Source organism: Poecilia reticulata, chromosome 11, assembly GCF_904066995.2.
Source record: "Poecilia reticulata chromosome 11, P_reticulata-male-v2, whole genome shotgun sequence".
Classification (NCBI taxonomy): Eukaryota; Metazoa; Chordata; class Actinopteri; order Cyprinodontiformes; family Poeciliidae; genus Poecilia; species Poecilia reticulata.
In genome coordinates this window covers 1880030-1950964 of record NC_088840.1, presented here as the reverse complement: position 1 = coordinate 1950964, position 70935 = coordinate 1880030, and the positions used below count along the sequence as shown (strand labels likewise).

The window sequence follows — 70935 nt, the reverse complement described above, 5'->3', positions numbered from 1 at the left end:
TCACTTTCACCTCAAGGCACATTCTTGTGCTGTCCTCTTCATCACCAGCAGTGCAGCCATTTGAGACCCAATGGGTAAAAACCATACAATGGCCAGAATGTACAGATCAACGCGTGTGGAAAAAAATTAACGGCTTACAGTATTTGCTAAGCAATATTAACAGGTGAAAAATCAGTCTTCACTTCACCCATCATTGGTCATAATGTTTTGCTTGTCTGTTCTGATAATGGGATGACTGGATGAGGAGCAATATATTCTTTACAGTACAGTAACGGTGGGATTAATTATCTTCCTGACAGCTGTTGGCTGTTAGAATCCTGCAAGTTGAAAGCTTCTCTGTTCATTGTGTCCACTTCAGGCTGTGTGCTCAGCTTAACCTGTAGTGTTTGTTTCTGGTCTCTCAATCCAGGATCCCATATCAAGACAAAGCATGTTGTTGTTGTTTATTTTTAAACAATACATAAAACAATACATCAGTTCCTCACGTGCTGGACTCATGCTGTAGCATTAGCTATAGCATAGCCTTCAAACAGCCTCATATTAGCTTGGGCCTTCACAGTAAGGACCCTGATGCGTGTGTGTGTGTGTGTGTGTGTGTGTGTGTGGGTGGGTGGGTCCATCTGAACTTCCTGGTGTTCCACATGGAACTCTCACTCTGATTGACCTGTAAGCCTTTCTGAACATGTTTATTCCGTTGTGCTGTGATGGAGGAACTGCTACCTGTTCTCTGGGACATGACTGCTGATCAGCCCAGTGTTCGCTCATGTTAACATCAGGAGCTTCCTCTCCAGCTGTGTTTGCCCTGAGGCTGCCTGGATGAACTCCAGTAACCTCACACCAGGCTACTGGAGTTCACTGAACTCTGTATTGTCTCAGGAGCACATAGCTGACAAGCAGTTAATCTGCCCCCTAGTGTTGAAGCCAAACTGTAAAATGCTGCACTTTATCTGTCACATGGCTTTGAGTTGGTGTTTAATTCGTTGATAACTGTATTTTTCATGCTTTGTACTCTGTGACACAACTCATAACATAAGACCTGTTATCAACACATGATACAATGTTACCTTACATGCATTAACATCTCACCATACCGCCTATGCTTCTCGGGTCTCTGAATAACGCAGGGCATGGGTATAAGGTCGAGTTAAAATACAGTAGCTTTCAGCTTCCACTGTATATTAACACAAAAATATGAAGCAAACACAAAAATATCCAGCTGCCAAAACCCTGGTAAAAAAAGAAACAGTTAAGTTGTAAAGTCTTGTATTCCATGTTTTGGTAAGCTTTAGTTATTCTACATGTAGTGAAATATCTGACTGGATCATTAAGACTAAGGTAGCTTTGCTTTTTTTTAATTTTCAGTTTAAAATGAAGCTCTTCCCACTGGAAGAGTTCACTGATTTGTCTCCAGATACCATGCCGGTAGGAGCTGTTATATCTGTGTGTGGTTCTGACTCAGTTTCCTGGATGTTTTGTTCCAGTTCTGTGTGGAGTTAAACCAAGGAACCCTGGCCAGCGTACGGACATGGAAATGGCCCCGAGGCGTGTGGAAAAGCATAGTTTCTGAGAAACCCACTGGACGCTCCAGCAAGGTATGGAAGTCTCCATATCACAACCCCTGATGCTCCGAGACATGAACACCTACAGAAAGCAGAACATCTGATCCAATTTATCAACACAGAAAGCAGTGTGGGAGCAATTTAGCTTTAAATGGTCACATTGCTTCCTCTAACAAGCCAATGCTGTGTGTTGATAGTGGAAACCTCCATTTGAAGTCATGTTATGAACAAGAACTGGGTCAACCTTGTGGTCATGAGCTCCATCATGAGAGATGGAGCTCATGATGGTTGATATGACAACAAGAGTTAGGCATGGTTAACTCCAACAGTCTGATGGGAATGATGGACTTTTGATCGTTCAGAATTTGCTTTTAAACAACTTTCTGTTTTGCTCTCATCAGTGTTTACTGATCAGGGTTTACATTAGCATCAACAATTCCATTGAGTTGCTGATCAAGGCATTCTACTAATTAACACTCATTTGTTTTACTCCACCACTGTCTCTATGACCTGGTACATTTTGTGGATGGTGTGTTCACTGATCAAAAAAAAATAGGATTTTTAAAATGTCTAACCACCTGGTCAGTCAGTGCTGATCAGGCTGAAAACACTGAGCAGCAGGTTTGTTTTATTAGCAGTGGATCTTCAGGTAAAACTGAGCCTGTGATGGCTGAGTCAGCATGGTTTACCTCTGAAACCCCAATCTAACTCTCTCTGCTCTCCTGGGATCGTCTTTGGTGGGATTTTTCTGGGGGGGTTTTCATCATTTTGTTTTTGTTATTTTATTCATTTATGACAAACATTTTATATTTTATGTTATGGTAATGTTAATGCAGTAATATATCATTAGAAGACATCTGCTATACTGCAGAGACATAAAGGAGAGCAGACTAATACCTGGGGAAAGCAATTACTGTAAGTAAGAAACACATAAACTATTTATGTGTCTGACTTTTAGTGTTTATTAATCATAAGTATATTTTCATATTCCTGCCTTAATTAGTTATATATCAATACAAGTGGCAACAAAAAATAAATAAAATCATATTTGGATATTTTCGTTTCAAGTTCTAGATGAGCAGCTGATCTGATTTTTTCTTTACACAAAACATTATTTTCTACTTTGTTTTTTTATTATTAGCATTTCTGTTCTGTTCATCCCTGACCCCACTAAGGGACAAGGGTGTAAAGAGCAGAAACTGGATCAGTGACAGAACAGTGACAGTAGGTCCAGTGTGACAGCATGCTTCTGTTAGCAGCAGCTGACTTCTCCTGTGGTTGAACAGAACTATAAAATCTATCATTTATGTTCCCATCAATTCCAGGAAAATGAACTGAAAATGTTCTCCTTTGCATTAATGTCACTTTGGTTACAGTTTTGGTCAGAAGTTAGCGTGAGCATCATCGCTTTAGGCTTTCAATCATTTATCTTAAACGTTTCTTGAAATGATTATAATTGATCTGGTTATAATTATATAATGATCAACTGATAAGAATTAGGTGTTTTATTTTCTGCTCCTGGCCTAACATCTTAACCAGGAATGCACCGATTGCATTTTCCTTTTGTCTGAAAAGTTGCTAAATCATTCGGCAGCAGTGAGGTTACTGTGACCTGGTGAGCCGGTCTGTTGGTCATCTCTCTCTCACAGCAAAGCAAAAGGAGACACTAGGGGGTTTTGATGCTTTTGCAGAGGAAGATAGTAATAGAGAGGTGTAAATAGGTTGCCATGGATTCTAATTAAAAACTCTGTTTCTCTTCATTCTCTATTTGCAGGGAGAGAGTTACTCCGGCTTTCTGTGGGACAGCTCATCTGGAATTGATCTGAAGGATGCTGTGGTTCTCGACCATCCTGTCGTCAACGGCAATGGAAATCATGCACACCCTCAGCTCTATCTGGCACACTTTTTAGTAAGTTGTATTTAGCAAAAAAAAAAAAAGAAAAGACTAACACACGTTTTTGAGTTTGAACTGGAGCTGTTTGTTTTGTGAAGCGCCATATGATGAAGTTGCGAGTCTAACTATGAAGCTTTTGGGGTTTCTTTTATTCTCACTAATATGAATGTTGGAGTCATTTGGAGCTGGTTCACAGAGGCAGCTGAATCCCAGCATGTCCACGACTTAATCTGCATAGGGGGAATCTAGTGATTGATTTAAAAAAAAAAAGGTCAGGAATAAAGCATGAAAAAATTATTTAGCAGTAATTATCTTTAATCTTCCAAATAGCTAAAAGAAGAAAATGGAGCTCTGCTATTAAAGAAACAGGCTGCAGAAAAAGAAATGATTGGGTGAGTGTGTGTTTTTTGTTTGCTGACTGATCGTCCCATTCAGGTTGGTTCTGTGGAGCTGACGGTGGTGAGCATCCACATGCAGAGCACCGCCTCAGCAGGAGAGTCCAGCAGTAAAACCCACCAATCAGGCGAAGACAAGGGGCAACACCTCTCTCCCAGCATCCAGGAAACACTCAGAGGTCAGTCTGAACTCTCCCAGAACCAGATCCAAACAGCAGCCTCCTTCCTGTACAGAGCTGATCCTGCTGCCATGGCTTCCTCTGCAGGTGAGAAGGAGCTGGTCATACTGGGACACTTTGGCTCATCGCCACAGAGCTCTGAGTTTGATGTCCTGCGGAAAGAGAAGCTGTGTCCTCTGGTGCTGTCCAGCCAGTTCACTAACATCAGCACCCGCTGCCCTCAGGGCACGCTGTGCCTGGATAACATCTGGATCAGCCGCTCCCTCAAGAAGATCTACTCCGGTCAGTTCTTCTTCCATGCGGCTTTCATAGTGACACAGTGTGAGGAGGAAGTTATTACATATTAAAATGTAAATAATTAAATATGATTAAGAAGTTATTATTTTTGGACCTAAAGAGGAGTGATCTAAAGTCAACGCACAGCTTCAGTTATTACAACTAAAACCGAGCGATCATACCCGAAACCTGGGAGTAGTGATGGACTCTGACCTGAACCTTCAGAGCCACATAAAAACAGTCACAAAGTCGACCTTCTATCACCTGAAGAACATCTCCAGGATTAGAGGACTTATGTCTCAACGAGATCTAGAGAAACTCATCCATGTATTTATCTTTAGTCGCATTGATTACTGCAACAGCGTCTTCACAGATCTGTCCAATAAATCAATAAATCAGCTGCAGCTCATCCAGAACGCTGCTGCTCGCGTTCTGACTAAAACCAGAAGTTAGAGCACATAACACCAGTTTTAAAGTCCCTACACTGGCTCCCTGTAGCTCAGAGAATAGACTTTAAAATACTGTCATTAGTTTATAAATCACTGAACGGTTTAGCACCACAATACATTAAAGATCTGCTGTTGTATCAACCTTCCAGACCCCTCAGGTCTTCTGGTTCTGCTCTGCATCAGAACCAGAACCAAACGAGGAGAAGCAGCATTCAGCTTCTACGCACCACAAATTTGGAACAAACTTCCAGAAAATTGTAAAACAACTGAAACACCGAGTGCCTTTAAATCTCGACTAAAAACCCAGCTGTTTAGTGTTGTATTTGAAACATAATCAATTACTAATTTAATGATGGCACTTGACTTAATGTAATGTTTTGATTGTTGATTCTATGTTGCATGACTCTGCGTTTTTGTGTTTGTTATGATGTAAAGCATTTAGAAATGCCTTGCTGCTGAAATGTGTTATGCAAATAAAATTTGATTGATTGATTGATTGATTGATTGATTGATTGATTGATTGATTGATTGATTGATTGATTGATTGATTGATTGATTGATTGATTGATTGATTGATTGATTGATTGATTGATTGATTGAAAATTCTGGGTTGAAATAATGAAACATGACCACTATCTAATTTTCACAAACTTTGAAAGACCTTCAGAAAATCTGCAGAATTACTAGAAAATGTGGCTCCTTGGAACAAAGAAATAATTGTTTGCTCATGTCTCTCTGACACGTCTTTAGCTTCTTCGTTTTTGGGTTTTTGATCTTAAATCTGCTCCTCTGGCAGGTCACTGCATGGTGGTGCGGGAGGGCTTGACTAATCCCTGGATCCCAGATAACTGGTCGTGGGGAGGCGTGGCATCAGATCACTGCCCGGTGGTGGCTGAGTTCTACATCAACCTGTCTTCTAAGGAGATGAGCAGGCCGGCCATGGCAGCTGTGGACAGAGACATGATGCCCAAACATGAGCGATGACAGTGGTCACGGTTAAGACGGCGAGTGGGCGGGCCATCTGGCCTGGATGGACCCTGCTGGAGCACAGCTTCCCCATGAATGTGAAGAAGTACAGAGACGCCTTCTGAGTTTCAATATCTATCCTAGTAACTGCTAAGTCATTAAGCCATAAAAATGTTCAAGTCTATGTAGACAATGTACTTTAAGAAGAAATGTGCCAAGCATTTTCTATGTGTAAATAAAGAGAAATGATTAGATCTTTATATCATATCTGGACTCTTTATGTAATGTTTGTCTGAATGAGCCTGCTGCTCAGATCAGTAAACTTTTCCTCATCTCCTCCTTTGAGGATGTTATGATCCGTCACGCAGAACTTAGGGCTGCTGCTCTTAAGCATTGAAGCACAGCTTTTAGACCATGTTAGCTTCGCAGTACTGTGGAAAACAGAAAATGTAGTGCAAGGAACTACAAGTCCAGCTAAGCCTCATCAGATCTTGGGACTTAAAATCATTTTGGCTTCATGTGAAGATCCATTCAAAACTCAATAACTAAGTTATCAATCACTGTGTTTATCAGTTGGAACATTAGTTTGGATATGAGGTAATTATCACACCAAGAAGAAGTGCTTGTGTAGTGCAGGTCATCTGCAATGTTTACAATTCAGAGGCACTTCTGTTTCATTCCTAAAAAATAAACCTTATCACGAGCTGCAGGATCCTATATGAGCCTTTGGAAAATATATTTGCCTTCATATGCAAGTCAGCTCGATTTTCATCTCCCTTCAGTTTTCCATCTCTGCTTTTTCTCATTGAGATAGATTTCTCTAAACAGTAGAAGGAGTTGTGAACGATGACATCCACTTTATGTTGTGTTTTAGAATTGTAGTCTGCCTGCAGTTGAGCATTAGCAATTGGGTAAAAGCTGATCTAATTATTTAAAATATCAACAAAGTCCACATCTCCAGAAACCAGTCGTTTCTCATTAGCCGAGGGTCCGGAGTATCTGGACGAAACAAAGCGAAGGAGCTGCTTTTTACCAGACTATCAAAGTGTATAATAAGTGTAATATAAGATCTTCATTTTCTGCTGTTTGGTCACCATAGAGATCTGCTTCCATCCCACACCAACCCTCTGCTCATCCTGCTTCACCACATCCATGAACCTGCTCTGTGGTCAGCTTCTGCTCGTTTTCTCCAGCAGTGACCAACGTCCAAACTGTCTCCGCCTGTCTAAACGTCTCCAGATCTACCTGCTGTCTTTTTGTTAGGTCACTATTTCCAAACCTAACACCATGCTAGTACTCACTATCATCTCGTAAACTTTCCCTTTCATTCTTGCAGCGATCATTCCTGACCCTGGTCTCCTACTGCCAGTACGTTGTTCTTCATGTCTCATCTGCACTGCCCTTGTCTTTGGACGGCTGGCTTGTTCATCACAACTACTAGAAGAAAGAAAAAAAGTGGCTCAGAGCAGAACTCACCACCACCTTCTACTACCCCTAACACACTCCTCACTACTGTCTCACCCTCAGATACTTTCCTACCACACTTTACTTCCACATACATGACCACAATTCTTTCTAATTGAAACAGAATGATTCAATTAACCCCTGGAAACAACCGTTGCCTCTGCATTGCTGTTTCTAGGCCAGTCATCCATTCTATCATCTAGCCCTTTTAACCCTTAGGGTCACCAGGGGCCGGAGTCCATCTCCAGCTGTCACTGGGTGAGAGGAGTGGTACAGCCTGGTTCACCTGTCTACTCCAGATGACACACACAGGACAAACAACCAGACACACAGACATGTCTCCCAAGAGAGACAATTTAACTGACGGTGAGGAGAAGCTGAACTCCTCAGACAGAACTCCTGCCTGCATTGGAGATAAAATTCAAACTCCACTCAGAAAGACCCAAGTCAGGATTCAAACCCTGGACCTTCTCGCTGCAGTGCTGCACCATTTTGCCAGACCGGGCTGTGTTTCTGAATTGCTGACCACTGAGGGTCAACTTTCATTTTCAGTTAGCAGCAGATCTTTGTTGTTTAATGTTTGATAATTAAATATTATTCTAAAGATTAGCCAAGAAAACAATGCTCAACTATATAGGCTACAGCTGTTATCTCAGAATATTCTGAGAATGAAACACTGATAAGCTCAGCTATAACATCACATACTGCTCCTGCATCAGAGCTCTAAACATGTCAGAGGATTTGACCCAACAACGCATACATCTGCACCGGTACATCAGACCTTCACTGTCTTATATAGGACCCGTCAGCTGCTGAGTTCATGGTTTCTCATCTGACAGATAAGGCCCATGTAAAGGGAGCCACCTAGTGGGCCAGATCAGTCATTTAGAATAGTTGTCTTTAAACAAAACAAGCACTGCAATAAAGTGAGGATAATACAAAAGCATGGCCTTAATGGATAAAATCAACTGCTGCCTATAATGGAACCAGTGGTTAAAGTGACAGCTTTAATATTTCACTCTATGTCATGTTAAATAAGGTATTTAAGTCCAGTTTATTTATATAGAAATGTTGCCACAACACTCATTACAAAACAAAAAATCTAATTAATTCATTCATGTGTCATTTCAGATCAATCATATAAGCAAATTACCATTGTATATTATCATGCTGTACATATTTTAACCTGTAAACAGTCATTTTTATCCTGAAAAACTTAAATCAAAATAGGAAATATTAACTTTAATTATCCTCCTAGTTTGAATAAACTTCAATCATATTTCAGTTTCTGTATTGTCAGGATCTCAGGTTGTTTGAGTTTGTTTGGAGTTATGTTAATTGCTGTTCTTTAGTTCCTTTTCTTTGATTAAATCAGCCGTGTTTGTTTTACTTTGGTTCCGTCCTTTCTTAGTGATTCTAGTTTGTTATGTTTATTTCTGGTCTCTAGATACTCTAGTTTTATTATGTTTCTTAGCTCTCATCCTTTAGTGCACTCTCCCTCACCCCCTGTATCACTTCCTCTGTCCCCACAGCCTGGCTTCTGCTCTCTCCCCTCACACCTGCAATCAGTTTCTAATTAGCTATCTGTTCCTGGTTTAGTGACCAACTTCCCCAATATACATACAACTCATTCTCAGTCACTCCTTGCTGTTTCCTTCTGTTTAAATGCTGTTAACTCCTGTTACTTCTTCTCTCCACTCTGTGTTCTGCTTGTGTCTTGCTTTTTTTTCCCCTTTTGTTTCTGGTTTGTGTTCTGCCCTGGCTCAATGTGGGTTTGGTAAGTTTTGTTCTTTATTTTCATTAAATATCTTCATCTACTTCATGCCTCTGCTGTTCTGGTTTTTTGTCCACCACCACTCACCAAACATGACATGTATAGATTTTAATTTGATCCCATGTTATAAAACAATGCAGTCAAGTTTATCATTCAAATAGTCTAAAACGTTTTCTACCTAAGGAAATCCAGCTGATTGCATTCAGTCACTGACGTGCAGTAACAATGTCGACACAAACCCATACACCGCTGAATATTTTCTCAAGTCTTGGGGATCATCAGGATGTTTTTTCTAAACATATGTTGGGCTTTTTGGTTCTTTATGGTCAGCAGTGGTTCTGGCCTTGAAGCTCTGCTGTGGAGGTCATTTTCTGCCTAGTCTCTTATGTTTGAATCATGACCTCTGACCTGAGCTGAGACAATTGAGGCTCGTAGAGTTTCAGATGTGACTCTGGGTTCTTATTTTATCTTCTTCATGAGTTGTATTTGAGCTCTTAAAGTCATTTTGGTAGCAGCCACTCCTGAGAAGGTTCTCTATTGCTCCATGTTTTCTCCATTTGTGAATAATGGCTTTGGAATCTTTCCCACAGTCACACTGACAGATGTCAGTGACTGTATTTCATCTGATCTTAGATTTGGATAACACACACATGATGAAACAGGATGATGAAACAGAATGTAGCTGTACAAAAGATGTGGTTAATTGTAATTAATAAAGAAGTCTGGATGATTTTTTACCCTTTACAAGATGACTAGAACATTTATTTCTAAAAGCAACATAAATTGCCTTTAGAAATGCCTGTGTGTATGAGCATCTTGAAGTTTGTTTTGCCGTTGCCCTTCAATATGACATTAGTTATTGTGCCTTGTGTGCACAGATGTTTTTTCAGTTGCGGCTTGGCTGGTGTGGGGGATTTAAAGGTTTGTTAGGTTCAGGCAGAATAGCACTGAAGTCATCTCCCTTATTAAAATGACCCTGACCACACAATGAGCGGCCACTGATCCTGATGGGCCCAGCGGTGTGTGAAATCCGGTCACAGCACAGCAGACAATGACCATGCTGAGGTTACAGGACACTTTGTGAAGCTTGTGTTCTGCGTACAACCAAATGTCAGAGTACATGAATGATGTGTACAGTGACACTCATTGTGCAGGGTGCCATGGCTGCTCGCTCTCATTCACCAGTCTGTGGCCCTCAGTGGTGTCAGGTCTCCCAGTTAGACCCAGGCTTAAAGGCTGGCAGTGTGCAGTGACAGATTCGGTTACTGCTGAGTGTGATCAGTTCAAAGACCTCTCATTATGAAGATCACTGACACTGAGGGAAACTTCACAACTTCATCAGGCCAGGATTGTGAGCACAATGAACAATCCAATTTAACAATCCAATTTAAATTAGGTTTCATGGACTCACAAGTACAAACAATTCAATGAAGATAAAAGGAAAATCATAAATGTAGTCTTTTTGTATAAAGAAGGAGAGAAGCAGGCTGTGGTGCAAATTGTCACTCTTATGCAGATGATGCACATCTCTACATTATGATGTCACTAGGTGACTCTGAACCATCCAATCACTGGTCAGATGCTTAGAACATATTGATGTGTGGATGTGCCATGCTGAACAGAAACAAAACTGAAATTATCTTTGGACCTCAAGAGAGAGTCAACACTCAGCTTCGGTTTTACAGATAGAAACTAGAGCAGGGGTGTCAAACTCCAGTCCTGAAGGGCCGCTGTCCTGCAGTTTTTAGATGTGCCACAGGTACAAAACACTTGAATCAAATGGCTTAATTACCTCCTCAGTTCTCCAGAGCCTTGCTAATTACCTAATTATTCTATTCAGGTGTGGTGCAGCAGAGGTACTTCTAAAAGTTGCAGGACACCGGCCCTCGAGGACTGGAGTTTGACACCCCTGAACTAGAGATTAGACTGAAATCTGGGTGTAGTGATGAACTCTGACCTGAACCTTCAGAGACACATAAAGACGGTTACAAAGTCGGCCTTCTATCACCTAGATTAGAGACATAAGTCCTCTAATCTCCCAGATTAGAGGACTTATGTCTCAGCGAGATCTAGAGAAACTCATCCATGATGTGTTTATCTTTAGTTGCATTGATTACTGCAACAGTGTCTCTACAGGTCTGACTAAAAGAATCAATCCTCCAGCTGCAGCTCATCCAGAACGCTGCTGTTGGCGTTCTGACTAAAACCAGGAAGATAAAGAACATCACACCGTTCTAAAGTCCTTCACCTGAGAGGATAAACTTTAAAATAATGTTTGTTTATAAATCACTGAGCAGTTTACATTAAAGATCTGCTGCTGTTGTATCAACCCTTTAGGCATCTCAGGTCTTCTGGTTCTGCTCTGCATCAGAACCAAACATGGAGAAGTTGCTTTCAGCTTCTATGCACCACATATCTGGAACAAATTTTCAGAAAACTGCAAAGAACTAAAACACTGAGTTCCTTTAAGCCGAGGCTAAACACCCACCTGTTTGGAGTCGCATGATTTAATTAATAATATCTATATTATATAAGTTCAGTCCATTTATCTAGAACATTGATTAATATATTTGATGTATATTTGATTATACTTATTCCTGATTATTTGATCATAGCATTTAACAAAATTTATGTTATTTCACTGCTGGTTATTGTGTTATGTTTTATTGGGGTAAAATATGTAGAACTGCCTTGTTGCTGAAAAATAAATTTGACTTGCTCACCGATTCCTTATTGTCAATGAAACAAAGTAATCCCATTCTGACCCTGAGGTTTGATTGTCTTATTGTTTTTACGTTTACGATTATCATTATTTGCAGTAAAACAAATAAGTAAGAGCACATTTTGTACAATAACATTTCAAACAAATAATTGGCAAAAAACAGACTTCAGTGAGCAGCTTGATCATTTCTGCTGTACAAATGGTAAAAACACTGGGAATTTTTTTTATGTCTTCTTTATTGAAAGATTCTTTCAGAAACACATCCAAACAGAACACTGTAATAGTGAAACGGTGTCCTTTCAAAAAGCATCCTTAGTTAGCTTAGCTTAGGTTAAACCAACTCTAGCAGCTCATACATGTAGTGGTAAAAAGGTAGACTACAGCTCAGAAAGTGCAAAGAGGTGAGTTCACTCCAATCTTTGAGGGGCTGGGGGGGCATTTATCATAAACAGTCTTAAAAATAATGTTTACTTCAGAATGATTTTCTCTCCAGCAGCAGGTGTGGCTAGAACGAGGCCTGGAACATCACTTCAGTTTCTCATCTGTCTCTCCAGTAAAAACTGTTTCTAACCTAACAGAGTTACCACAGGGAATGGTAATTGTCTTTGCAAAAGAGACAGATCTCATACACAGGAAAAGTACACTGGGATAAGAGAAGGAAAACGTTATTTTGTGTGGATATTTAAAATCTTAATATTAGCCTTTTCTATAGAAAACTTTTCAGTCTAACCTAGTGGGCACTTCAATGTGCCCATTAGGTACAATTGAGTCCATTTGTCTGAGTCCATGTCAAGCCTTGTTTAATGACTGTAGTTTAATTATATTGTATCATTCTAGTTATTTCTTATTTCAGCCTCCCTGCAGGGTTTCTAGTAATGTTTATTAATTTGATCACTATAGGTTCAGTTATTCTTCCATGTCTGAGTCTGTCTGTATCTTTCTTTAGTAATTCTAGTTTGGTTCTTTGTTTAGATATTATAGTTTCATCATTGTGGTGATCTGTGTTTTTCTGTGTAGTTATTTTTTAGGTTTTCTGTGTTTAGTCCTGCATGCAGACACAGGCATGCACATGCATGCATGCCTGTGTCTGCATGCATGTGATGCATGCAGACACATGTGATGCATGCAGACACACCTGTTGATAGCTTCCCAGGTGTGTCTAGTTCCCCGATTACCCTCCCTGTGTATTTAAGTCCATCTGTTGTCTTTGTTCCTTGTCGGGTCCTTGTCTATTGTTGGCCGTGTGTTCTGCCGTCTGCCAGATTCTTGTGTTCCTGAGCTTTTTTCATTAAATCAACTTTTACAATGACTACCTAGGCCTTCCTGCATTATTCCTCACCACCCTCATCTCAAATCATGACAAGTTTGGGCTTGTTTAAACCCAACATTGTCTAAAAATATGGACCTCTGTGCTTAATTTGTAATTAAACAGAGAAAAAACATTTGTTTAGTTTGTGACTTCAGATGCAGTGTAATCTGATGCATTTTAATTAAATTAGAAGACATTAATTAGCTTCAGCAGATTAGGCCAAAAACCTGATAATGAGCTGACTTTATTCCAAGGATGGAAGAGACTGCTCTTCTCTGCATTAGATGGTCGAGGAGCAGCTGCTGAAAATATGGCAGCTGGCAGTTTTCAGCATAATCACAAACATCATGGTAAGAGTTTCGACTACACTGAAGAAGCTTTGGGATGCCAAAATGTGTCCAGGAAGAAGTGGTGATGACACCAGAGCAGAGCTTGCTCAACACTGGCATCAGCTGGGTTTGAGGGCATGTGCAGTGAGGTGAACACTTTGCAATAACTTGTGGCAACGAGAACAGCAAGAAGTTACTTCTGTTTGAGAACAGCAAAAAGGACAAACTGGAATTCTGCAGGAATTACAAGGATGGAGCCGTTGTCTCTGATGTCCTGTGGACCGTTTAGGACATGTGGACATTAGTTTGTCTGGAGAAGAAACGGTGAGGATTAAAGCGGCTCCAGTTTTCCACCAATAAAATCAATCTGTGAGGTTTCTCTTCCTGAACAACACCATGAAGACAGAGTGGGAGCAAAACGTCTTCTGAAACTGGTGAATATAAGAAACTTTTATTCTGAGTTGTGGGACTGGATAGGGAGTGGTTTGAATGTTTTATAACCGAGTTTGAATTATTTCTTAAACTTCTGTCCATTCCTGCAAAGTACCCACAGAAAATAAGCTGATTACATGTTAAATTATCATAAAACTGATCTGAATTGATAAGGTTTTCAGAGTTTGATTATGAATAAAGAACCAGATTTGGCCAAAACAGATCTGCTCTGAAAGACAGCACAGAGGGTTTGGAAAGTCCAACTTCTACAAGGCAGCTTTAACAAAAAGGAGGGGGAAATAACTTGGCACCAAACTTAATACAGGTCAGAGAAAAAGTCTGTCTGGTATGGATACTGCAGTCTGTCTGTATTGGCATAGAACATACAGTGATAACACGAAACCTGAAGACAACACCAGTGAGGTTTCCTTTAGGGTTCATGTTCCTCGTCAGGGAAGAATGAGCAGGAAAACGCTGACTCAGCATTAAAAACCTGAACTGACTGATCAGCCATAGAATATAACACCAGAGACACCACAGCACTGCACAGTTCACAGCTGTGCTACCATGCATGAGGGCTGCGGGAGAGATGTGATGCATGCAGGCAGGAGCTGAGCACAGCAGCTTTTATTGGGGGACTGAGGAAGAAGATGAGTAAGAGGAGGAGGACTGGGTTAGATGAGGGTCTTCAGCTCTTCATCTGTCAGCTGATTGACCACCATAATCTTTGTCAGTTGCTCAGCATATTTTTCTTGGTCCTGCATGAAATGTGGGATGCGGACCTTCTCCATCTCAGCCAGAGGTGCCAGACGATCCACATCTTCAAATGACACCTGCAGGCAGCAGAGACTAAAGTTAAACCTCTTCAGACAGGCAAACCGGCTGCTCTGATCAGATACACGTTTACCTTCCTCACAAAACAAATTAAAAAAAAAACAAAAGAACTTTCAGACATCACTTGTTACATAACATGTATTGTTTCATCATTATTGCATTGGGTCCTTTGAAGCAGGAGAGCGTGGCGTGTTCCTCCATGGAGGTGGTTATGTAAGCTCTTTGCTTCTCTAGAAGTCAGACATGCAGCCATCCTGAGCACAGTTTAATGTGACGGCGTGTCATGAAGGATAGCTCTCTACAGATACAGTTCATTGATGATGAACTGGAGGTGAAATGACAGGGTCTGAAAGAGCCAAAGAGCTCCAAAAGAATACGGCTGTAAAGGAACACAAAAGAGATATTCAGCTTTTTTCAACAGATCTCAACAAATCTGCTGCTTTACCATCTTAAACCCTCCTCTGTCTTCACACATACATGAAGTTTAGATGGGAGCATTGTGTATTTTCCAGCCACAAAGTGCCATTTTGTAACCCAAGTTACTTGTGATACAATGTACAGTGTTGTTATAAAAACACTATACATATCAAACATGAAGAAATTTTACTTTGCGATTTTGATGCCTTTAAATTGGACCTCTGTCTCTTTAAGAAGCTCCTGTTCATTCAGGTACTCTGCTTCAACACAACAATGCTCATCTATTACGCTTTTTACAGCCATTATCAGGAGCTGGGGACTGCAGCTCTGAACAGGAGCTTTGGGTAAACAGGTGGAGCTTTGTGAGTGAAATAGTTTATTCACCTCCATCAGGGGAGATTCAAGGATTCATCAAACATGCATGAAAAAAAATCAAAGAAACACATTATATATATATATTTTTTATAATAAAAAAATTTATATATATATATATATATATATATATATATATATATATATATGTGGGACCAAGCGCCCGTGGTCCCACATCGCCGTCGACTTTGTCACCGGGCTATTATTATAGAACGATCTATAATAATAGAGCGTTCTATTATTATAACATAATAGAACGCTCAAAAAAGTTGGACTCTGTGCGTACTAGTCAATTTGTTTTTCAAAAAATCTTCTCATCTATGTTTTTATGGACCTTACTTTGTGAATTGGTGCTCAGTCATGTTGGAACAGGAGAATGTAGTCCTCTAATTGTTCCCACAAAACCAAGAGAAAAAAGTCTAATGCCTTAAGAGCTCCTTTCTGAACCAAGGAGTTCAACTCCTGAGAAACAGGCCGTCACCATAATCCTCCCTCCACCAAACCTTTACACTTGACTTAGTGAAGCCAGGCAAATGTCATTCAGAGTCCAAAATAACAAATGTTTCCCACAGGAAGTGATGCAAACATGTAAAATGGATATGCAAAGACAGTGAAATCCCACTGGAACTCTGATTCACTGAATTAGGCATTGGAGCTCAGTCTGGGTTTTATTATCCACCATTGTCACAATACTACCTGGAATTTAACAGAAATTCAATTCCTTGTTCTCCTTTTGAAGAATGAAATTGGTTAGCAGTAGAGATGCTACATTCCCTCCCAGGACTGACCATAAGAAGACATAAGAGGTCAAATTATATGAAAAGAAAGGCTGAATATAAACACCCCAAATGGGACACTAGTGATCAGAAACGGTTGGATTAGAAGCTATGTTTCCTTTGATTATAAAATCTTGCACACTGGAATTATGAAAATAAATGTGATTAATGGAAACACTGTAATTTTAAAAAATAAATAAATAAATTGCCATAAACAATGACAATGACATTTTGTGAAGTTTTAGAATTGTGGTCTTCCTATAGTTTAAGCAATGACAGCGGAGGAAGAGAACAAAACTGTTCAGTCCATGTTGACCACACAGCCGCCTCGTTCAGATCAGCACTTCTCTGTTCGCAGTGGATGATGGTTGTTTACAGCACAGACAATTTCTGGAAAACTTCTTAGAATCAAACTGGTGCATTACAGGTAAACATTAGCAATTGGGTAAAATTTAAAACTTCAACAGTCAATGCCTCCAGCAACCAATCGCTTCTCATTAGTGGAATCCTATTTTCTCTGTACGAAGCAAACAAGGGACTGGTCTTTTCCAGACTAGTGTAAATCAGATTGATGGATTCAAATCTGATTTTTTGTGAAAAACGAATTTTTATACTATACTCCAGGACTTAGAGCAGTAGACTTCAGATTGCTCACCTTTCCCAGAGCCATCAGCATTGGGAAGTTTATCTTGTCTCTGTATCTCAGGATCTGCAGTATGCCCTCCAGATAAACCTGGTCTTTACTGAAGCACCCTTCAGGATTAGAGGTCAGAAAAGACCAGTCAAGTTTTTTTCATAGATCAGTCCTGAGCATGTCAGGTCAGCTGGTTCCACATACCTGGCATAGCTGTATTGGTCTGGCCTCTCTTGGCACGGACGCAATAGTCCCAGCGTGTGTGTGGGTCCTGAACAAAGCGTCCCAGGTTGCGGAAGAGCTGAGTGAAGGACGTGTGCCTGGCCTGATAGACGGTATAATAGAGCAGCGCGGCGCGCCACAGAGTGGGGTCCTTCCTGAACAGAACGCTGTGGATGCTGGCCAGGCCCTCCTCTGTTGGGTTCAGAGGCTTCAGGTTGTGCTTCCTCCTCCCCATGCTGCTGCCCCATGGCTGCTGGCAGTTGTTGAGGCCTCGGAAGTAATGAGTTCCTGACACAGAGAGAACACTTCACATAGCTGCAGTTCAGTTAGAATTCAACCTGAATTTATTTCTGCCATTATCAAGCTTCTTTTCTTGATGTTTGTTCATAATTTTTTTGTCGAGGCGTTGCAGGTTTGGACAACTATTCCCTCTGGTTTTGGATGCTGTGCAGCTGGAAGGAGTTTTGCTCCTCCTTTTTTTTTTTTTTGGAAAGTTATTTAATGCTTAACCGTGGCAACAAGCTATAGCTTGTAAAAACAAGCTCCTCTAGTTTTTACAAGCCTGAGGATTTGATTAGCATTTTAAACACTCAAATTAAACACTCAAATAGTACCTGAACTCAGCATTACTGACCTTGGGATTTGGGCTCTTCTGGGACCCAAATCCCAGAAGAGCTGAAAAGGAGTAGAGACAAAAGGAGGAAGTCCAACCATCTCTTCTGTCAGTTATAACAATCAAGAATCAAATAAGAGAACCCCAGCATCTCTCTACCCAGCTTTCTGACCATATGGCCAGACAGAGATTTAAAGGAGGAGTGACCAAAGCAAATGAGATTGATTAGCAGAGCTACCACTGACTGATGTTGTCAACCAGGACATTCTACTGTGGAATTTCATCATAGCAACAGTCTTCAGTCAGAGGCCTCTTCAGATTTGTTGCAAGACGGACTGCAACCAGAGATCCCTCCTGCCCACAGCATCACCATACACAACCACTCCTTCAATATACTCAGATTGTATGAGTTACATCCAAATAGCTCATATCATTCGATGATGATATGGAAACATATCATCATCAAACATCATTTAATTTTTCTTTGGGACAAATAAAGTATTTCTGAATTAAATTTTACTAAGGGAAACCAGAGTAATGAAAGCTACAAACAAATGCACACTATAATGTTATTCATGAGATCCCAAATTCAGAAGTTGTAATGAAACTAAATGTTACAAAAAGGGGGTGTGAATACTTCTGCAATGTGTCATATTACATACTCTCAAATAGAACCTGATGCATGTTTTATTTTCTACCTGTCCTGGTATGATGAGAACAAGTGAAAGCAGATAGAGGACATGTGTGTCAGAGCCAATGAACCCACCGATCTCATGCCTCAGCATGCCCTCCAGCCAGTGCTCCCGCGCGGTGGACGTGTTGATGGTCATAGTGGGCTGACCGTTCACCATTGTCATCGAGGCTCTGGACAGTAAGTCATCTGTCACCTGGACTACAATCTGTCAGCAGAACAAATCATTATGATGAAGCGATATGGCGTTGAATAAGCTGATGGTTTATTGGGTATATTTTATGCATTTGAACTATGTCTGAAATTGTGTTCTGAGTTGATAGCTGTCCACATTCTCTGTAGGTTACTCTTCTTTCTGCTCCTTTTCATTCAGAATTTCTTTTCATTGTTACATGAGCTGTTTATATTTACTATTGAGGAAATAAATAAAAAATAAAATAAAATGAAATGAAACTTGTGTGGGTATGGCAACAAAAGAGGCTCTGGTCCAGGGGTCAACATTTTCTTTCGTCAGGCCCTGGTTATGTTTCTATGTAAACAGTGTTCAGCAGTGGATTGTGAACATATGATGTAACATACATTTGTTTAATTCTATAAATTCTGCTTCAGAAAAGCAAACTGAGGGATGATGTTGGAAAAGTGGACAAATCTGAAATCTTTTCCCCCAGACTAACTTCAGTGGTGTGATCTGCTTTGAGCTGTACTGTAATATGAATGCACTCAAACAAAGGAAAGACTTCGCAGGCCAATCGAGGCCAGGGGAAAATCCAACACCCAATCCAGCCGGTTTGGATCCAAACTGGAGTTAGCATGAGAGAAGTGAGCAGCCTGCTCTCCTCCTACCTCGCCCACACAGCCTTCCTTCTCCATGTATCTCTTCACGTTGATCCAGATCCGACTCCTGGGGAGCAGGCTCCCACCAGTGACTTGCTCAAACATCTCATAGCTGCCGTATCTCTTCAAGGCCAGCTCCATGATGTTCACTGCCTGCAGCAGAAGAGACCCTCAGGAACTCTCTTTGAAACCTCAGAGATGGTGACACAATATTATATTAACTGTTGACACATGTTTCTTCGCTGTTGTCTCCATAGTAATAACATTATAAAATGATGGAAAGCTCAAAAAGGCAAATTTTACATAATACTGCCCTTTTAAAAAAATAAAACTGTAGAAAATCAGGGCCAATTTGTTGGTGCACCCAAAGTTAGAATCTGAGATCTGACTAGACTCACGTTCACTTCTAAAACTACCCAGAATGTGTGGTGCTTAGTCTACAGCTCATGTGACAATAATGACTTTCTGGCTCAACCAATATGATTTTTGAAATCCTAAAGGTTAACAACTTTCCCCCAGAAGCAAACCATGGATCCATAAATGCATTCAGCGACTGCATTTTCATCCCTGTGGTTTGTGATTTTCCCCATTGTTGACATCTTTCTTAGAGTTGTAGTTTCAAAGTTTTATTCCTAGTTGAATCAAAATGTAGTCAACAGGTCAATAACTGGGAGCACAGAAGATGGTCTGTTTGAAGGACAAACCTGGAAGAAAGCCTACAGAAGACCTGAGACTACAGGCTTTGACTAGACTTCATCTGAACTGACGACATTGAGACAGCGAGACAGAGGCCCAAATTCAAGGCGATAAATTACAAAGTAAAATTTTATTTATACAATTTTTATAACTGAAAGTAACATTGTTACTTGATTGTGCTATTAAATGGAACTACGTGTCTGGAGAACACAGAAATACTGCCCCTTCATCCAACCCGAGCTTCAGTCGTTTTCCAAAGAATCAACAAAAAATGTCTGTATAGACGTAGAGAGAGAGATCCCAGAAGAGGCTCAGAGGGGCTGAATACAAATACGCACTTCTCATTTTCCTTCCACTTTCCAACAAAGCACCACAGAAATCACACTAGATGTCTGCAGGAGGAAATGCAGCCTTACCTGAGCGAGGAACCGACTGGAGGCATGGTTACGGCGTGCCAGGAAACCTGCAGAGGCGGGGTTGCTGTACTCAAACTGGGGGTTGTAGTTGAAGTCAGACTTGAAGAACTTGTCCTTCTCTCTGTCAACATTGTACGGCTTGATGGCGGTGAAGATGCAGAGCTTTTTGGTGTTTTCCGCCTCCCGGGAGGCGGCTGCATTGTAGGGGGATTGGAGTGGAGGACGATAGACGTTAAGGCTGGGGGTTTTCCTGAGCAGTGAAGCTGTGCGGGGGATCAGTCCCATCTTGCTTCCCACCACTGTGAGGCTCAGAGTCGGCTTCAGAAGATTGCAGTTGCTGTCCGAGTGGACACAGTTTGTCTGGACGGACTTCTCACCCCCATCTGGACTACGGGTCTGTTTCTGAGCCAGGATCACGCGGTTTCTTTTGCAAAGCGCCAGCCCACCTTTCATCGAGGACTTCGGCTTCTTGCACTGGGACTCCTTCTCCTTCTCCTTCTGCTCCTCCTCTTCGGCTTGCAGCAGGAGGTCCTCGAGAGCAGGGGAAGGAATGGTTGCAAAGCACACCTGGGTTGGACTCGCCACCCTTTTGGCAGAGTTGAAGACGGACTTTTTAGACAAATCCACCTCTGGCCAGTGAAGTTGTTCTGCAAGAGGAGAGAGTAGAAAAGGAGGCCGATTATTTTGAGTCATGCCTGCTTCTGCATCACTCTGATGTGAAGCAAGTGCAAACTAGACACACTAATCCTCTTATCAAGGAAAGATAAAATTAGATCAGTTCTGATAAGGAGCTGAAGCGACACAAAGCGCTGAAAACTTGACTTCCAGTCTGGTAAAAACACACTTTGTTACACCTCACGCAGCAACAGAAGTACTCTGTGGTCAGACCGCCTGACTGCTGCTGCTCAGCCAGGACAGCACAGCTATGGGCTTTTCAGGATCAGGAGTCAGCGTCCTGACTTTTCACTGGAATTGAATCCCATTGTGCTTACAGAGGCTGGCAGTACAGAAAGAAGGGCTCTGCAATGTCTACAAAGTCGATTCGGACACAACCAGAGAGAGCGCTCTACGTTGGGTCTGATGACGTCAGCTGCACACTGAGACACCAGGAGCAGCTTCACTGGTTCCAGCTGCCTCATCACCATTCCCTCACAGCTCAGCTGGCTCTCTGACCCATCAGAATGAGCTGCTGAGAGGTATCCCAGAAACCAGCACTATGACCTCAACCCTGCTGAAAATTGGTGAGCTCCTTGTCAAAACTCACATCAATTTAAATGAATGGATTGATTGAGAAGTGAAATATCTAGCAGGTATCATATCAGAAGTTCGTTGATGGCTATTAACCCAAACAATGGTTTATGATGTTATACATGTGTGTAATCTTGTGCGGAGTACAGAAAGGCCACACTAAATTCTAACGTGTGCATTGCTTATTTTCTTAACCATCGCACTTATTTATTGAAAAACAGAATGGAGCTAAACGATTTCTTCCAGTTATGAGCTGAATAAACCAACCAAAGCCTGTTGGTGTGTCGTGAATCTTCAAGCTAACGCGCGTGTGGGTTAAAACGGCTCGAACCAAATATTAGAAGTAATGAAGAGACTACAGCTGCTTTCAGGTTACCGCAACTATACATACTACGCATTTTATTCATGCTTAGCGGTTACGAAACACTTATTACATTACCTGTAACTTTAATTGACTCCAGCATCTTCTTCAATGTAAGATATTCGAAAGCGGTCGTGTAACAGTCAGCGGAATTAAGCCATTAACCCAGCTAAAAGCCACCAAAAACAAAACATGGAAAACCACGCGTCACGAGTGGAATGATATTTTTTCCAACAAGAACTGCAGTCGAGTTGATCTCCCTTCTACACCGAGCAGCAGTCACTCTTGTGAGAGAGGAGTTAACGCATTCAGCCGCTCTGCTGTGGCTGAGTGGTTTCCATGGTATCGTTTGCAACGTCGGGCGACGTACGTCCTGCGATCATGGGAATTGTAGTCCTGCTAGGTAGGAGATTACTTTCATTTATAGTTGACATCAGAGATCAGAACCCAGCAGACCATGAAGTCTGGTTCTGGTTACGAAGCTAAAGTTGGTTTCCGATTCCAGCTTGTGATTCGGGAAATGGCTAAAGGGCGATTCCACATAACTTTTCACTACCTCTTTAATCTACTCTAGTTAAAAAACTACAACACCTAGACAGATCTTCTTAGTGCTGCACTAAATCTGAAGAAGCCTCTGACTGAAGACACTCTTCCTTCCCAAGACAGTCTCATGACAGTAGGTTTGCTGAATCAGGTGTATGATGACATCATCAACTCCAATTCCATGGCAAACTGCAAGAGGTCTTGATATCCTTGTCTGCTTATTCAGGTGGGTCAGCAGCAGTCTCTCCAGGACCTTCATGTGGTGGAATGTCAGCGCTACAGGTCTATAGAGCTTTGGAGCTGACGTCACAGCGTATGACGTTTACGTCGCTCGGCGCCATTTTTGGTGTCCACAGACCAAAACCAACTATTCAGAACTCCGGTGTTTTCATTGTGTTACCGACCTCAGTGAAGTTGTTTTCAAGTTGGATACCGGATATCCCGAGCTCCGCGGAGTGAGGGACGTTCAGCTCAAGGTTGATCCGATTTATGAACGCTAATTTCGGCCAGCTGTTCTTTACTAGTCCTTCCTGAAGCGCTCGGAGTTTCACATCGGGACCGTCAATTTCCGAACACTCCTGTAAATGAATGAATGCCTTGTCTTGTGACCAACAGGACCAAAAAGTGGTCATTCATGCTGTTACACGAGACACACTATCCTCTATTAAAATTTTAAGTCATGTTCAATAATTTTAATAATTTTAACATTAAATGTTTTCTTCAGTAGCTTCCAAATCGTGCCCCAGTAACTCAATGTGTGAAATTATTCTACTAAACTATATAGATTAGGCATATTTTTATTCCATTTTGACCCTTTTTTTAACCATAATTATATTTTAAAAAATATTCATAAAATGTATTACCTCAGATGATCATCACTTGTTACCCGTAATGTTCAATTGCATAAAATTCTAGGACAGGATCTATTTCATTACATGTTCACTTACCTGAAATATGTTAAATACAATAAATATTTATTAAAGTGTGATCTATTTCATAAAATTTGTCACCGTTATTGTTCAATTACACATTAAATGTTTAACGATGGGCTCTTTCATCTGGTTTGTGTCATGATGTGGCAGTGGACACAAATGCAGCAGGCAGTAGACGTACTTAATGTGGATGTTATTTTAATGAACAAAATAAACCAACTAAATCCAAAATCTAGGAAAAACAAGGAAATCCTAAACACAATGAAACAGGACACACGAGGGATAACAACAGTAACAACCGGCAACGTGGTGAGCAGGATAACAAGTTGGACTGGCAAGTTGTGACTGAAAAAGAGGAGCTTCAGCAGTGGGACAATGGCCTAAATGAGAAGAGTGACAGCAGGTGTGAGTAATTTGGCACAGGACCTGCTGAGGGCAGCCTCAGCCTGAGGGCAGGAGCACAAACGGGAGAAAACATGGAACTGAAAAATACTTCTACAAAAGACACTAAAAGTAAAGAAAACCTGATGAACTAGGAGAGAAAGATATGAGGGGAACCATAACCGAACCTAAATAGAAACAAGGCTGATAAGAACTAAGGAACACAGAGCAAGAGAAACTAGAATATCTAAAGAAAGAACCCAACTAGAATTACTAAAGAAAGATATAGACAGACTAGACATGGAAGAATAACTGAACCTATGGTGATCAAATTAATAAACATTAGTAGAAACCCTGCAGGGAGGCTGAAATAAGAAATAACTAGAAGGATAAAATATAATTAAACTATAGTCATTAAACAAGGCTTGACATGGACTCAGACAAACAAGGAAAAGCAATAATATAATTCTAATAACTACACTAAATATCTCTAACAATATCAAAAGGACCACAAAGGGCTAAACTAAAGTGAATTAAAACATGAAGCTAAATAAAATGAAAAGCAAAACAAACCCAAAAACCCAGTGTCCTGACAGATGTCTGATTATACAATTGTTTACTTTAATCACATAAAATATTTATTTAAAAATATAATCTTTCATTACATGTATGTTTATTACCTGAAATATTTAAGTATCAAATTTTTACTTAAAATATGATACATTTCTTCTCCTGTTTACATGCAACTTGAAGTGCTTGAATCAAACGATTCATGGATGTTTAATTATTAAATGAGAGAAAACAGCCACTTCCAACTGTATTTCAACACTAATGGTTCCTGTTCCTCTTCAGAGTCTGCAGCCTTGCTGAGCTCCTCTCTGGGGTTTCTTCCTCCTCAGCCTCTCCAACTTGCTCCTCTTCTGTTGCCTCCGCTACTGTGTTTTCATTATTTACCTCTTCTGGGGTAAATAATAAAAACAGTATCAGTAACTTGCTGATCCATCATCGTCTTGCTGTATCGCCGTCTTGCTGTATCGCCTCTTTAATTGACGCCCATGTCGGTCCGACGTTGTGCCGATACCCCAGTGACCCATATTCAGCGCTGGACGTCAGGATTGAGCTCATCATCCATTTCATACGTCGGTTTGCCTTTAAGAGGACATATCAGAACACACATCAGTATTAATACTGTAAATTTGATAACACTAGTAAAATAGTTTACTTCACAATAATGTAATAACCCCGATGTCCACTGACAAAACTCGGACTACGCTACCTAAACAATACCGACCTAAGCAAGGTTGACCCACTTAAATGAATTCAACAGAAACTGAACACTCGGACAAAATCATAGAACAAAATTATGACACAAAACCAACAAAGCAAATTTAGACACTCACCAGAATGGAAATGTCTGGAGCAAACTTGTAGGTATCTGGGGATGTTGGAGAACGTAACATAGTGACACGAAAGTCTGTTTTCCATGTTTTTACCGTTTCAGTCGTGTGATCGGACATTACAGACAATAACGCAGCAAGTTCGTACCATAACTAGATTATTTTAAGTAACTTGGATTCAGTGGCGCAACTACACATTATTCAGGTGGATGCGAAAACATAGATCGGCGCCCCCCGTTTTAGGATAATATTTGAGGGGAATAGAGAGGGGATGCATATTTTGGCAGGCTGGAAATATTGCCCAAAAATGCCTCCCTGTGCTAACATGGAGAAATAAAGAGTTAAGAGTGAAATAACTTTTTCTACACAATCATAGTAGTTCCAAGAACTGTTGTTATAAGTTTTAAATCAATAGGATAATATTTAAGGAAAATAGAGAGGGGATGCATATTTTGGCAGGCTGGAAATCCATATTGTCCAAAAACGCATCCCTCTGCTAACTTTGAGAAATAGAGTTAAGAGTGAAATAACTTTTTCTACATAACCAGAATAGTTCCAAGAACTGCTGGTATAAGTTTTATATTGATAGGATAATATTTGAGGGGAATAGAGAGGGGATGCATATTGTGGCAGGCTCAAAATCCATATTGCCAAAACATGCATCCCTGTGCTAATTGGGGGAAATAAAGAGCTGAAAGGATTTAATCTCTTCTACGCACTTGTTCTCTGAGCTAATGCTATAAGTTTCATATCAACAAGACGGATGCAAATATTTTCAGGCTCATAAATGAAGTTGGATTTTCTCCTACATTAACAGACTAGAAAGTTAAGCATGATATAAAATGTTCTACATAATGAGCCTCTGTTTTGTAATGCTTTTGAGCTGTTATGGTATCAAAAGACAAAGCAGAGAATTTCAAACCATTTGCGGAGAACGTTTACAACAGACACGGACCGCAAAAAAGTTTGACTCATATGTGTCAATAAAGGTGTAAAACCCGTATTTAATTCAAGTAATTTGCGAAATAAAACCCACCGTATTAGGGATTACATGGTTAAGAAACGTGATAATGTTACAAATATCTTTAAAATGTCCTCTTCGGTCATATTTTTCTCCGTTTTCTCGTCAATATGCGAGAGCTTAGAGCGATGCGCACTCCCGCGACAGGGGATGCAAATTTGGGCAGGCGGGCTTTTCTGGGCATATAGGAGGTTCGTTTGATGAGATCCGGCGCTCTGCCGTAGATCCAGCTGTGAATCTGGTGGGGCAGCTTGGAGGAGACGCTTTAATGACATGACTGCGGATCATATTAAGGCCCGATTGATGCACACCACATCCACTGACCTGAAAACAGGTTTTGTTCTTTGGTTTCAGTGTAGAGTATTTATTTATGCTGTGTAATAACGGTACAAATAAAGGTAACAACTTCACGGATTTTGCCTATCACGGGTTATTTTCGTAACGCAACCCCTAAGAAAAACAAGGGTTCGCTGTAAATGTAGTGTTTACTACATTTTTTTCTACAGCAGAAGTTTTGTCAAAAACCGTAACAGGCTTAATTTCAAAAGGTTGTAAAAACGTTTTTTAAATAAAAATATGTGGGGGAAAAACTGTCCATGCATCCTCATTCCAAACACTTTCACTTTATGGTTCATGTTCCTAGGTGTGAGTATGTGTGTGTGTGCATGGTTGTGTGTCCTGTGTGTCTCTGTGTTGCCCTGCGACAGACTGGCGACCTGTCCAGGATGACCCCGCCTCTCACCCGGTACGTTAGCTGGAGATAGACACCAGCAACCCTCCCGACCCCACTAAGGGACAAGGGTGTAAGAAAATGGATGGATGGATGGTTCATGTTCTTCACATTCTTTATTGACTGTAAATCAAATATATTTTAAATGTAACTAAAGATATGACATAATACAATATATAATATTCAATAAAATACAAAGACTTAAATCTTAATGTATAGACTATGTCATCAAATCACTACGCTGCCTGTAGGAATTTTTAACGTCCAGCAGGTGTCAGTATTGAGTGACACAGTATCGACACAGTATCAATACAGTGTTGCTATGAGTCGAAACGCCTCATGACGCCTCATTTACCCATCACTACCGATGAAGAAGGACTCAGACTCTGACGTTAACTTTAGAACCAGAACCAGAGTTCAAACATTTTTATTTATGGCTGAAAGCTACAATTATTGATCTGCAACAAGTTTCAGATAAATGAACAAAAAAACTGATCAAATGTAAGAAATAAAACAATAAAATATTAAAGAAGCAAAACAAGAACAAAAAGGAGAAATTTAACCAAATCAGCAGGAAACATTTTATCATCAGAACCGCTCCGACCCATTTTACACAACCCGTCAGTCTGAGTCCAAACTCAGGAAATGGTTTCAGATCGTTGACCCAAACTGCTTTCCTTCTTCATCCTGATTGGCTGCTAAAACCAGCACTAGCTTGTGATTGGGTCACAATACTGCGGAAAGCCAAAGCTCTTGTCGTCATCATGGGGACGGACACTTGTCCACTGGGACGGAATCCGATTGGCTGATTTCCTGAATGTGACCTTAGCGTAGGTCACATCAGGAGCAGCAGAAGAAGAAGAATGGTTCCTTCCTGCAGAGACAACAAAGAATTGAGGGGACAAGCAGTGGGTCAACCGAACCAGGTTCTGGACTCTACTGGAGCTTCATCAGTCAGGATTGTCCCTTCATGAACCAGCTGGAACCGGGTTAAGTGGACCGGATCACCTGCTGGACCCAGAAGGATCTCCTACCTGATTGTTTCCTCCACAGCCACAGACCCAGGCCCAGAACCAGAACCAGCAGAGCCAGAGGGGCCAGAAAGGCCCCAGCAGCCACCAGAGGGATGAAGTTGATAGAGCTGACAGGATGAGGAGGAGGAGGAGGAGGAGGGCTGATCTGGACTGGAGGACCACAGCTGGACGAGCCTCTGGTGGTTCTGAAGGCAGTCGGAGGAGGACGACCTGCAGCAGACACCAACCAGTCAGTCGGACTCATCTACGGTGCCTGTAGATTAGTCCGGACGTATTGTCATCATCCTGACCTCTGACCCTCAGCAGGCTCTGAAGGGATGACCCAAACTCATCAGTAGAGCACCTGTAGGAACCTTCATCAGATGGTTGGAGGTTCTGGAGGACAAGGTTCTCTCTGAGATCAGAACCAATCAGATTCCCGTTGAAGAAGAAGTACGCAGCGACGGCGCGTTGGTTCTTCCCTGTGCAGTTCAGAGTGACATCACTTCCTGTTTCTACAGGAAGTGCAGGGATCTGCAGGATCAGATGTTTATCTGAGGAAAAGAAACAGTGAAGCTGAAGTCGGATGGTGGAGGAAAAGGACAAACTGGATCAATTGACCAGTTGAAATTCTAATGAGAAATAAACCCTTCAGTTATCAATTATATTAACAGCAACAATATAAATGTGTTCATTCATAACATATCAGATAACTAACTCGTTGTTAGGATGTTGGGTTGTTTTGGGTTTTCTGGGTTTGTAGTTTGGTTTATTGGTGCCTCTCTCTCAGTCTGCCTGCTGCTCCTCCCCTCACAGCTGCAGCCTGTTAGCCAATCAGCTCTGCTCTGCTGCTCCAGCATTCTCTCCCAGTATATGACCTGGTCTCACTGGTTCCTCTGTTTTACTTGTCTGCTTCTTGTGTTTATTGCCTCACCTCTGAGTCTGTAAGTGTAGTCATTTCTTCATTGAAGCTTTCATCATCGGCTGTCTGCCTGCTCTGTGTTTAACTAGAAAACTGAACTCTATTGCCTGAACTGAGTCGTTAGCTGTCAGTCTATGCAGAAAATCGTTACTGCTGATGTTTTAAATGCTGTGTAAATAATATTTGACAACCATAAAAGCTAAAACAGTTTGCAGTTAGGAAAATAAAGCAATGTAACCTCAAAAGCTGCTGTAAGCCGTTTGATCTGAACCTGCATGTCTGGTGAAGAAACAGAGGAAGAACCAGGCAGGACAGAGGTTTGTTACTCAGGACTTTCTGCTTTAGCTCTCAGCTTTCTGGCGTCGTCGTTTGGATTCATACTTTACTTTTGCTACTGATATGGACTGATTAATGTTGCTCATAGTGTCAGTGACTGACAGGTGATGTTTTTTGATCTAAGGATCTTGTCATCTAAGGACAAGATCCTTAGATGACAAAGCCGGCCCAAGGCAAAGCAAACTAAGCAGCTGCTTAAGATCCCAGACCTTCAGGGTCTTGAATTTTAACATGTTTACTGGGAATGCTAAATGATTTAATGGTTTTGGTAGAGATGAATAAAAATATTTTAATAGTTTAACTTTTAAATTTAAGCTTTAACTGGCAAGCTTACTTTGTAAAATTGCAAACAATAATCTTCATAGTTTGATTGTTGTTACCATGGCTACAGTCTGATGCTATGAGCAGAAGCAGTCCCAGCCCGTTTGGTGCCCTAACACTAAGATGTTATTAGAAACCCAGAGGATCCCGTGGGACGTGTGTGCAGATCCGTTCCTGTTTGCGTTTCTTGTGCACAGACAGTTTCCCCACTGTCTGCAGCACTCCTTCTGAGCATAGTAAGACTGAGGGAGGTTAAACCCGAACCAGCTCCAGATAATTGATGTTTTTTTGTTCTTGCTTCTTTAACAGCCCTTCCCTTGCTTCAACCACGCTGCTTCCCGCTTCCTTTGTTTTGATGCCTGCCGGTTATGTCATCAACAAGCATTGCCGTGGTTGGGCGGTAGACTACAGATCTATTATCGTTTCTACCGGTTATACCATATACTGTTTATCGCACATTTCTACCGCTAATCCTAACCATCGCCAGCCCACTTGGATAATTCCTGTTAATCCGAGTTCAGAAGGAGGCCAAGGTTCTGTACCTGAGACGATGATGTTAATCAGGTCGCTTCCGTCTCCGGTGCTGGTCTCACACCAGTAGGACCCAGAGAAGTTCTTGTATTCATTCAGTAAACAGAAAGGAGACAATCTCCCAAAGTCAGCTCCACAGGATGCTGATGGACCTCCTGTCATCTTCTTCACCACCAAACCGTCAGAGTCTAACGGGTCCTCACAGCTGAGATTCACCGACTGGTCGCTGAAGAATTGCTGCAAGTCTGGACTCACCCTCAGAGACACTGGGGACAGAAGGAGGGACAGAGGGACAGGCTGATCTACATCAGATTGTCTGACTGTCCTGAACTCACCTGCAGAACCAGTCGGAGCAGAAACCAGCAGCACCAGAGATGCACCTGAAACACAGGTCAGAGGTCAGGGGCCATTACTTCACTGAGCAAAGTTTCTTCAGATTTCCCTCCAAATCTCCAAGAGTTCCATATTTACGTTTTAGAATCAATCAATCAACAACAAGGCATTTCAAAGAGCTTATGTTATAAAAACACAGAAGCACAAAGTCATAGAAACACAGTCAACATAAAAATTTTTCATTGTTACTGTACTAAAGAACTAGGAAGAGTTTAATCTGGAGAAAAACTTAAATCCTTTTATACTATTTCTAAATACTATAATCTATATTAGTGTCTTAATTTCTATTTTTCATAGATCTATTTCTGAAAAATCTATTTTTCAGATTTCAGCTCCTCTGTATTAAACCTACAACTACAACAATCAGTGCAACATTAAAATACCATCTTTAATTCTTAATAATTAGTGTAAGAAAACCCCAAGAATGATTCCAGTAACATCATAAAACACTCTGAGCTCCCTTCTTCCCTCATTCGTGAACAAGATCCTTAGATACTTAAACTCCTCCACTTGAGGCAGGACGACCCCCCTGAACCGGAGAAGGCACTCTACCCTTTTCCGGCTCAAGACCATGGCCTCGGATTTGGAGGCACTGAGCCTCATCCCGGCCGAGAACCGCTCCAGCGAGAGCTGCAGCTGACCTGAGCTCACCGTGGGCAACTCCAGAGTGGAAGTACGTCCAGCCCCTCTCAAGGAGACTGGTTCCAGAACCAGAGCCATGCGTCGAGGTGAGGCCGACTATTTCTAGCTGGAACCTCTCAGCCTCACACACTAGCTCCGGTTTCTTCCCCACCAGAGAGGTGACGTTTCACGTCCCAAGAGCCAGCTTCTACAGCCGAGGATCAGACCGCCAGGGTCCCCTCCCTCGGCTGCTGCCCTTAACACAATGCACCCGACCTCTTTGGCCCCTCCGACAAGTGGTGAGCCCATTGGAAGGGGGACCCACGTCTCCTCTTCGGGCTGAGCCCGGCCGGGGTCCGTGGGTAAAAGCCCGGCCACCAGGTGCTCGCCATCGTGCCCCACCTCAAGGCCTGGCTCCAGAGTGGGGCCCCGGTGACCTGCGTCTGGGCGAGGGAACGCCACAGCCAAAGTTCGTCTCTGCAATAACTAAAGGCGTTTTCGCACTGCAGGGAACGGTACGGAGCGGTTCCGACCGTGTTTGCATTACAACTTGCGACCGGTTCCACCCGGCCCCTTGGAATCACAAGAGCTGTGGTTCCAATCAGGCCGGCCAAGCGGTTCTGCTTAGAACCAGCAGCTGATTGGCCGCTGGTTGTTATGGAGTCAGAAGTTGATTTTCCGTTGACAGCTGGCTCTCCAACACATTCTCACTCCCAACTCGTCACATATTGATGCTTGGGCAGGTAACCTCGGTGTCACATGTTGACGCCGACGGTACCCCCTTCGCGTCAATATGTGACGAGAAGGGTTCTCTCATTGAATGCTGTACCGTTCCCTAAGCGTCCGATACTGACGATCTAGGAATGAATAAGATGACGAGTCTATTCAATTTTTTTTTTTAAAAACCTTTATTTACAATTAATGTGCTAGTTTGAACAGGATATTAAGAATATTTACTACAAATACATGTCAGACGTATCGGTCAAAGGACTTTAATTCGGTATTTAAAAATAACTCAGTAAAATATAAAACCGGAGGGTTTTTGTTGTGGTTGTAACTTGATTTAAAAGCCTTTTTTTTAATTTACCAACTATTTTTGAGTATGATATCAATGATTTACACAAAATAAATTTAAGAAAAATTAAGATGTATTTTCTTTTGTGATTGCATGCAAACTGTTCTGTAAACGTTTAATATTTTTTATTGAAATAATAAAAATAAGGACGGATCCCACAAAAACCCAAGAAGAATAAGCTGACGTCATCCTATGCAACTCTTGCACTCCGGTGAGTAAAAATCTGCAGTTGTCAAAATATTTTTGTACTCTAAAACCAAAAATAACTCCAAAGTGTTACGTTATAAAGTTATTGATGGTAGTTTTAGGACTTAATGGCAGTAGGACTGTGATGCGAATGGTTGAAGACACGTTTGTAACATTTTTTTTTTGCCGGAGAATATACGGTGGAAGAACTAATGCGGTAAGTCTAAAAGGGTTACAAACAATTCTGTTCTAAATTTCAAGACTTAATACAGGCACAATACCTGACTGATGCAGTGACTCAATCAGCCTCACTTAGTCTTTAACAGAACTTGACAAAAATGTGTCAGTAAACAGCCCAACATAAGTTTACATAACTACTATATTACAACCATAACATTAATTTCAGTGAATGGCCGAAAACAATATTACACAGAAAACATCGTAAAATGGTCAAACTGCAGTAAAAAAATGAAAAGAAATTAATATTGTGTAATACAAAAAAGAAAAAGTAACATCATGGAAGGACTTGTTTGCTGTCTGAAGGAAGTCGCAGTAGGGGGACAGCAACATGAGAGGATTTACTTGCAGGTTCTCAGGTATCATCCCAGATTTTCCCACTAGAAAAGAACAAAATCAGGATGTGGATTTTTTGTGCTGTAAGGTTCACAAATCTCTTTCTAAGACTTGACTTTAAAAGGAGGTAATGTAGCCAAAGTATTTTCTCTGCCTACATCCACCCAAATGTCAGCTAGTACTTGCATCTTGTTTTGTCCCAAATATACAATATTATCTTGACTTATTAAGTGTTAAATCATAAACTGACTGCAGTCATTTTTACCACTACAAAACAATAAAAATCTCTCGTTATGCTTCAGTTTCTTAGAAAAGTCTAAAAATCAAAACAGAAAAAAGTGACAGTTTCAGATTTAATTTCCAGCTTATATGAATTATAAAAGGCATTCAACACTTTAAGTTTTGAATCAACTTTAAAAGTCAAAATATCAAAATCAGCATTCCTTTGCTGATAAACGGCCTAATTACGATATTTGGAGTTCTATCTCTATATTTCTATGTTTCTGTGCACAGGCTGACTTTTGTGCGAATTTGTTTAATGTTGTTTAATGTTGTGACTTATGTGGTATAAGTACTACTGATTCCTGTTGTGATGCCCGTTTTTGTCTTCATAAAAAATAAAGACAAATATAAAGAAAGGAGTCTGGTAGGTCAGTAATTAAAGCCACAAAGTTTATAAGTAAACAACTGTGCTTATTTTTTGCAGACCACAGCCTCCCTTATCACTCCTCCCCCCATCTACTCATCTTCACACGTGGCAATGTCTCTCATTGCCACATACCTTGGCATGTTTGAATGGGGTGGAGATATACTGTCACAGGTGGATTAGATAAACTTTTAGACTTACCGCATTAGTTCTACGCCCAGGGATTGATTTTGTGTACTACATTTCCACCAACCTAAATAACAAGAAAAAGAAAAAAACAATTTTAAAAACAAAATAATAAATGAAGTCAAAGCATGTACACTTGAAAACTGAAAACTAGTGTGGTGACTGTCATATTTTATAATCCTTCTAAACTTTACTCTTCTTTACATGGATTTACACATTTTCTCAAATTAGTTTAATATTGATTTTAACCACTTTACAATGGCCACAGAAAAGGAAACTAAGTCCAAAACTAGTTGTCTTTGCTTATAAACGGTCTCTATAGGTTTTCTGTTTCTGTGAGAATTTTGACATTTTAGGGCTGGACTCCTTAAGTCGCGAGCTCAGTTTTCTTCTGGGTTCGATTCCCGGCCCGAGGTCTTTCTGCATAGAGTTTGCATGTTCTCCCTGTGCATGGTGGGTTCTTTCAGGGTTCTCCAGCTTCCTCCCACAGTCCAAAAACATGACTATCAGATTAATTGGTTTCTCTAAATTCTCCCTAGGTGTGAGTGTGTGTGTGTGTGCATGGTTGTGTGTCCTGTCTGTTTCTGTGTTGCCCTGAGACAGACTGGCAATCTGTCCTGGGTGTCCTCCAGCAACCCTCCCGACCACACTAGGGTGTAAGAAAATGGATGAATGTAAAGAAAACAAAACTTACGCCAGTAAGTCTGGCTTGCAACAGCAATAAATAACATAGACAGGAGGAAAGAAATTTGCCTGAACTGATGCAAGTTCATTTTTAATTCAAGTAAATGACCTAGCTGCAATCAGTGTATTCAGACAGGGTTCATAAACAAAACTTTAAAGATCATCACAGCCTGATGTTTTTAGCAACCCTCCAATTTTACAAAGTGGCAACAACAAGCATGACTATAAATACTATTATGTGACTTTAGCACTGCTAATTAAACGTATTAAGCACAGGTACAGTGTACAGGTACAATTAGCCTCCAAGAGGCTAATTTAGGTAGCTTCCACCGTATATTCTCCGGCAAAAAAAAATGTGACAAACGTGTCTTCAACCATTCGCATCACAGTCCTACTGCCATTAAGTCCTAAAACTACCATCAATAACTTTATAACGTAACACTTTGAAGTTATTTTTGGTTTTAGAGTACAAAAACATTTTGACAGCTGCAGATTTTTACTCACCGGAGTGCAAGAGTCGCATAGGATGACGTCAGCTTATTCTTCTTGGGTTTTTGTGGGATCCGTCCTTATTTTTATTATTTCAATAAAAAATATTAAACGTTTACAGAACAGTTTGCATGCAATCACAAAAGAAAATACATCTTAATTTTTCTTAAATTTGGTGTAAATCATTGATATCATACTCAAAAATAGTTGGTAAATTAAAAAAAAGGCTTTTAAATCAAGTTACAACCACAACAAAAACCCTCCGGTTTTATATTTTACTGAGTTATTTTTAAATACCGAATTAAAGTCCTTTGACCGATACGTCTGACATGTATTTGTAGTAAATATTCTTAATATCCTGTTCAAACTAGTACATAAATTGTAAATAAAGTTTTTTTTTTTTTTTAAATAGAATAGACTCGTCATCTTATTCGTTCCTAGATCGTCAGTATCAGACGCTTAGGGAGCGGTACAGCATTCAATGAGAGAACCCTTCTCGTCACATATTGACGCGAAGGACGCCGAGGGTACCTGCCCGGGCGTCAATATGTGACGAGCTGGGAGTGAGAATCTGTTTTATTTTGTAAAGAGTGCTCTTTTCAATATTTTTATTATTAGTTTTAATAAGCAATGGATTCGTCTCCATATAGTGCAATCACCTGGCCTAATGATGAGGTATTTTTTTTCCCTCCGCTTACTCGCTAATGAACGAGTACAGTCGGCCGTTACATCGAAACCATTGTTTAGTTTCAAAAATAATGACGTCCTGTACGGCTTCGATGGCGCCCTCAGTGGAGCTACATGCAAACACAACAGGGCTGGAACCGTTCCGTTCCGTTCCTTGCAGTGCGAAAACGGCTTAATATTCATGTTGTTCAAATAGTTTAAAGTTTTTAATAACCTCCTTCCATACCAAATTTAAAGATAAATCAGGTCTTGGATCGTTTTTAAGTTCTAATTAAATTAAAATTTGAGTGATATTCATTTGTTTGGTTGTAATAAATTAATGTTTATACGCTATTTTTTTTTATAACTTTGTCTTCTATTTCAGTCCTCATATTTAGTGTCTCAGATGAAGGGAAGTTGATGTAACTCTGACCAGTGGCGCAACTACACATTATTCAGGTGGATGCGAAAACATAGATCTGCAGAACCTTCCGAATCGGCGGCGATCGAATTGCTCCGGTTCTGTCTGATCAGATAACCAGAACTGTAAATATCAGAAGATCTGTATCAGGAGCAGAACCTCACATGTTGACCTGCCAGTCAACAGGACCGCTCCGATCAACAGGAAGTGGCTTCAGATCACAGATGGCAGTTTCCTCCAGTCCGACCCACTTCAAGAGGAAAACGGGTCAGTGTTCTGCTTTCTGCATTAATACTCTCAGAGAACCAGAACCAGAACTTTACCACAAAAGTTCTGGTTCTTGTTAAAAGGTACGTTGTTGATTTATAAAACCAACGACCCACCAATGTTTCCCACTGTACCCACTGGTCTCCTACTGTTGTCACTGGATCCAATGAAATCCAGTCAGACCACTGAAACACTGAACATTTGCTGAAGATTCTCAAGAGACATTGTATGGATGATGTTTGGGTGATGGATGGATGGATGGATGGATGGATGGATGGATGGATGAACTCACCGAGCAGTAGACGACCCACTGAGATCTTCATCTTGGCTGGTTGATGACTGAACGTCGGTCTGATAGAAAAGCTTCAGCCTCGTCTCTTCATGCAGATGTGACTCCACCTACTACTTGTAGGGCTGATGATGATGACGATGATGAAGACCTGCTGATCTGTAAATGTCAGAAGATCTGATCTGATACAAACGGATTGGTTTTTGCCTTGTCTTAGCCTTTACTAGATCAAACTCTTCCTGGAGACATGATTGGTCGATTGGTGGGAAACCTAATCAGTTTGCTCATAAGACATAAGTTCCATATTACTTTTGGTGCATGTTGAAGGGGCATGGCCTGGCCTCAAACTTTGACTATTATTCCTTTACACATGCATCTGGTGAATTAAATTGACATATTTAAAGTGTTTTGGAAACAGAAATGGCTCAGCAACCTCTTGGCAACCTTAAAGTACCCCAGCTTTGACCCTCTTTATGGCATTTGGTAACGCATAGAACTCACGAAGACCCACAAAAAAACTCTCTGGCACCGGTACTCCACATAAAACATGAAGTCCACCATCTTGGATGGAAGTATTGATTTTTCTTCAGCTTCTGTATTTGATCAAACTCCACCTAGATATTTTGATCAATCAATTTCAAACTTGGTAACTTTGCTTATAAGACATGGAGGATCTAAAGTTATCAAAATTGTGACTTTTCATGCATGTTGAAGGGGCTGAACTTGAACTTTGACTACACACTAAATAAGTAAACATTCCCATTACTACTTCTCAGTAAGGCACAGAAGCATGAAACCTGCTTTGACTGGTCCTCACTAGGTCATTGACAAGACTAAATGGTGAAATAGATCACTCAAGCCCCATCCCCTGAAAACAGGTCCATATTTCACTATCTTGACTCGGTTAACATGAACTAACTTGAACCATAGTTCAGATATTTGGATTGCATAAAATTCAATATGATCAATCACGGCCAAGCTCCCAAAAGATATTGAGCCAAATATTTGGTGGGCGTGGCTTAATTCCTCCACAGCGCCCCCCAGGAGCATTAAAACATCAGACCGAGGAGTATGAAATTTGCTACGTGTGTATCTTCTCAGGACCAACCAATAAAATCTCTTGGAGTCTTGGACAACCCCACAGGAAATCGACCATTTTGTATCAAAGCTGCCATTTTGTCTTTTTTTATGTCGTATCTGAGTGAACTTCTCCTATAGCTTTTGATATGCAGACTTCAGAATCACTCAGCACAGTCTTGAAGTCAAAAGTTATCAAAATCTTTTGGCTACATCACAGCATGTGGGCATGGCCAAACCTCGTAATCTGAGCATGGAGGAGGAATAACATAACTCACAGCAGACCAGAGCCCATCACACTGACATGACAACATGTCACATCACTTAAGCCCCGCCCCCAGATCTTCTGCATTCGCCACATATTCAGAGCAGCACCGAGCTGTGATGACCTATATAAAGTCCAGGTTATTTATGGTTCCTTCTCTTTTTTTCAACAGTTTGAATGGAATAAAAACAAACTCAGTTTTCATTCATTTTCCTTTTATTTCTTTGTGTTAATTTAATCAGTAAATGAGTTTTAAACTGGTTTATAAACCATCCAGAAACATCTCGGGATCCAATCTTTAATATCAGAACAGATTTATTATTAGAGATGAAAACCTGAGGAACCAAACACCTGAGCTTCACCAGACGGACTGCAGCTGTATCTGCAGGAAGTTATCTCTGATTGGACGGGACAGCCGTGTGATCGTCTGGATGGAATCTCATTGACTGAAGGTCTGAAAACGACCCGGGTGGAGGTGGCACCACCTGGAGGACATGGCTGCTTCCTGCCTGGACAAGAAACAGAGAGGACAGGTTTCCAGGCAGAATCAGGTCTTCATCACAGGTGGAACATGAACATGATGGACACACAATTCACCTTCCTGATGCCTCCATGGACCCAGAGTCACCACCAGGACCAGAAGAACCAACAGAACGACCAAAACCAGAGAAACCAGAGGACCTGTGGCTCATAGTACTGGGAAGAGGATGGAGGAGTTGGATGGAGGAGACGGGGAGGACTGGTGGACGGCAGGAGAGGACCAGAAGGTCTCAGGTGTTGGAGAACCTGCAGGAAAAATCCTGGATCGGATCTTTCATCATCAGGATGTGGCTTCAGAGAGTAAGTGATGTCATGGTCCTGACCTCTGACCCTCAGCAGGCTCTGAAGGGTTGACCCAAACTCATCAGTAGAGCACCAGTAGGAACCTTCATCAGACGGTTGGAGATTCTGGAGGACAAGGTTCTCTCTGAGATCAGAACCAACCAGATTCCCGTTGAAGAAGTACACAGCGACGGCGCGTTGGTTCTTCCCTGTGCAGTTCAGAGTGATATCACTTCCTGTTTCTACAGGAAGTGCAGGGATCTGCAGGATCAGATGTTTATCTGAGGAAAAGAAACAGTGAAGCTGAAGTCGGACGGTGGAGGAAAAGGACAAACTGGATCAATTGACCAGTTGAAATTCTAATGAGAAATAAACCCTTCAGTTATCAATTATATTAACAGCAACAATATAAATGTGTTCATTCATAACATATCAGATAACTAACTCGTTGTTAGGATGTTAGGTTGTTTTGGGTTTTCTGGGTTTGTAGTTTGGTTTATTGGTGCCTCTCTCTCAGTCTGCCTGCTGCTCCTCCCCTCACAGCTGCAGCCTGTTAGCCAATCAGCTCTGCTCTGCTGCTCCAGCATTCTCTCCCAGTATATGACCTGGTCTCACTGGTTCCTCTGTTTTACTTGTCTGCTTCTTGTGTTTATTGCCTCACCTCTGAGTCTGTAAGTTTAGTTATTTCTTTATTGAAGCTTTCATCATCGGCTCTCTGCCTGCTCTGTGTTTAACTAGAAAACTGAACTCTATTGCCTGAACTGAGTCGTTAGCTGTCAGTCTATGCAGGAAATCGTTACTGTTGATGTTTTAAATGCTGTGTAAATAATATTTGACAACCATAAAAGCTAAAACAGTTTGCAGTTAGGAAAATAAAGCAATGTAACCTCAAAAGCTGCTGTAAGCCGTTTGATCTGAACCTGCATGTCTGGTGGAGAAACAGAGGAAGAACCAGGCAGGACAGGTTCTTCCTGCAGCATAGGGTGACATCACCTCCTGCTGCCACAGGAAGTGCAGGGATCTACAGGATCAGACTTCGGTCTGAGGAACAGGAACAGAGTGAAACTGAAGTCCATCTGAAACATTCAGAGCAGATCAGAGTTTCTGTACCTGAGGCTGTGATGTTGACTAGGTCGCTCCATGCTCCGGTTCTGGTCTCACACCAGTAGGACCCAGAGAAGTCCTGGTGAGCTGAAAGACAACAGGAAGAAGGAGAAGACAACCTCCCAAAGTCCACTCCACGGGATGCTGATGGACCTCCTGTCATCTTCTTCTTCTTCACCACCAAACTGTCAGAGTTTAACGGGCCCTCAGAGCTGAGATTCACTGACCCTGAAGAACTGCTGCAAGTCTGGACTCACCCTCAGAGATACTGGGGACAGATGGAGGGACAGATGGATAGAGGGATGGACAGAGGTGTGGAGGGATGGATCGATAGAGGGACAGATAAATGGACAGATTGAAGGACAGTGTTTTCATGTCCTGAGGGACTTCAGGTCCTCCTGGTCTTCTTCTCTGGTCTTACCTCCAGAGACAGTCGGTACAATCATCAGCAAAAGACCTGGAAGATCAAACATACCAGCTCACTAGACCTGTAACCTGCAGCGGTCTAGTCAAGCTAAAGCCGTCAACAGATTGTTGTCGCATCAAAACAAACTGATGGAGCTTTTAGCTGTTGCTCTGTTTGAGCTATAGAAATTTTGGTGGAAAGAAGAACTTTAGGACATTTGGAGCTTCCACCGGTCAGAGAATTATTGGAGTCTGATGTGAGAAAACTGCAAGAGTTGAACGTCAGAAGAACCTCGAAGTTTGATGGAGTTCTAGAACCTTTCATAACCCAGAACCCTCCAGACTCATCCAAAACCTTTCAGGACCTTCAGAATCTTGCAGTCATTGCTCATCAGTCGGGTCGTAAACACGTTGAGGGACCAGAAACCAGAATCTGGTGCAGGTCCGATTCAGATCAGACGTCTCGGAGGAAAAACTCCGATCAGCAGAAATCAAACCACCATCAGATAACGGCGTACAAGATAGATGTCCGGCAGTGGTTTTCATGGTGATTAAAACAGGTCACTGCGCAAGTTTTCTTCTTCATCTGTTTGATCTGAATCAGAAGTTTCCCCTGAGCTGAACAGAACCGGGTCCAACAGAACCTGACCTACCTGAACAGAACCTGACCCAGTTAGTATTGTTGGACGTCGAATAAATAAATCCATCGGCAGTGAACCATAAACTGACAGTTTTAATCCTCCATCTTTCTTATGCTGGTGAACGATTAGCATGCCAAACTAACCCAAACTTACCAGCTCACTTGACCTGTAACCTGCAGCTGTCTAGTCAAGTTAAAGCCCGTCAACAGATCGTTGTCGCATCAAAACAAATTGATGGAGCTTTGGTTCTTCAGACCTGAAAATCCAGAACAGATCCATATCCGTTTTCTGGATCAGCTCTGGACTGACTGCAAACTTCGCACAGCAAATAGGGGGCTCACGGGCCAGATGTGGGCCACGGGCTGCCATTTCAGGGCCACAAGTCTGCAGTAAGGATTTGGATTCTGGTTTAAACCATCAAATCTACAGAACCATAAAAACATTATAATGATAAACACTCAGATCTCTGACTCCTCTGAAGCCTGGATCTGACAGAGAACCTGGAGCTGATGATGGTGATGATAATGATGATGAAGATGATGGTAGTGAAGGTGATGATGATGAAGGTGTGTAGTGCGGGACTTGCCAATCGCCAGGCAGACAGACAGAGTCCTCAAGTCTGGAAGGATGAATGTCTGAATGAACGTTTGAATGTTGATCTGATCAACAGAGTGATGCCTTCAACTTCATCACATCCTGCTGCTGATGTCACTGAGCATCACCTGATGACGTCATCTGATTACATCGTCTGATGCATGAACAAGAACCTGAGACGGAGACGGCGGCTGAGGGACATGTCACATCTGGACATCAGAAACATGGCAGATCAAAATTTTTCACATCCTAAAAATATCAAACAAACTAATTATGAATAATAAACTTTGTAATCTGTCAACATCACCAAAATCATCAGATATATGGATCAATGTTCCATTTATTAATCAAACTCTAACCAGCTAGGTTTTTAGCCTTAAAGGAACTCAGCATTTCCACTGTTTTGCAGTTTGTTCCAGATTTGTTGTTTATAGAAGCTGAATGCTGCGTCTCCATGTTTGGTTCTGGTTGGACCGATTCTCCTGCCAGCTTCTGGGTCAGAGCAAAGTGAAGCTATTTCCTCTTTCTTCTTAACTGGAAGTTCAAAGCTTGAAGCCCCGCCCACCAGATTAAAGCTCAGTCTGAAGCCGTCTGTCTTTGGGTTGTCCAAAACCGACCAGAACCATCCAGAATCACGGATTGTGGTCATGTTGGACTTCCTGAGGACGGGAGGACTGACGGTCATCCTGCTGCTCGGTAAGATCAGCCGAACTCAGTTTGATTTAATGTTACCAATGTTTGACCAATTTGCTCAAGGTCTAAACTGGCATTGTTGTGCATTTAAGGTGTAAAGTTTACCTTAGACCAAACGCCCCCCAAAGGAATCCCAGCGCCCCCCTTTTGTAAAAATGTCCGCCAGCGCCTCTTGCCATCCTCTGAACGCCCCCCTGGGGGGCAGTGGCGGAGCCAGAGGGGGGGCCAGTGCCCCCCCTGTCATCTGATTGGTCCCCCTAGTGGCCCCCCCAGATGATTGACATGTAACAGCACCAGGTTATTCCTGTACATTATTTGGAATCATTCTAAGTCAACCTAATATCTAAAGAAGAAAAACAATAATAAATATATCAAAAGAAAATGTATAAAACTTTATATAAGTCCATGTGATGACATAAATAAATAGATTTTTATCAGGCGCGATACCAGCCTCCTTTATACTCATAACAACAAGCTGATATTCTTCTCCTGGGTGTTTCAGTTGCTGCGCTGTGGTGCAATTCAAAGGCTAAAGCACTTCATACCTGGTGGTGATGGTAAAACCCCAATAATTTATTTATTGATCCTCTGCAAAAAAGAGAAAAAAACGAAGAGGGGCCGACAATGTTCCTAGTTTGGATCAGAGGTGGCGCTACAGTTTTTTTCCTTGTCCGTCAAAGAAAAAAATAATTTTATTTCCAATTTGTAGTCATCAAACGAAACATTTATTATTTCTCTGCTAGAACGTTTTTGAAATCAGGTAACATTTCACGAAATGACGTGATTAGAAGACGGCAGAACTCTGATCGTTTCCTGATCCCTCAGCGGGAGAAAAACCAGCAGAAGCGGATCAGCTGCTGGACGCTCCAAAGCCTCTGGTCGGTTAAAGCGACCAGATCAGAGATGATTCTCTGACTGATATTGTTCTTAGTCTGATTAATAATGAGCTCCACGATGTTCTCTGTGCGTAAAGTTGAAACTGTCTGCGCACCAAGTGGTCAGCTGATCACATTCTGGACAGAAACCAGGGAACTGCTCTCTGTTCTCATCAAGACGAGGCTGAGGAGGGAATCTGGCATATTAACTAGGTTAAGTTTTTACTGGTTTTGTTTTTTTAACACCATTAACTAAGCAGTGTAACTATATAATGTATATTTGGCGTTTGTCGTCTCATGTGTGATTAATTGGAGCGTAACCGTGGAGCATTTATTGCCCAGCGCTCTGCGCTTGTTTCTGCCTAACGGATCTGCACTTTAATTTCTTTCCTCTCTCAACAGTCAGCTGCTATTCCTCTACTTAAACTACAATAAGTAGATCACATTCTCTTTAGGTTTTCTCTGTGTGCTGCAAACTCATTAAATGTAAACTCATTAGAAGCCCGAACCACCATCAGGCAAATAATTCTGGTCCGACCCGAAATATTGTTACCTGTCAAATTACCTGTCAAACCAGAGCTTCCTAACCAAGGTGTCCATAACTCTTCAACACGCTGTCAGCTCCCGGTCAGAAAGATGCATTTAGTTCAGTGTCCATGAGATGATATTCAGAAAGGATCTTTTATTTGATTGATTTTAGTTTCCTCTGCGATGAACTCTGCATAAAGTCTATCATGTCTCCATGTGCAGCAGTCAAAGGTGTTAATTATAACATGTCAAATGACAGAGGGGCCTAAAAACTAACCAAATATTCAGTTTGGTTATTTTTTAAAATTATATATATGTGCACACACACATTTAAAATTTTGCCCCCCCAGAGGTAGTCTTGGCCCCCCCAACTTTAAAAGTCTAGCTCCACCACTGCTAATCAGGCATGTTGAGATTAGGTTATGTTGATAAACTGTTACAATGGGTCAGAAGGTTCTTGCATCATATAAATTGTAAGTTAGTGGATTGTACATACAGATAGTTAATTTTCATATTTCTGAAATGAGAACAAACATCACTGAGAGTAAATAAAAGTGACGTTTGCAACAACAAAAAAATCCAATTGGGAGTTTTTACTGAAATGCCTACTTGCAAACTCATTATTGGTTATTGTAGCTTAGCTTAAAAACTATATAAATAGTACTGTTCTAAATTTGTTGTCAGAACAAATTATTTCATTTTATTATATATAAAAAAACAAAACAAAAAAACTAGTTTAATTATTGGAAGACTTGCATGTTTTGGTGTTTATATTTCTTACATGGTTATTTTATTTTCTCTCCTCAACAGCTGCATCCAGACACTCCTGAACTTTTCCTGGAAAGCAATTAGGCATCTTTAAAATAGGTGTGTACATTTGTTTTTGTTTTACTCAACCTGTTAAACCTTTAGTTTAAATTAGGAAGTGTGTGATGTTTTCTGCAATAACATAGGCATAATGTTTTGTTATGCGTCTTTCTAATAATATCTAATGCAGCACTATGTAACTTATGATACATTTTTTTACATATATGTTGAAACTCTCTGCGGTGCTGCTCATCCCACTTCTCCCTGATCTCTTGCATTTGGCTACGCTGCAGCTAACGAAACCTCTCATGAATGTTAAGGCTAGTTAGCATGGACACCGATGAAGGTGGATAAACAGTTGATTGACAGCATGAAGAGGTTGATTGACAGTGCTAAGACTATCCTCCTGTCTCTGATTGGTTGGTTTTGGTTGGGAGTGATGGATTTCTTCAGATGGAAATAGTAGCTCAGGGGAAATGGAGGAGTTTTTATTTTCACAAATTATACGTCTCGTGACATAAAATCATGACATGGTGACTTTATTTTAACAAATATGCAAAAATCAGTGTATGTTTTTATTTTCAAAAGAAAATATTTGTGTATTGTGTATGTTAGGGGTGCACCAATAAATCTTCCCCAAATCCTTAATTTTGAAGATTGGTGATCCGCCAATACATGTGAAAGTGATTTCATCCACTGATCTTATCTTCCTCAGCAAATATCTAAAAATCAACCGCTTTCCTCTCCTGTTAGAGACGTTTGACTGAGACCAGCCCACCAGGTCATGTCTTCATGTTTGCAGTTATCAATAGTCACCCCACTGTTGCCAACCTACTGACGTTTTCTGCATTTAGCAATATTCAGACAAGACGATCAGTATCGGCCAAAATCAGAATTGACAAGTCAGATTTTTAAAGATTGGTCAGAAATCTGCAATTGACACACTCCTAGTGTAGATTTTTTTTAATCAAAATTACTCAATGTTGTTGTTTGTGAAAGAGGTATTAGCAATTGGTGAGACGCTGATGAGAAAGGTGATATGCTGCTGTAATGTAATTTAGAAGCGTTTTGTAAAAAGTATGTTTATAACATGAAGTGTTTCTGTGTTAAACTTGAGTATCCATTCTCTTTGTTTATAGATTTTCTGGGCTCAAACCCTGAATAAAGGTCGACTGACATGACGCAGACAAAGGTGAAGAAGCAGCTTTGCATTCCACCAAAATGGTTCAAGTCCCTTAATGAACTGAATGACTGGGAATTCATGGAAAATTTGAGCCTTTAGAAGTTTAAATGTGATTGTTCATCTCATCAAACCTGGTGCAGCAAGAACCTATGCGAAGCACAAGAACTGGTCAGACAACTTTTGGTAACTGGACCTAAGAGTTGGATTGACCTTTTTTTGCAGAACATAAACATAAAATGGACTGTTTTGTTTTATGTTCACAGCAACTAGGGGTAATGAGAGAACACACTCATGAATACAGTGTCTTCCACTGTCGTTGGCATTAGGCTGGGTTTATGTAGCATTTGATTTTTAACTAAATATTTATACCTGTATTTCATTTATTTTTTGGCATTTATTTTGAAGTATGTTGGTCCTGTTTACAACTATGATTTTCATGTTCCAAAGCAATTTTTTGTATGTTCCATCTTATAGTAATTATCAAAACTGTTTGACTACAAAGACTAGTCAAGATTGCTTTACATTTAATTTATACGTTTAAATTTGTATAGTAAATTGCAATAAATTAGTTGCGATGTGCAGAAGATAAACATTAGCAAGCTCAAGAATATGTTTAACTCTTAATATTTAATAGCAAAGGTTAGTTATAAAGACTAGATGACGTCAATTTATGGTCTTAAATTGCAAAATAAAGTCTGCAAATTGATTGTAGAAAGGTTTCATTTTTACATCAATTTGCAAGATGAGCTACTTTCAATCTAAGTGTTTTGTGTTCTACAACTACATTTACTGTGGACTTAGAATTTAGTTTTGTTTCAAAATTATGTTAAGAATATATTAAATACATTAACTTTAATACATTTACACTATAATTAATATATGGTATAGAATACAGACTTCAATGGTTTGGAAGACAAACGTATTTGGAAATGTCCAAAGTTTAAAAAAAAGAAAAGTTTGAATATATCACAAGAGTAAAAAGACAGAGAATTTCAGTTTTGGGTTAACAAAATATTGATAAATTTGACACAAAAAACTGTTAAATTATGGAAAATATTTTGATGGAAATTCTGAAAAAAAAAAAAAATACAGAAAATGTCCTGGTAATTCTCTGCCAGAATATTTTCCAGTTTTTTGGGGGGTTTTTTGCAAAATTTCCATCAGAAGTGTCTCGTAATTTAACAGTATTTTATTTCAAATTTTTTCGTAAAAAAACAGGGAAATGTCCTGGTAATTTTCTGCCAATACATTTTCTGGTTTTTATGGAATTTCCAGCAGAATTTTTCTGTAATTTCACAGTTTTTTTCCCCTGTAATTTAACTTATACAAACTGTTAAATTATGGCCCACCACTTCAGGCGACATTTACCATATTCTCAAACTCAAAGCTTGACAACGTGGGAGTTCATCTATTAAACTGACTGAAGATGAATACATAAACTAAAAGCTGGATCATAGACAATTTTAATAAGCGTATTTGTGAGCCTGCCTCTTTTTATTACGGTAAATTGAAATTAATTTTAGATTTTTGTATAACTTGTTGTCAGGTTAATTTAGAAAGTGAGCTGTTATTATTACAGGCAGTGGTGGAGAAAGTACTCAAAAAATGTACTTAAGTAAAAGTACAAATACACAGTCAAAAATGTACTCAAGTAAAAGTCAAAGTACCACATTAACATTTTACTTAAGTAAAAGTAAAAAAGTACTGGCTTTTAAAAATACTTAAGTATTAAAAGTAAAAGTACTCGCTGAATGCATTACCTAATCGCTAATATCATTAAGTGTGCCGATCGTATTTAATTTTAATACATCAGAAATGTGCCATTTTAATTAACACAACCACAGATTAAACATGTTCTTATTGTGTTTATTCTCTGTAACAGTTTAGACTTAGATATGTGATTCTATGAATCATAATTTCAGGGATGGAAACATTTTGTCTCCTGTCCTAACAGCATGAACTTCATTAGTCACATTTATTTAGAAAGAAATCCAACTGAAAGGGGATGTAAAGAAGGTGGAGGATATGCAACCAAGGAGCCATGTAGCAGAGTTGTAGTCAAGACCACCGAACCCAAGACCAGCGCCCCGCGCTAAATGACACAATAACATTAAGTTTACCTATCAAAATTGGTTTTCAGATTGATCTGAAAGATCCACATTCCCATAAAAACACCTAGATATTAAATACTTAAGAGCTGAAATGAATTTAGCCAGTATCAATTAAAACTCACTTCATTCTGTTTTGCTTTCATCGCTGTGCTACAATCCGCAGAGGTCTCCTGCTATCCCTAGAAAAATAACGCCCTGGGCGGTTGCCCATATTGCCCATGTCAGAAACCACAACTGAAACATCGCAATTAACGGTAAATAACGTTCAACTATGAACACTGTCCAACGGCGCAACAAGTAACTAAGCAGAATGAGCACCGTGACTGTTTTCATCCTCCCTCCCACTGCGATGTTTGCCACCATGACAGGAGACGAAATCAATCAATGAGCAATGAGCATGCTCTGTGTTCATACGTTCAACTTTTACTTATTCAGCGATTAAATAAATGTATATATATATATATATATATATATATATATATATATATATATATATATATATATATATATATATATAGCTACCGCAGTGTACACAAGAACAAAGAACGGCTCTCAGTGAGGCTTCAGTCCTTAGGACTTAGTAAAGATCCGTCCAGAAGAATCGGATCGTTCGTGAATGTTATATCACTATATTGCAGACTTTGGTCACAGCGTTGTCCCAAGCAACACCTCAGTCAAAACCTCCACACAATAATTCAGGGCATGAGTGACAACTTTTTTTCATCGCAGATGCAACATGTGTCTCTGTACAGCTAGCTTAGCTAGCATCACCTCCACACATCTTACCTTTCTTTAAGCTTTCCTTCCAAGTGACGCTAAAAGTTGGACGAAGTCCCACCGTCTGTGAAAGCGAAGCGCTGCTGATTTTACATGTCGCCATATATTATGATTTATGCAGCTATTATCGATTAAACAAACATCTCCTCCCGCTCAAAGGAAACCACTGCATGTCTTGGAGCTCTGCGTGCGAGTAAAGGTGGAGCCGATGGGTGACAACAGACACTAAGTCACGTTATTGCTTGGATTTTACGGCGCCACCTTAAATCCCTGAACTTCACATTTTAACGGAAAAAAAGAGCAACGCGACTTGGATGTAACGAGTAACGAGACAGTTTTATAGAAATGTAGTGAAGTAGAAAGTACAGATACTTACTGTAAAATGTAGTGGAGTAAAAGTAGAAAGTCCCCATTATTAAATCTACTTAAGTAAAGTACAGATACACGAAAACTGTACTTAAGTACAGTAACGAAGTACTTGTACTTCGTTAACCACTGCTGATAGACCAGCCCACAAATTGAGCTACTTCAATCTAAGTGTTTTGTGTTCTACAACTACATTTACTGTGGACTTAGAATTTACTTTTGTTTCAAAATTATGTTAAGAATATATTAAATACATTAACTTTAATACATTTACACTATAATTAATATATGGTATAGAATACAGACTTCAATGGTTTGGAAGACAAACGTATTTGGAAATGTCCAAAGTTTAACAAAAAGAAAAGTTTGAATATATCACAAAAGAGTAAAAAGACAGAGAATTTCAGTTTTGGGTTAACAAAATATTGATAAATTTGACACAAAAAACTGTTAAATTATGGCCCACCACTTCAGGCGACATTTACCATATTCTCAAACTCAAAGCTTGACAACGTGAGAGTTCATCTATTAAACTGACTGAAGATGAATACATAAACTAAAAGCTGGATCATAGATAATTTTAATAAGCGTATTTTTGAGCCTGCCTCTTTTTATTACGGTAAATTGAAATTAATTTTAGATTTTTGTATAACTTGTTGTCAGGTTAATTTAGAAAGTGAGCTGTTATTATTACAGGCAGTGGTGGAGAAAGTACTCAAAAAATGTACTTAAGTAAAAGTACAAATACACAGTCAAAAATGTACTCAAGTAAAAGTCAAAGTACCACATTAACATTTTACTTAAGTAAAAGTAAAAAAGTACTGGCTTTTAAAAATACTTAAGTATTAAAAGTAAAAGTACTCGCTGAATGCATCACTTAATCGCTAATATCATTAAGTGTGCCGATCGTATTTAATTTTAATACATCAGAAATGTGCCATTTTAATTAACACAACCACAGATTAAACATGTTCTTATTGTGTTTATTCTCTGTAACAGTTTAGACTTAGATATGTGATTCTATGAATCATAATTTCAGGGATGGAAACATTTTGTCTCCTGTCCTGACAGCATGAACTTCATTAGTCACATTTATTTAGAAAGAATTTAGGAAGTGAGCTGTTATTATTACAGGTTAGTTTTCTAAACTACAAAAAAGTAACTGTTAGGGAAGTAACACTGCTGTTATGCCAGATTTATCAATACTTTATTTTGTTACATTTTTTATACGATTACTCGATTAATCGTAAGAATAATCGATAGATTACTCGATTACTAAAATATTAATTTACAATAGCCCTAATTGTATAAATAAAATAGCATTTATAAGGGGATCGGGGGGATTAATGTCTCTCCTTCGCTCCCTCCTCCTTCGCTTCCCCCACCCCTCTAACGATACATCAGCTCCCCACCTTTTCTCCTTCTTCGTTGAACCCCTTCTAATTATACTCTAGCCCCCCAGTCCGCAGATTAACATCTCTCCTTCGCCCCCTTCCTTCTACAGCCAGACCTCCTCCCCCTTCTTATAATACGCCGTCCGTCCAGCCCCCCCAACACTCAACGGTACGCTAGACCGGCCCCACCCTCTTCGACCCCTCACACTTCTAATGGTACACTAGCCCCCCCTCAATGTCTCTCCTTCGCTCCCTCCTTCTTCGCTTCCCCCAACCCCCCAACCCTTTAACGATACGTCAGCCCCCCACCTTCTCTCCTTCTTCGAATCCCTTCGAAGGTACTCTAGCCCCCCAGTCCGCCACCGTTCCCTCAGCCCCCCATTCTGACCCCAATGGGGGGGTCAGCCCCACAATGGCTGAAAGACTGTCAGAGAACAGTCATTCGCTGACTTTAACAGCGAATGACTAAAGGTTTCCGGTATTCTCAGATTGAAAACTTGTAAGCAGGAACTTAAGGCCATAATCATGCACTCCCGCAAGTTGTGAAGTTCTGCTGAAGAAACGCATCCAGTTTTGACACTTCTGGCAACATGTCACTCCGTTGGTGAGAAAAAATCCTGAAAACACCGTAAGGCTTGAGGACTCAGAGGCAGGCCCTGATTCGGAGGCGGGTCCTGTCTCGGAGGCGGGTCCTGTCTCGGAAGAGGGTCCTGTCTCAGAGGCGGCTCCTCACTTGGAGGCGGCTCCTCACTTGGAGGCGGGTCCTGTCTCGGAGGCGGGTCCTGTCTCGGAGGCGGGTCCTGTCTCGGAGGCGGGTCCTGTCTCGGAGGCGGGTCCTGTCTCGGAGGAGGGTCCTGTCTCGGAGGAGGGTCCTGTCTCGGAGGCTGGTCCTGTTTCGGAGGCGGCTCCTGTCTCGGAGGAGGGTCCTGTCTCGGAGGCGGCTCCTGTCTCGGAGGCGGGTCCTGTCTCGGAGGCTGGTCCTGTCTCGGAGGCGGGTCCTGTCTCGGAGGCGGGTCCTGTCTCGGAGGCGGGCCCTGTCTCGGAGGCGGGTCCTGTCTCGGAGGCTGGTCCTGTCTCGGAGGCGGGTCCTGTCTCGGAGACCGGCCCTGACTCCTCCGAGTCAGTACCGACCTCTGAGTTGACCAAATTTAGAGGCCCAGCTGAGCGTGGACTAAACACAGCGTTCGGTCCACTCTTGGTGGGTTCTTGCCTCTCTTCTTCGTTTGAGTCGTCTTCACAACAAACAGCCTGTTTGATGAGCCTCCATGCCTTTTGAAAAACGGTGTCTCGGAGATTGATTTTTCGTGGTCGTGATAGGGTTCGTCTAAAGCACTCCAAAACCTTATAAATAACTATTGGGTTATCGCTTCTGATCATTTTGAAGAGCAGTTCTCTTACTGCATCTTCATTGCCCCAGAGAAGTTGCAAGATGTTTCGGCAGGCTTTTTTCTCCATTTTCTCATAAAAGACAAAATCTATGTCCTTTACTTCTTTCCAGATTTTTGGAGCAAGCTTTCTCTGGACAGGTTCGGTATGCTTCCTCTTGTAATGCCCATAGGTAGATCTATAACTGGACTTGTAAATTAATCTCCATAGGATGTTTTCCACCATAACTCTCCTTTCGTCTTCGGTTCCTCGTCTGAAACCCATCCTGTTTGCGTCCCTCAAAAACTGTTCAGGGTCCATGGCTGCCTGAGTATAATCCTCACTCAGGCAGTTTTCATTTGCGTACAAGTCTTCAGTTGGAAAAAAAGTCGTCCTGAACTTTCTTTTTGTAGACGCGAACATTTTCTCTTTAGGAACAGGATTCTCCAGGTGCTTTTTAAATTTCTCTACAATTACTTGGTGTCCTTCTGGGTGTTCAAGGAGTGCGATTAAATGCAGTCCACTGGCAAAGTGAAATGCATCTCTCGCAAGACTCTGGAAAATCCTTTCTCCTAGCTCTTCTGACACCTCGGAGAGTACGTCCACGTTTAATTCTCCAGTTTTTCTCAAAAGCAAGATCAGAATTTTGCTGTGTTGTTCCTGAAAGGTGTGTCTGACAAGATGCAGAGTTGGTCCATCTGCAGCCTTTTCAATCACTTCCCACAGAAGTTCACTGAGAAAGTTTCTTTTCTTGTAATCTGGGCTTCTTTGACCAGGGTGAACTTTTTTGGACAATGTTTTTTTCACTTTAGTCCAAAAAGAAACGTTAGGCTTTACATCCATTTCTCTCTGTGGGCTTTCGTCGTTCATCTTTATTGTGCTTAGCTAAAACGTCCAAATGAATCTTGTGCTGACTGACTGAATTGATTTGTGTTAACTGATCAGAGAATTAACTGATCAGTTGGTGATGTCAAGACCTCTATGACATCACAAAGTCAACCTTAGAAGGGCCTCATGACACAGACATCATTTGAAGTCATGCTGATGACATCATTGTCAGCAGCATGGCAACTGTTGCTAGGCCTAATAATGGCACGCAGTGAGCATGCGCTATGAAAAAAAAATAGAATCTGTGGGCACTAAATGCATTATTCTCTCAAGTCTGAACTGGCAGTGATTTGCGCAGCGTAACAGGACGGCCAGGGAACCATTGGCCCCTCCACTTTACCGCCCTACCCTTTTTTATTTGTTATTTGGGTTCCATCTCCTAACAGCAGTGGCGGAGCCAGAGGGGGGGGCCAGGGGGGCCAGTGCCCCCCCTGTCTTCTGATTGGCCCCCCTAGTGGCCCCCCCAGATGATTGACATGTAACAGCACCAGGTTATTCCTGTACATTATTTGGAAACATTCTAAGTCAACCTAATATCTAAAGAAGAAAAACAATAATAAATATATCAAAAGAAAATGTATAAAACTTTATATAAGTCCATGTGATGACATAAATAAATAGATTTTTATCAGGCGCGATACCAGCCTCCTTTATACTCATAACAACAAGCTGATATTCTTCTCCTGGTATTGTTCCTCCGCAAAAAAGAGAAAAAAACGAAGAGGGGCCGACAATGTTCCTAGTTTGGATCAGAGGTGGCGCTACAGTTTTTTTCGTTGTCCGTCAAAGAAAAAAATAATTTTATTTCCAATTTGTAGTCATCAAACGAAACATTTATTATTTCTCTGCTAGAACGTTTTTGAAATCAGGTAACATTTCACGAAATGACGTGATTAGAAGACGGCAGAACTCTGATCGTTTCCTGATCCCTCAGCGGGAGAAAAACCAGCAGAAGCGGATCAGCTGCTGGACGCTCCAAAGTCTCTGGTCCGTTAAAGCGACCAGATCAGAGGTGATTCTCTGACTGATATTGTTCTTAGTCTGATTAATAATGAGCTCCACGATGTTCTCTGTGCGTAAAGTTGAAACTGTCTGCGCACCAAGTGGTCAGCTGATCACATTCTGGACAGAAACCAGGGAACTGCTCTCTGTTCTCATCAAGACGAGGCTGAGGAGGGAATCTGGCATATTAACTAGGTTAAGTTTTTACTGGTTTTGTTTTTTTAACACCATTAACGTAAGCAGTGTAACTATATATTGTATATTTGGCGTTTGTCGTCTCATGTGTGATTAATTGGAGCGTAACCGTGGAGCATTTATTGCCCAGCGCTCTGCGCTTGTTTCTGCCTAACGGATCTGCACTTTAATTTCTTTCCTCTCTCAACAGTCAGCTGCTATTCCTCTACTTAAACTACAATAAGTAGATCACATTCTCTTTAGGTTTTCTCTGTGTGCTGCAAGCTCATTAAATGTAAACTCATTAGAAGCCCGAACCACCATCAGGCAAATAATTCTGGTCCGACCCGAAATATTGTTACCTGTCAAATTACCTGTCAAACCAGAGCTTCCTAACCAAGGTGTCCATAACTCTTCAACACGCTGTCAGCTCCCGGTCAGAAAGATGCATTTAGTTCAGTGTCCATGAGATGATATTCAGAAAGGATCTTTTATTTGATTGATTTTAGTTTCCTCTGCGATGAACTCTGCATAAAGTCTATCATGTCTCCATGTGCGGCAGTCAAAGGTGTTAATTATAACATGTCAAATGACAGAGGGGCCTAAAAACTAACCAAATATTCAGTTTGGTTATTTTTTTAAATTATATATATGTGCACACACACATTTAAAATTTTGCCCCCCCAGAGGTAGTCCTGGCCCCCACTTGGCCCCCCCAACTTTAAAAGTCTAGCTCCGCCACTGGGGCCCACGTTGAGAACCGCTAGTATAGGGCTTTGGAGCTGACGTCACAGCGTATGACGTTTACGTCGCTCGGCGCCATGTTTGCAGCCCACAGACCAAAACAAACTAGTCAGAACACCGGTGTTGTCATTGTATTAACGACCGCAGCGAATTTGTTTTGCAAATTGGTTACTGGATATTAGGTTCATCTGATTTATGAACGCTAATTTCGGCCAGTTGTTCTCTACCGATGCTTCCTGAAGCGCTCGGAGGTTCATATTTCCGAACACTCCTGTAAATAAATGCTTTGTCTTGTGACCAACTAATGCAAAAAATTGGCAATTCATGCTATTAAACGAGGCACACTATCCTCTATAAAATGTTTAAGTCATATTCAATATTTTAAATATTAAAGGTTTTCTTCAATAGCTTCCAAATTGTGTGCCTCATTAACTCAAACATATTAACACTTTTTATATATATTTTTTAGCTTCTAGGTCATGTGACCATTAACTCAAAATCTGAGTGAAATTATTCTACTAGACCATATAGATGAGGCATATTTTTATTTCATTTTGACCACTTTTTTATTTTTTAACCAAATTTATATTTAAAAAAATATATATTTTTTAAAAGTTCATAAAATGTATTACTTCAGATGATAAGCACATAATGTTCAATTACATGAAATTCTAGGACTGGATCTATTTCATTACATATTTACTTACCTGAAATATGTTAACTACAACAAATATTTACTTAAAGTGTGATCCATTTCATAAAATGTAAGTCATCTTTATTGTTTAATTACACATTCATTATCTAAAGATGGGCTCTTTCATCTGGTTTGTGTCATGATGTGGTGTAGCGGTGGACACAAACGCAGCAGGCAGTGGATGCACTTTATGAAGATGTTATTTTTAATAAAATAAACTAAACTAAATCCAAAATCCAGGGAAAACAAGGAAATCCAAAACACAATGAAATAGGAGACACGAGGGATAACAAAGGTAACTGGTAACGTGGTGAAGATCTAAACAAAGAAAATAACAGGAAGATATATAGACTTGAACATGGAAGAACAACTGGACCTATGGTGATCAAATTAAGAAATAAACATTTCTAGAAACACTGCAGCGAGGCTGAAATAAGAAATGACTAGAAGGATAAAATACAATGAAACTATAGTCATTAAAGAAGGCTTGAGATGGACTCAGACAAACAAGGACAGAACCTTAACTAAAGAATTAACCTAACTAGAAACACTATAAAGGACTGAAAATAAGGAAAGCAATAATATAATTCTAACTACACTAAATACCTCAAATAATATCAAAAGAACCATAAAGGGCTAAACCAGGGGTGTCCAAAGTCGGTCCTAGCTCCGGCATCCTCCACGTTTTAGTTCTCTCCCTGCTGGTAGCAACAACCTTTTCAGCTTGTCAGTATTCCTTAGGCCATCTAACGAGCCATCATTTGATCCAAGTGCGTTAAACCAGGGAGAGACTAAAACATGCAGGATGCCAGGCCTCCAGGACCCACTTTGGGCTCCCCTGTGCTAAAGTGAACTAAAACATGAAGCTAAATAAAATGAAAAGCAAAACAAACCCAAAAACCCAGTGTCCTGACAGCAGTGGTGGGAAGTAACGAAGTACAAGTACTTCGTTACTGTACTTAAGTACAGTTTTCGTGTATCTGTACTTTACTTAAGTAGATTTAATAATGGGGACTTTCTACTTTTACTCCACTACATTTTACAGTAAGTATCTGTACTTTCTACTTCACTATATTTCTACAAACTGTCGCGTTACTCGTTACATCCAAGTCGCGTTGCTCTTTTCTTCCGTTAAAATGTGAAGTTCAGGGATTTAAGGTGGCGCCGTAAAATCCAAGCAATAACGTGACTTAGTGTCTGTTGTCACCCATCGGCTCCACCTTTACTCGCACGCGGAGCTTCAGACATGCGCAGTGGTTTCCTCTGAGCGGCAGGAGATGTTTGTCTATATAATAGCGCTGCATAAATTGATATGGCGACATGTAAAATCAGCAGCGCTTCGCTTTCACAGACGGTGGGACTTCGTCCAACTTTTAGCGTGACTTGGAAGGAAAGCTTAAAGAAAGGTAAGATCTGTGGACGTGATGCTAGCTAAGCTAGCTGTACAGACTGAGACACATGTTGCATCTGATGAAAAAAAGTTGTCACTCATGCGCTGAATTATTGTGTGGAGGTTTTGACTGAGGTGTTGCTTGGGACAACGCTGTGACCAAAGTCTGCAATATAGTGATATGACATTCAGGAACGATCCGATTCTTCTGGACGGATCTTTACTAAGTCCTAAGGACTGAAGCCTCACTGAGAGCCGTTCTTTGTTCTTGTGTACACTGCTAGTAGCTATATATATATATATATATATATATATATATATATATATATATATATATATATATATATATATATATGGTGGTAAATATGCAGTGGGAGGGAGGATGAAAACAGTCACGATGCTCATTCTGCTTAGTTACTTGTTGCGCAGTTGGACAGTGTTCATAGTTGAACGTTATTTACCGTTAATTGCGATGTTTCAGTTGTGGTTTCTGACATATGCAATATGGGCAACCGCCCAGGGCGTTATTTTTCTAGGGATGGCAGGAGACCTCTGCGGATTGAAGCACAGCGATGAAAGCAAAACAGAATGAAGTGAGTTTTAATTGATACTGGTTAAATATATTTCAGCTCTAAGTATTTAATATCTAGGTGTTTTTATGGGAATGTGGATCTTTCAGATCAATCTGAAAACCAATTTTGATAGGTAAACTTAATGTTATTGTGTCATTTAGCGCGGGGCGCTGGTCTTGGGTTCGGTGGTCTTGACTACAACTCTGCTACGTGGCTCCTTGGTTGCATGTCCTCCACCTTCTTTACATCCCCTTTCAGTTGGATTTCTTTCTAAATAAATGTGACTAATGAAGTTCATGCTGTTAGGACAGGAGACAAAATGTTTCCATCCCTGAAATTATGATTCATAGAATCACATATCTAAGTCTAAACTGTTACAGAGAATAAACACAATAAGAACATGTTTAATCTGTGGTAGTGTTAATTAAAATGGCACATTTCTGATGTATTAAAATTAAATACGATCGGCACACTTAATGATATTAGCGATTAGGTAATGCATTCAGCGAGTACTTTTACTTTTAATACTTAAGTATTTTTAAAAACCAGGACTTTTTTACTTTTACTTAAGTAAAATGTTAATGTGGTACTTTGACTTTTACTTAAGTACATTTTTGACTGTGTATTTGTACTTTTACTTAAGTAAATTTTTTGAGTACTTTCTCCACCACTGCCTGACAGATGTCTGATTATATAATTGTTTACTTTAATCACATAAAATGTTTATTTAAAAATATAATCTATTACGTGTATGTTTATTACCTGAAATATTTTAGATACCAAATTTTTACTTTAAATGTGATACATTTCTTCACCTGTTTACATGCAACCTGAAGTGTGTGAATCAAATGTTTCATGTATGTTTACCACATGAAATTATTGAATGAAAGAAAACAGTCACTTCCAACTGTACACATATTTCTGCAGCTTTGCTGAGCTCCTCTCCTGGCGTTTCCTCGTCAGCCTCTCCAACTGGCTCCTCATCTAAAGCCTCTTGTGGCATTATTTACCTCTTCTGGGGTAAATAATAAAAACAGTCTCAGTAACTTGTTGATCCACCATGGTCTTTCTGTATCGCCTCTAAATGACGCGCATGTCGGTCTGATGTTGTGGCGCAGTGACCCATATTCAGCGCTGGACCCCAGTCTGGATTGAGCTCATCCATTTCATATGTCGGTTTGCCTTTAAGAGGACATATCAGAACACACATCAGTATTAAAGCTGTAAATTTGATAACACTAGTAAAATAGTTTACTTCACAATAATGTAATAACCCCGATGTCCACTGACAAAACTCGGACTACGCTACCTAAACAATATTAGCCCGACCTAAGCAAGGTTGACCCACTTAAATGAACTCAACATAAACGGAACATGAACACTCGGACAAAATTATAGCAAAAAATTATGACACATCAACAAAGCAAATTTAGACACTCACCGGAATGGAAATGTCTGGAAGAAACTTGTAGGTATCTGGCAGTGGCGCAACTGCACATTATTCAGGTGGATGCGAAAACATAAATTGGCGCGATGATCTAATCTGTCTGTCTGTCTGTCTGTCTGTCTGTCTGTCTAATCATCTATCTAATCAATTCCCTTCTCACCCTCCACGGGTGGTCTCTCTCATCCTCTGAGCTCGGGTCCTCTACCAGAGGCCTGGGTGCTTGAAGGTTCTCCTCCAGTATCTTGGCTGTGCCTAGAACTGCACATTTCTGGACTGAGATGTCTGATGTTGTTCCTGGGATCTGTTTTAGCCACTGCTCCAGTTTGGGGGTGACTGCCCCGAGGGCCCCGATGACCACAGGCACCACTGTGGTCTTCACCTTCCAGGCCTTTTCCAGTTCCTCTCTGATGCCCTGGTATTTCTCCAGTTTCTCCTGCTCCTTATTCCTGATGTTACAATCACTTGGTATTGCTACATCCACTACAACGGCTTTCCTCTGTTGTTTATCCACCACCACAATGTCCGGTTGGTTTGCCATTACCATTTTGTCTGTCTGGATCTGGAAGTCCCACTTTGATAGTCTGGTAAATAGGCCCCCCTATTACAATAATTTTTTTAAAATAATATTTTTCTATTACACTTTTGGATAATTTCTCTTTTATCTTTCCTGTGAACCAGGACGTCTCATAAGTCATTGGAGTTCTCCCAGTGTGACCAGCAGACTGAAGCCCTGCCTGTGACCAGTGTTTCCAGTATAATAAATGTTTTATCTTTCACTTTTTTTATATCTCAATCTGAAGTAGGCTATTAGTGTATTAATACAGCTTATGTAATGAAATAAAAATAATTTACTCCATTAGAATTATTTTCTTTGCTGTCAATAGCAGAGTTGACGTACTGTAATAAATATTTTTTCTTTGGAAAAAAGTAAGAAAAATATGTAGTTTAATGTTTGACAATGGCTGATTTATAAATCAAGTCATTTCTCAGTGTATAAAAATAAATACAAGAAAATTGTTTGTTTCTTGTCTTGAAACGTTAAATGTACATGTAGTTTGCATGTTCTCCCTGTGCATGGTGGGTTTTCTCCGGGTACTCCGGTTTCCTCCCACAGTCCAAAAACATGACAGTCAGGTTAATTGGTCTGTCTAAATTGCCCCTAGGTGTGAGTGAGTGAGTGAGTGAGTGAGTGAGTGTGTGTGTGCATGATTGTTTGTCCTGTGTGTCTCTGTGTTGCCCTGTGACAGACTGGCGACCTGTCCACGGTGAACCCGCCCCTCGCCCGAAACGTTAGCTGGACGCTAGCTCCCGACCCCACTGAGGGACAAGGGCGTCAAGAAAATGGATGGATGGATGTAAATATGTTCTTGAAATACTGTAAAAGTGTGTGTGTTCATCAATGTTGATATAAAAATGATCAGAATCATTTCTATCAAATAGAAACATTGTGCTCTTTATTCAGAAATGCCCCAAAACAATTAAATAATCACATCTCTGTCTTTAGTCGTTTCTTTGATTGCCAAATACATTAGTGTGTGTGAGAAAATGTGTCAATGACAGGAATTAATTTAAAATACCTGTTTTAGCTTACTGACACATATTCCACTTTCAATATGGCGGACGCTGTTACGTATCGCAGCAACGGGCCGTCCCGCTCCATGAGGCGACTATGTATTTATGTCTATGGTGCCGACCGTTGCTCTCTGCGTCAGACTGCAGCTCGATGAGCTCCAGCAGCAAACGGTCTGAGTCACACGGGCTGCTGCCCTCTAGTGGGTAAATGAGGAACAGCATTAAGTGTGTATGCTACGCCATATGCAGGTAACAGTACTGCTGCCCAATGTATTAACAATGACAGAGGCTGCGCCTGCGGGCCGGATGAAATTTGACCATGGGCCGCATTTGGCCCCAGGGCCGGACTTTGGACATGTCTGGGTATATGTATGTATATTACATATTGTATATTTGTAATGTAGATAGATTTTATTGTTTTGAATACACAGATGATGACTCCTGACAAATACAGGACTGGTTGGTAGTTACTCTATGCAACGAGAAAAACTGCCTTTGTTTCACTCGCTTAGGCTGTGATTGGCTGATCAAAGCCTGATGTCCAGCCCGTGATATCTGATTGGTTCTCTGGCGCTCCTTTTAAGTTTTGGAGTATGCGCTGTAGAGGCAGCGCTGAAATTCAAATTTGAACAGAAGCTGTTTTATCGAGGAAGAGCAGTCGAGCTGAGAAGATCGCTGAGCACTTCTCGTTTTGCTTCGTTAGGTTATTTCTTTACACATAAACCGAGTATAGAACTGGTAACACTCCGTTTTGTAAGTACTCCTCAAGTGGATACAAACTGTCCGAAATGGACCCATTTACTGAGGTGAGTTGAGAAATTTTATGTAAGAAGCTAGCTGTCGCAAGACTGTTGTGGATAGTAGGAGTGTTGTCGTTATCTTCTAATGCTAACTTAACCCGCAGCTGTGTTACTAGTTCAGTTGCCAGGGGGAATACGTCAACTGCAGTTTCTTTGTCTGGTACCGGCCAGAAGTCACTATAAGTAAGGCAAACTGTAGTTAGTTTTTATAAATTTATCAATTGGAAGCTTCATTTCATTTATTGCCCTCAAAAACAGAAACAACAGTCACGGAACATTAACTTAAACAGATTACATTTTTGAATATTTTGAGGTTCAGTCTTTTCTCCTGATACTGTCGTCTAAACTTTGGACAGTAGGGGTGTTACCAAAAACAAAGCATGTTTCTTGTGCCTCCTATAAACTGTACAGGCCCAACCAGGCGTGGCTCATTCCTGAAGAACGTGATCTCAGATTTTCCACACAGGCCTGTTGGCTTGGTGAAGCTGTGGTGGCCTGCAGCACACTCAGGAATGTGTTGGGACTTGCACAGTACAGTAAATCAGATTGTGAAATACTTGGCAAAGGGAATGAAAGGGGGGGTTTGTGTAGAAGAGAGAATTGTTTAGTTTAATTGGTTGTGTTAGGGTTAGGGTCTGGACCCCAAATATGCTTATTATATCCAACCATAGTTTAAGAAATAAAATATGAATAAATTGGGCTGGCAGGTCATTTAGTGACCGTGTATTGTACCTCCAAGTTTACTGTGCATGGTATTTTTTGTGTTTTGATTTGACTGTTAATTTTTCTATTTCCACCAAAAACTGTTGTGTGCAAGTCTCTTGATCCGATTCACAAAGGAAACCTCTTAACATCATGTGGTCCATGCTTGTCTGATCTGGATACTGCATGTCTGATTTTCTGATTCTGTTGGTCAAACTAGAAACTTTTGGAGCGGACTCGGGCCCGCAGGGAAAATCTGCAGAGGAAGCTAGCAGAGCGTCCCAACGCAGCTAACAGGCAGATGGTCAAAAGGCCCAGGGAGCCTCTGACTGAATCAAATAACACCATCACTGATTCTACTGTTGATAAAGGTTAGTGCTTTCGTTAAGATTACCCCTGGTGTTGTGTAAGGTGTTTGAAATTTCCTTGTAATCCCTTTCTCCCTTTCTAGTTCCACAGATCTCCTCCAAACCCTCCCATTCAAAGCGCAGGTGCTCAGAGGAAAACCAGTCGGCACGGGATGAGGAGAACCAGGTTCCAGTGATGACCGGAGCTGGGGGCCACGTACCACCAGACCCTCTGACGGACAAGAAACCCCCAGTGGGCCCAGCCAGCATTCGCTCATCCTCCTCTGTTGAGCAGAGTTCAACTCGACCTGTTCAGAGTCAGCCTAAGGAGCTGAAAGCTGAACAGCCAGAGAACACGGCTGTCACTCCAGGTCCTGTCCCTCCAAGCACCAGAGAAGCACCAACAGAGCCCCCTGGTTCTGCACAGCACAGGAACAAACCGGACCAGGTGGAAGACCCGACTACCTCTGCTGCTGGCATGAAGTCACGCCTGCAAAGGCTGGCGCAGCAGAGGAAGTGCTGGGATGGGGATGATGGTAAATACATTTGGTTGAGATTTGTCGCATTAGTAACAGGCTCTAAATCTGTAACTAGTCTGACTTTGCTGCTTCTCTTCCAGACTCTTCTGACATGGTGCCAGACAGCACCCCTCCAACCTTGTCAAAGAGACCAGTGGAAGTCCAGCCGCCTGCCAGTCTTCCCCCTTCAGAAGCTCCTGTTGGGCGGAGAGGCCGATTGGCCAACCTGGCTGCCACCATCGGGTCCTGGGAAGATGACCTCAGCCACACCGACATTCCCAAAGGGAATCCTGGATCTGGTTCTGTTCCCAGACCTGCGGTCAGAGTAGCTGCTGCTGGCTCCAAGCAAACTGCAGCCATGAGCAGTTCAGCTGCAGTAGCCAGCAAGTCTGCCTGCAGCAGCAACCAGGTAGATGCACCTTCACGTCTCCACAGTGAACCTAAAAACTGATGCTGTGCTGCTTTACTTCATATATTTTAAGTAGAGATGCACCAATTAGAGCTCTGTGGCTCATTTCTGGTCAGTTTTTCTGAAGCTTTGAGCCCTCCCTGGTCACTGATTTGAGCTGATTCTACTCAGCTTCTCAGTAAAACCAGAGCAGAGGCTGAGGCTTCAGTGGAAAACAGGATTTGACTGATTTTAAAACAACTCACTAGTTGTTTTTTTTTTACATGTCATAATAGCAGTTAGCACCAGTAGCTGGACAATGTGTCATCTCAAAAGACTAGGCTGTTTTTTTATATCTCTGAATAATGCTTGGCAGACAAGCAACAATGACATTAACTGAGTCTTCATTAAAGGCTGTTGTCAGGGTGACCTGTTATTTCTTACAAATTATGCGTTCACTGACTAGAACAATGGCTTTTAGTTGGGCCCAGATATGCTGAGCATTATTAAATTCCATTCATTAGTACATTTCTAGATAGCTTTCCACTTTTATTCCTGATTTTTGGTCACTGTTCTCTAAAGAAATCTAACGTTTGTGTGTTTTTCCAGGATACTTCAAAATCTCCTATGAAGTCCAGTCAAATGATTCTTCCAAGCCCTCAAAAGGCTGAAATCTCTGCATCTAAAACAGCCATTCAGACTATGCAGAGTTCCCTGAAGAATCCCAAGCAGGAAGCAGTGCTCCCACCCAGTCCACATAAGGCAACATCCTGTGAAGCAACATCAGCCCCGAAGAGTCCACTAAAGACCCAGCTGTTCCCCAGGACCCCTGGCTACACCGCCAGCCCCCTAAGGCCAGCTCTCCAGGATAGAGCCACCATGTCTACTTCACTTGGCCACCAGGAACCCGTCTCTGTTGGAGGTCCAGGCAAGTCAAACTCAAGGGTCCAAATCTTCCGGTTCAAGGTTAAATCGGCTTTGATTGGTGTTTAGGAGGTGAAAAATAGAAAAATCATTTTTTTATGTTTATCAAATGCATCAAAACTAAGAAGTTTCATCTTTTCTTGATATCCTGTACTCCAAACTAGAGATGGACCAATCCACTTTTTCCACTTCAGATACCAATAGACATATCTGAGGTCTAGTATCGGCTAATAACAATACAGAAAAATTTAAACAGACATGTATATATATATACTGAACTACAAATGTAATAACTTTGCCAATACATCCACCAATAGACAGATGGTCAACAACTTACATTTGTTCAGTCAGTGCAATTAGGAGTAAAACGACACGCGTAATATAAACTGAAGCTGACGAAATCAAGTTTGACTACTTTGGTCAAAACAAACCTTTCACATGTTCAGAAAGTGCAATTAGGAATTCTAAATGTAATGTAAAATAGTAAAGCATGATGTTGCTCAAAGACTGAGTAGGTCTGCCTTATGGATCAGGCTCATTGTCACGATACCCAATGTGGTTTTTTTATTTATTTATTTTGTATGTGAATATCAGGACTTATCCAGATATCAGTATCAGAACGGTGCATCTATGTGAAATTTTTCACAGGTGTGAAATCTTTCCTGGAGCGCTTTGGAGAGCGATGTCAGCAGCACAAAGAGCAGGGCGCTCCGCCCAGAGCTCCCACTCCAGCCAGGTCTGCTCCCAGTACTGCCTCAGTCACGCCAAACACCAAGCTGGTCCAGGAGAGGCTCCGAGCTGCCCAGGCTGCACACACAGCCACTGCGGAGCTCACTCAGAGGCAGAAGATGGTAGGTTTTATGTTACAACATGATTAACAACAAGGAGAAGTTATCTTTAAAAAAAAAATGATGATAATAATCCACCTGCTTACAGGAGCGGGAGTCTGAGCTGGCCCAGATCCGCAGCAGATTCCAGAAGGGGAAAACTGTGTGGGAAAACGTGGATAAACAGGCAGACGAGACACACACTGACAGCAAGGTTGGCTTCAGATGCACACAATACACACACCCTCTGTTGGTCCCCAACTGTCCAAATCTGTCAGCATTTACTACAGGTTTTCATTTATTTATTTTGTGAATTATTTATTAGCATGAGATGTCTTAAGTTTTAGTAAGTTCTAGTGATTGTCCTTCAAATCTCAGGAAAAGCATTCAGGCTACCAGATGATTTTTAAAGTTCCATCTTTCTATGAACATAGCTGGACTTTAACAGATGATGTGCTCTGCAGGATCAGCTTGTCAAACCTGCTCAGAGGGAAGTTTCCTCATGTTACCCACAGGATGAACCCACTGCACCATTTAGTGAGGAGGTGACGACACCCAGCCAGAGTCCTCCTCCAGGTGCTGACTGAGCCCGTGTCTTGGTGTTATCTGACATCTTTCTGTTTACCCTCCTTTTTCATCTCATGAGCTGGAAACAATTAATGACAGTCTTATTTAAACCTGGATGGTCCTATTTTGACCATCTATGGTAGAAATGCGTTGCTGATGTAAATGTGAAGAGTTGTTTGCAGTTGGAGTTATTTTAACATGTAATTGGCTTTTCTTTTGGCTCCACCATGATTACATTCTGCATTTCAACTAATTCAAGATGCTAAGAATCCAAATCTAACTACACTTAAAAAAATCAGAACTATTTGTTTTAAAGTTTGGTTTGAAATAAACCAACACTAGACATTTCTTAGTATTTGACTCCAAGAACCAAACTGTAATGGCTGACTGCTGGGTCTGTCTTTACTGAGATGAATCTGTTTGAATTCTCTTATATGTAGGAACCAAGTTATGAATGAAACGCACCTGCACAACGAAATGATGTTTAAATGATCTTTGATCTTCATCATTCTTTAATTACTTGCTTTCTGTAAATGCAGTAGCTGTTAGCCACAATATTTGAACATGTTCCATTTAACAGTGTGTCCCGGAATCGCACTGACGCCTCCAGTCTCGACCTCCAGCCCTATGAGGGGGGTCAGCCAGCCTGGAGAGAAGCCAAGTAAGGAGGAGGAGGTGGTTGAGGAGAGGGAGATGAATGTGGACCACTCCATCAACTCAGCTGTTATTAATGAGCTGTTTGATGGAGTCCTGGAGCAGAGTGAGGATCAAGAAGAAGATGAGGAGGAAGATGCTTTAAATATTTCCTCCATGTCCCTGCTGACCCCTCTGGCAGAGACTGTAGCTGCTGTAGTGAAGAGTCCAGACCGAAGACCAATGGTGAGAATGATGCTGCAGCTCTCTGATGCCAAAAGCTGATGGAAGGTGCTTACTGTCTCCTCCTGCTGCCTCCAGACGTCAACTCCAGCCAGCTCCTTCCTGGTGAAAAGCAACACCCCAGAAAACGGCTGCAGTCCTGGAAAGTTCCAGAGAACCACTGTGGCACGGAGCGACTCCTCAGACGAAGACCATAGGCTGCCTTATAGGTAGGAACACAGTGGTTTCCCCAACTGTTAGCAGACTGGGGCAAGGGGAGCCTTAAACTAAACCTGGGAGCTCTGTGTGTGTGTGTGTAGCATTGATGCATACAGATCCATTCGAGTGAAGGAACCTGAGAGACCTGCAGTGAAGCAGGTTATTGTGAGAAGGGAAGATGTTTCTAAGAGAGCAGAGGAGCCCAGAGCAGCAAGTCTCTTCAGCATGAAGCAGAGGATGAAGGTACACCTGGAACCCAGACTGATTCATCCTGCCTACAATATATACTCATTAAAGTTTAACTAATCCCCTAGAGATAGCATGACCTCATCCCTGAGTAGTTTATGTGAAAATGTCACAATTTGCTCAGACGATGGAAGCCTAAATAGCGTAGTTGGTTTATCAGCAAAAAAAGTAGATATGGGGGTTAATTACACCTTAAATGTTTTAAACGGTCAAGTCTGCAGTTTCTTGAATCTTAAATCAGGGAATTCTCTTAAATACTGAACAGTCCGGTATTTCCACCAGGACGAAGTCCTCTGCTTAGAGATGTTTTTTGTTGTGTAGATGTTGACAAGTGAGGTGAACCTGCAGCAGACTGTGATCCATCAGGCCAGCCAGGCCCTCAACTGCTGCACTGATGAAGAGCATGGCAAAGGCTCACAGGTGGAGGCTGAGGCAGAGAGGCTGCTGCTCCTAGCAAGTCAGTTCACCTACACTCTGTCATGTCGTTTCACTTTTTACTTTTAAAGATTATATAGGTGCCCTGTAAGGGAAATCTGTCATCAGCATCATCACTTAGTCATCTTAAAAGAATCCCTGACTTTCTTCCTTCCTCTGATTTTCTAAGCGGAGAAAAGAGAAGCCTTGAAGGCAGAGCTGGACTGTCTGAAGGGAGAACCAGCAGGGCAGAAGAAAACGTGTCATCCAGAACCACCTGCTGTATCCGCCTCCAAGGGCTCCATCACCCTGCAGGAGCTCCGCCTTCCCCTTAAGGCAGACTTTGTTTGTTCCACTGCTAACAAACCTGGTAAGAATGCAGCGTTGCATCTGCTCACTCACGCTCTGACTTTTATATAGATTATTGTGATGTTTCACTGCTTTTTGTGTGTTTTCCCTGCCAGACTCAACTAAACATTCATTTTTCATCATGATCCGGGCTGGAGCTGAGAACATGGTGGCCACTCCGTTAGCCAGCACTCACCGCGGCCTCAGTGGAGACACACTCACCTTCCCCACCAAGTTCACCCTGTCAGTCCCACTGACCTGTTTGCGGATCATAAAGGAAGCCCATCCTATTTTAATCACATTTCCTTCTCTTTGGGCATTTTCAGGTCTGATGTCTCCAGTGACTTCAAAATAGACTTGGAAGTCTACTGTCTGGTACGTGTCATTTTATTGCTTGGGAAACTTCCATATTCCATATTGGTTCCTAATGGATTAGCCATGGTTTCCTTCAGGTACAAAAACGTGAGCTCTCCAGTGAGAAGAAGAAGAAACCAAACAAATCAAAGGTAGAAATCATTTAATCATAATTCATTTTATTAGTTTTCTTCTGTTTATTTTGGATGTTCAAAATGTCTTCCATTCTCAGTGTTAAATGTTCACTAAAATGTAAAGTTTATTAATCTTTGAGAATGTCTTCTTGCATTATTATGCATTTACCATTATATTGCTGTAAAATGGTCTCCAAGCAACAATATTATCATTTATCACAATAACTTCTGGGACAATTTATTGTCCAGTAAAATGTGTTATTGTGACGGGCCTAGTCAGAATGGACACTTTGTTACTGCTCCTCATGTGTGGGCTCAACCTCAGGTGGTCACCCTGTGGAGTGGTAAATGAACTGAGTGGCTTTCCAATCCTAACCAATGTTTCTTCCTCTGGTTCCAGGCCATCACTCCAAAGAGATTCCTGGCCATCACTGTGAGTTTTTGTCATCCTGCTCCCTCAGATGCTTGGCAGGTAAAACTATTATTTATTTGCATTTAACTGATCAATGCTTTATTTTCTTGCAGAAAAGTGCCCAGACACCAGGTATGTACAGCTGTGTATGACGGAAGCAGTACAGTTGGTCAGTAATCATCGACTCTGATAATGAAAGCTTCTTTATGTGTAGTGGTGGCCAGTCCTGGCGGTCCCAACGCTGTACGCACCAGCAGCTTTGTGCTGGTCGGGTCTCACACTCTGACTCTGTCCTCCATCGGGAAAAACAAGTTTCCTCTGGAGAAGGTATGGAGACATCTGCTCACACCTTTCTCATGTTTTAGATGAGGTTGGGTGATGTGGCTTAAAAATAAAATCTCCGATATTTTTTTTTTCATGCCAGATCTTTTTAAAAAAAACTTGCCATTTTTTTCTCAAAGAAATGTTATATATTTTCAGAAAGTCTGAGTTGTATGATGGAGTATTAATGATGGGCTACAAGAATTTTTAATTTAAGAGAATGTAGTGGTAGTACAAGCATAATAAAGATGCAATATTAGCATAAAAAATGTCCTGAAATTATGAGAAAAAAGTTTGTTTTAAGTTTAATGCTGATGTATTTCCTCGTGTGAAAACTATACCAAAGTATAACTTCACAAGATGCCCAAAGTTCCTCATTTTAATTTATTTCTGTGAAGGAGTTCTCATAAAATTACTTTGGTAATATTACAACTTAATTATCATTATTACTGCTGTATTCTAGTAATATAATTTTATTCTTGTAATAAAAAGGTGAATGAATAGATTTTAGCCTGGCCCTAATATTCAATCATAGAGTGAACCTGGATTCAAAGTCCAAATAAACAGAAGCTATAAAACAGGCTTCTTAAACAAGATGGTGGCCTTTGATGTGCTGAGTGACATCACACCATGGAAACGCATTGGTAGGAAAAACAATCAAGTTTCCAAAATCAAAAATGTAATTGATCATATTGATTTATCTCCCTGCTCTAGTATGATCATGAACAGTTTTATTTTGCATTAAATTCTCTAAACTTCCTGCTTGTGCCCAGGCTTCCCACAGAGCCTCAGTGTCTCTATATCCTCTCTTCCTGAGCATGTGTTGACTTGCTGCGATTTGTTTCTTCTAGATCAGATATGAAGGGAATGAAAGGGAACTGCTCAGTGGTTTGTTTCAGAACATGGTTCCTCTTTACTTCTTGCTTTTATGGGTTGGTGTATCAGGGTTGGTGGGAGAGAGCACAGTAAAGGTTCTGCTTGGACTCCAGCACTAACATTTCAACTGCAGGAACCATCTCTAGTTCCCATAACAGTTACTCATGTGTGTGGGTTTCTTTCTTTGTACCTTTATACACCTGTCAGTTTTACAACAGGAACCAGCCAATCGGATCACTCAGAAACAATCCTGGTTTTTTCCCACACTTAAAGTGTGGAAAAATGTAGAATTGGATTTCGTTTTAGTTTTTTTTTTTTTTTTTACATTATACCCATTTAGCTTTTTTACTTGCCAACTGGATGCACACTCCTTTAATAATCAGATGAGGCCACTTTGTGGTCTTTAGACTTTAAATTCTGTTTAAACTGAACCTGTGGTTCTAAATCCACAAGTAGTTTAGAATCAGGTCTGAATGACAAGAAAGCATAAAGATGGCTATTGTCGGGAATTTACATGAAAAAAAAAGTTCCTGGGTTTCTCAAACTTTGCTTTAAATAACTAGCATTTAGTGTAGTGCAGTGCACTGTTCCATGTTTTAGTGTTGTATTTTAAAAAGGAGCTGATCTCCTGTAAGCTGGTCCAGGTTCAACAAGAGCAATAATGTTATATCACACAAGTTCTGAAGGACTGTTTATTTGCAGTTCCTAGAAATAAAATTTAGGATAAACATTCTTGCATCATATGCAAATGCCAAGAACAAAAAAATGAAAGAAAATAAATTTGAAATTTTGTAAGGTGCTGCTGTGTTGCTGTAATAATGGAATCAAAAGAGCCGAAATAAACCTACAAGTTTATTTCCACTTCCAATAGCAGTGTGCTATTGGTTGGTTGACTTCAAGCCCCCCCCCCCTTCTGTGTTGGGACCCTTCAGTCGAGGCTTTATTTCAAGATGTTTCTTGCGCACTAGTGCTGTATCAGTTAGCTGCATTTATATGAAGTGCCTGGTTTGTGCCCTACAGTGAAATGTGCACAAAGGAATTTTAATAAAACATTTACTGGGTAACATAGTTTAAATACTTTACCAACTCACTGTCACACACCTATTTATGTGACCACTTCCAACCATGCGTCCTTTCCAAGCTGATTGATGTTTCCCCATTTTGAAGGTGCCGTTCCTGTGTCCTCTGGAGGGCCACATCCACCTCCAGCTGCAGTGTGAAGTGGGCTGCTCCAAGGTGGAGGAGAGGGGCTTCTTGGTGAGTAGCAGAGCTAAGTGGAAACCCATCAGGTCTACTTGTACCACTCTAGTTCTGATCACAGCAGGTCGTTGTTTCTGCAGACCATGTTTGAAGATGTAAGTGGGTTTGGAGCGTGGCACAGAAGATGGTGTGTTCTGTCAGGATACTGCATCTCTTACTGGACCTATCCTGATGACGAGAAGCGGAAGGTATCACTCTGCATAACTTCTTGTGTTTAGTGAAAAAACGGCATCAGAAAGCGATGCACCGATCCATAGAGATGAGATTAATAATTTATTGATCACTAGGAGCTGTGGGGGGCTATTTTTTATTATCTGTATCAGTCCTGACATTGAAAAATATTGTAGCTGGGGTCTCTGTGACAAAATGCCTATTGTTTTAGTCAGTTTCATTTTATTATTTACATTGGCTGTTATCCTCCTAATTACACTGAGAAACAAATTAAATA

General features: G+C 40.9%; 4 protein-coding genes and 1 long non-coding RNA gene across 12 annotated transcripts in view; 2 read left to right on the top strand and 3 right to left on the bottom strand.

Moving 5' to 3' along the window:
• The window catches only part of eepd1 (endonuclease/exonuclease/phosphatase family domain containing 1), a 23737-nt gene extending 17759 nt beyond the window's left edge, over positions 1-5978 (top strand). The window contains exons 3-7 of the mRNA XM_008421247.3: positions 1482-1592; positions 3334-3468; positions 3889-4027; positions 4115-4309; positions 5549-5978. Coding sequence (XP_008419469.1) covers positions 1482-1592; positions 3334-3468; positions 3889-4027; positions 4115-4309; positions 5549-5736 — 768 coding nt within the window. The 3' untranslated portion in view covers positions 5737-5978. The remainder of the gene's footprint in view (positions 1-1481; positions 1593-3333; positions 3469-3888; positions 4028-4114; positions 4310-5548) is intronic.
• An 8382-nt stretch (positions 5979-14360) lies between these two features.
• On the bottom strand, positions 14361-22233 carry matcap2 (microtubule associated tyrosine carboxypeptidase 2). Its single transcript, XM_008421246.3, has 7 exons — positions 21941-22233; positions 20254-20900; positions 19151-19294; positions 18383-18515; positions 16986-17291; positions 16803-16900; positions 14361-14581 (listed from the first exon to the last, which is right to left on the bottom strand). The coding sequence occupies exons 1-7, from the start codon at positions 21963-21965 to the stop codon at positions 14423-14425; spliced, it is 1512 nt and encodes a 503-aa protein (XP_008419468.1). The 5' UTR covers positions 21966-22233; the 3' UTR covers positions 14361-14422.
• A 5025-nt stretch (positions 22234-27258) lies between these two features.
• LOC103471945 (uncharacterized) lies at positions 27259-36932 on the bottom strand. 4 transcript variants are annotated; one of them, XM_008421242.2, is made up of 7 exons: positions 34858-35008; positions 33685-33736; positions 30325-30369; positions 30001-30255; positions 28191-28433; positions 27901-28110; positions 27259-27740 (listed from the first exon to the last, which is right to left on the bottom strand). In XM_008421242.2, the coding sequence occupies exons 4-7, from the start codon at positions 30149-30151 to the stop codon at positions 27577-27579; spliced, it is 768 nt and encodes a 255-aa protein (XP_008419464.1). In that variant the 5' UTR covers positions 30152-30255; positions 30325-30369; positions 33685-33736; positions 34858-35008; the 3' UTR covers positions 27259-27576. The 4 variants fall into 4 exon arrangements, with proteins under 4 accessions (XP_008419464.1, XP_008419463.1, XP_008419462.1 ...); XM_008421241.2 differs by lacking the exons at positions 33685-33736; positions 34858-35008 and adding an exon at positions 36489-36930; XM_008421240.2 differs by lacking the exons at positions 33685-33736; positions 34858-35008 and adding an exon at positions 36489-36932 and having other exon boundaries at positions 30001-30369.
• Positions 36933-38025: 1093 nt separating this feature from the next.
• On the bottom strand, positions 38026-43180 carry LOC103471944 (uncharacterized). Of its 3 annotated transcripts, XR_014089853.1 has the most exons (4): positions 39095-43180; positions 38691-38930; positions 38425-38613; positions 38026-38336 (listed from the first exon to the last, which is right to left on the bottom strand). It is a non-coding gene; the product is annotated as an uncharacterized LOC103471944 (long non-coding RNA). The 3 variants fall into 3 exon arrangements; XR_014089852.1 differs by having other exon boundaries at positions 38425-38930; XR_014089854.1 differs by having other exon boundaries at positions 38425-38930; positions 39537-43180.
• Positions 43181-60141: 16961 nt separating this feature from the next.
• The window catches only part of anln (anillin, actin binding protein), a 12287-nt gene continuing 1493 nt past the window's right edge, over positions 60142-70935 (top strand). Inside the window, exons 1-21 of one of the 3 annotated variants that reach the window (XM_081612763.1) lie at positions 60142-60224; positions 61698-61848; positions 61929-62360; positions 62444-62751; positions 63340-63658; positions 64303-64505; positions 64591-64695; positions 64946-65057; positions 65629-65927; positions 66003-66133; positions 66224-66365; positions 66690-66825; positions 66973-67152; positions 67247-67373; positions 67457-67505; positions 67583-67636; positions 68019-68051; positions 68144-68162; positions 68245-68357; positions 70395-70484; positions 70568-70675. In XM_081612763.1, the coding sequence (XP_081468889.1) occupies positions 60207-60224; positions 61698-61848; positions 61929-62360; positions 62444-62751; positions 63340-63658; positions 64303-64505; positions 64591-64695; positions 64946-65057; positions 65629-65927; positions 66003-66133; positions 66224-66365; positions 66690-66825; positions 66973-67152; positions 67247-67373; positions 67457-67505; positions 67583-67636; positions 68019-68051; positions 68144-68162; positions 68245-68357; positions 70395-70484; positions 70568-70675 (3129 nt within the window). In that variant the 5' untranslated portion in view covers positions 60142-60206. The other 2 variants (XM_081612762.1, XM_008421239.2) reach the window with 2 other exon arrangements.

Bases quoted from the DNA above. Each gene is read 5' to 3' on its own strand.
- matcap2 (XM_008421246.3), bottom strand. From the start codon at position 21,965: ATGCTGGAGTCAATTAAAGTTACAG. The intron at 19,295-20,253 runs GTAAGGCTGCAT...CTTCTGCTGCAG, and splicing joins CCAGTCGGTTCCTCGCTCAG to GCAGTGAACATCATGGAGCT. The intron at 18,516-19,150 runs GTAGGAGGAGAG...TTCTGCTGACAG, and splicing joins AGGAAGGCTGTGTGGGCGAG to ATTGTAGTCCAGGTGACAGA.
- LOC103471945 (XM_008421240.2), bottom strand. From the start codon at position 36,519: ATGAAGATCTCAGTGGGTCGTCTACTGCTCG. The intron at 28,434-30,000 runs GTACAGAACCTT...TCTTTTCCTCAG, and splicing joins GATTAACATCATCGTCTCAG to ATAAACATCTGATCCTGCAG. The intron at 28,111-28,190 runs GTCAGGATGATG...TGTCTGCTGCAG, and splicing joins GAGCCTGCTGAGGGTCAGAG to GTCGTCCTCCTCCGACTGCC.